We start from the raw sequence: 72,089 nt of genomic DNA, 5'->3' as shown, positions 1-72,089 counted from the left end.
AGATAGACAGGAGAAGAGGACGGCCGGCCAGGAGGTCGAGGCCACCGGAGAGACTGAGTCCGGACATCAACATCGCTAGGCCGAAGAGGCCGGCCTGGCATCGGAGGGAGTAGTCGGAGAGAGCGGACGGAGGCAAAGGGCGACATGCTGGGGCAGGGGCCAAGTCGCGGCCTAGTATGGCGCTGGTCAATGACGTCACGGAGGTGCATCATGGGGAGGAGCCATGCGCATCGCGGGGACGCAGGAGACTGGTGAGAGCCAGGAGGCACGCAGAAGAAGTCGGGGTTCCAGTGGAGGAAAGGAGGGGAGAGGAGGCTCTGGATGCCAGAAGGTCTGACACAGTGGAACAGGAGTTGATTACGGAGCCGCCACTGGAGCTGGAAGCCAGTGGCGAATTCAGAGAGGAGGAGGTGGAGGATCCATTGGCAGGGACATCAGTAGGACCAGGAATGACTGACCAGGTAGGAGATCTGTCCACCTTGGAGCAGATCTTGCAATTGTTGTCTCCTCAACGGAGAGAAGGGGGGGCGAGTCAAAGAGGGCAGGATAGGAGGGGGGAAGTGGTAGGTGAGAGGGGGAGGGATCTCGGGGGAGGGATTTTAATGCTTTGTCTTCCTTGCAGGCAACAGGTACAGGATCCAGGGGAGGAGGTGTGACACCCCCCACTCATAGGAGGGAGGCGTTGACAGACCGAGTGGAGGGACCGGTGAAGGTGTGGCAGTCAGCAGGTGAGGTAGCGGCTGGAGGGGCACCTGGGATGAGTGGATCGTTGAATGGTGAGAGGGAAGAGATTGTGAGCAGTTTAAAAGGGTAGCTAACGGCCAGGCAGACAGAGGATTCAGTGGTGACGGCTTAGGCGACGCCGGGGTCAGTGGCAGTGATAAGGAGTCCCCAGGGGAAAGTGGCGGCAGGCAGAGCAGGGGCCGCTGGGGGGGTCGGTCGTGAGCGAAGAGGGCGAAGTAGTTCAGGTGCCAGAGGGGGCCCTTAGAAGGCCATGCCTGTGTTCAGTTGGTCCAGTGAGCTGAGGGAGAAGATATGTAAGAGGGAATTTGTGGAGATTTTCTCCTTGTTGCCGTTAGATCAGGTATTGGAGGTGAAGAAGGATGAGAAGGAGAAGGGTAAGAAAGAGGAGGAGGAGAGGAAGAAGCGCTGGAGGAAGTTGCCAAAGACTTTTGGGAACTGGTCCAGGGCCTTCTGTATTATGGCCAGTGTAATTAGCGAGAAATTCCCAGACCAGGGAGCTTTCCTGTTCTGTTATTTCGATGAGATATCTAGTGCATATAGAACGTATGGGGGGATGGTGTGGTGTAGGTATGACAAGGTGTTTAGACAGCGGATGGAGGTGCGGCCGGAGATGCGGTAGGATGCCCGGGATATGGGAATATGGTTGGAGATTATGACCACCTTAAGGGGGGATTATTCCTTTCAAGGTTTCTGGCAAGTGAGTTGGAGCAGAGGAGCAGGTTCTGGAACAGGGTCGGCTATCCGAAAAGGTTTGTGCTTTCAGTTTAACAAGGGGCAGTGTAGGTTCAGGGCCTCCTGCAAGTACAAGCACGAGTGTTCTGGCTGTAGAGGGGTACACTCCATCGCAAAAATGCTTCAAAAAAGCTAAGCAAGGGGGTCAGACACTGGAGGTGGGTGCAGCGAGCACAGACTCCAGTGAGGATCGAAAAGATGGTGCCATGGCTAGAGGCGTATGTCAGTAAGCGGGGGCACGGAGGGGACTCAGAGATGCTTTTAACAGGCTTCAGTACAGGTTTTATTATTCCGTTCCGGGAACAGGAGGCGGGGGCTTTTGCAGGGAATTTCAAATCGGCTATGGAATATCCAGAAGTGGTGAGGAAAAAAAATGTTTAAAGAAGTGAACCTGGGGAGAATGGAGGGTTTCTCCATTGGGAGTGGTTCCCAAAAATGCGACGGGGCAATTCCAGATGATACATCATCTGTCCCACCCAAAAGAGTCATCAGTGAATGATGGTATCGATCCGGAATTGGTTTCAGTCAAGTATGCGTCTTTTGATAGAGCAGTGGCATTGGTAAGAGCGGCGGGTAGATGGAGCTATAATGGCAAAGGCCTTCCGCCTGTTGCCAGTTCACCCAAAATGTCATCACCTTTTGGGTTGTCTATTTGAGAATTCCTTTTTTGTGGACCTCTGCCTCCCAATGAGCTGTTCTATTTTGTGTTCTTACTTCAAAAAGTTCAGTTCATTTGTGGAGTGGGTGGTGAAACAAAAAGTGGGGAAGTCATCAGTAGTGCACTACTTGGATGACTTCCTTTTCGTCGGCCCGGTGGAGTCAGAGGTTTGCAAGCTTCTGTTCAGGGTTTTTGGGGAAGTAACCCAGGAGTTTGGCATTCCAGTAGGCCGTCAACATCCTTGAGTTTCCTGGGTATCCAGCTGGATTCGACTAGGATGGAATGCAGACTTCCAGAAGATAAACTCCGGGACCTGCAAATTGTGATTGGCAACACTCTGGGGAGTAAAAAGGTTACGCTCCGGGAGGTTCAGTCGTTATTGGGAAAGCTAAATTTTGCTGGTCGGATTATTCCCATTGGCCGGGTTTTTTGTCGAAGGCTGTCGCTAGCGACAGTAAGCGTATCAATCCCAAACACCATATTCCGTTGTCAAAGGAAGTAAAAGAGGATTTGAAAGTATGGGAGATTTTTCTGGAGGATTTCAATGGGAGGTTGATAATACAGGAAACTGGGTGGTCTGACGACAAGTTGTGTTTGTACACAGAAGCTTCCAGGGCCCATGGCTTCGGAGCTTATTTGAATGGAAAGTGGTGTGCAGCGGCTTGGCCCCAGTCTTGGGGCGGATTCGGGGTTGACCAAGAATTTGACTTTCTTGGAGCATTTTCCCCTGGTAGTGGCTCTTCGCATCTGGTCAAAGCAATTGTGCTTCCACTCAGACAATCTGGGTGTGGTATGGGCAATCAACCGCTTGACGGCTAATTCGCTGGTAGTGATAACGTTGCTGAGGGTGTTTGTGCTGGAGTGCTTGTGGTGAAATATCTCTTTCAGAGAGGTGCATGTTCCAGGATGTTTGAATGTGATTGCTGATTCTTTGTCCCGATTTCAGTGGGATCGGTTTTGAGAGGTGGCCCCGGAGGCAGACCTGGATGGAGTCAAATGCCCAAGGGAGCTGTGGCAGCTGGACTGCCAGAGGTGATGAATTTGTTAAAGGGGGCTCTGGCTTTAATATTGGTGTGGTCGAAAATTGAAAGTAGACTGGTATGGAGATCAGCGTGGGATTTGAAGAAACTGGAGGCTTCCAGAAGGAAGGTTAATAGAATGCTTAGCGGCTATGTAAGAAGGTTGGGGAGAATTGGGCTACGCCATGTGGAGTTTGAAGGTGAATCGGGTAGGTGTTTCTACCTAAAAGATGGGGTGCACCTGAACGAGGTAGGTTTGCAGCTGTTCAATTTTACAGTTAAAGAGGGGATTGAAAAGGCCTTCGCTGAGGGGTGAGTGGTGGCGGGGTGCATGCTATGGTCTGTTGAGGCTTACGCCTGATGGATAATGGCTGGTACTTACTGGTGGTATAACAGAAAGGAAGATTGATGGTGGATGCCCCACCCTGAAAAGGGGTGGGGGCTTGTAGTGATGTAAAGCAAGCACTGCGGTGTTAAGTGTTGAGAAGGTAAAATTTTAAGCTGTTAATGGTTTGGTTTAATAAATAAGCTGGAGCCTTTTCTCTCCCAATCAGTTGGTGTTGTCTTTATTGATGGTTTGGTTGAAAGAATGACTTAGAAATGTGGGGTCAAGAAAATCCCGGATGACAGGCATGGAAGGAGGTCACATTTGACCCCACTTCATAGGAGTTCAGGAGGTGAATGGGAGGACAAGTGATGGGTAATAGAGGGGGGTTTATAAACCCCTGGCAGGAAATTACGTCACAAGTGTCTCAGGAGTAGCACGGTAGGAATAGTTTCCCGCCCTCCCTCCCTAGGTATTAGCTAAAGTGGAAAATTTGTTGCAGCAGTTGCGGGGTGCTTGCTATGGTCTGTTGAGGCTTACGCCTGATGGATAATGGCTGGTACTTCCTGGTGGTGTAACAGAAAGGAAATTGATGGTGGACGCCCCACCCTGAAAAGGGGTGGGGGCTTGTAGAGATGTAAAGCAAGCACTGAAGTGTTAAGTGTTGAGAAATTAAAATGTTAAGCTGTTAATGGTTTGGTTTAATAAATAAGCTGCAGCCTTTTCTCTCCCAATCAGTTGGTGTTGTCTTTATTGATGGTTTGGTTGAAAGAATGTGGGGTCAAATAAACATATCCTATAATATAAAAGGCCAAGTGTGAAATGAAATCGGCTTGATTATCGGTCTCGGCTGAACTTTTGGACTTCAGACTGTCTTGCACTCCAAATTAACTTTTTCTAAGGCATCACAAACTCGGATATAGCAGACGCCTTTGCTCACTAACTCTTCAGATCCTACATATGTCCTTTATTCGCTGTTAAGTGCTATGGGCTGATTTGATTATTTCTTCATACGTTACAGTGTTTTTTCTTTTTTTTATGTGTGTTCCGTGCCGGCCTAGCTGGTTTGATGCAGATATGTATCCCTAAAAGATATTGTGGTAAGTCATGGCCTTAACTAATGTGAACAGTTGTCCCTGCAGCTCAAGATTCAGTTATACATATGCCACAGTACTCTGCTAACACTTTGATGGCCAAAGCTTGCTAAGAATGAAGATTGATTAGACCTTCTTTGGTGCTGGGACCTCATAGATTTTGCCGAGTGTGCAGCGTTAATATCTCTGTTTATCTCTTCATCTAGTGATAAAGGATGCATACACAGCTTACTCTTCTTATGAACCTGGATTACTGGACTTATTCTACAGACTCTGTTATTCACTGAATTGTGTGTTTGTTGTTTTATCAGTTTGTAAATTTTGGTTTGATGGTACTTATCCTCCTGAGCTGGGAATAACTTTTATTAAGCATCTCCTGTAAGTAGCGCTTTGATTTTCTATGTGTTTTAACACCTACTGTAGCAGAGGGGGAGTGTTTGCTTACAACACCTATAATACAACCCCAAAGGCAGCATCCACTCTGTCACCAAAGAACCTATAAGCTATACTCCCACTGCCTCACTGAACTCCACTAGTACCTCCATTCTTACAGGAGCTTTAAAGAGGCACACTGCTAGCCTTTACACTAACCCAACCCTACTCACTATAAGACTGATGTGATACCATTACCCCCCTTTATTTATCTTCCCCATAATTTTATTCCCAGCCCAAATGCAATGCCCCATGATACCTCACAAAACACCTGGTTAAGGAATAACCCCTACCATATTACTCCCCAAATCAACGCTATACACACCGTATTATAACTTGGAACACATGATACATGTTTGATACCCCTATGGATTTCATCGCACCCCCCCCCCCCCTTAAACCCTGGTTATTAGTACTAGCTCTAACTCAGAATTGATCATACTGTGCTAGACCCTACCCCAAAAAAGCTGGTCCCTAGCTAATATCTTTGCAAAATAACCATTTATTTCTGATAGGCCCAACTATTTGCCAGTTCTACCTTCCACTTTACATACCATATTATATCTCAATTTGATCTAACCTCGCACCGTAATGCCACTCATCAGGACCCTGAAATCCTGCACATGTGGGTATTTTACTCTTTCACGCATTTGGTTCACAAGATGACATACACTCTCTTAACAGGAGAAGGTACCAATTTTTGTTTTGTTTTGTTTTTTTGTTTTGGTATGCCTGTTTGTTTGTTTGTTTGTTTGTTTGTTTATTAGTGTTTAGTTTAGTTAGATTGTTAAAAGAAAACCCCAAACACTGTGTATAAACATTTTTTGAATGAAAGCTATTGAACTTTTAGTAGTATATAAGGAAAGCATGTCAACAGGATTTCTTTTATGCCTATACCTACTAAAGTGTGCCAGATTTTTTCCTTTTCATTCACTGTATAATACTAAGCCCTGCGTGGCGCAATTACATGTATTAATCTGTGACCTTGTATACAGTGTTGGATATAAAAAAAAAAAAAAAAAAAAAAAAGGCCAAGTGTGTTTGTCTGAAGCTGTCATGCGCAGTAGAGACAGCACGAGGACAAACACACCTGGCCTTACCTGACATGCTGTTTGCAGCAAAATTAGGCGTGGCCGGACGGGAGCCTGGGTGTGGCCGGGTGTGACCGGGCATGGTCGGGGGCACGGTCGGCGCAAGAGAGAGGGGAGAGAAATAGAAAGAGAGGGGGGGAGACAAAAAGAGATAGGAAAGAGCTAAAGAGAGGGGGAAGAGCAGAAGAGAGGGGAAATTTGCAGAAGAGAGGGGGGAGAGAGAGCAAAATAGAGGGGAAAGAGCAAAATAGAGGGAAGAGAGAGCAAAAGAGAGGGGGAGAGAGAGAGAAAGAGAGGGGGGAGAGAGAGCAATAGAGAGGGTGAGAGAGAGAGCAAAAGAGAGGGATGGAGAGAGAAAGCAAAAGAGAGGGGAGAGAGACAGAGCAAAAGAGAGGGGGGGAGAGAGCGAGCAAAAGAGAGGGTGGAGAGAGAGCAAAAGAGAGGGATGGAGACAGAGCAAAATAGAGGGATGGAGAGAGAGAGCAAAAAAAAGGAGACAGAGCAAAAGAGAGGGGGGAGAGAGAGAGCGCAAAAGAGAGGGAGAGAGACAGTGCAAAAGAGAGGGGGGGAAATGAGAGAGCGCAAAAGAGAGGGGGAGAGAGAGAGTGCAAAAGAGAGGGGGAGAGAGAGCGCAAAAGAGAGGGGGAGAGAGAGCGCAAAAGAGAGGGGGAGAGAGAGTGCAAAAGAGAGGGGGAGAGAGAGCGCAAAAGAGAGGGGGAGAGAGAGAGCACAAAAGAGAAGGGGAGAGAGAGAGCACAAAAGAGAGGGGGAGAGCGTGCAAAAGAGGGAGGAGAGAGAGAGCACAAAAGAGAGAGAGAACACAAAAGAGAGGGGGGAGAGAGAGATAGCGTAAAAGAGAGGGGGAGAGAGAGCTCAAAAGAGAGGGGGAGAGAGAGCAAAAGAGAGGGGGGAGAGAATGCAAAAGAGAGGGGGAGAGAGGGAGCAAAAGAGAGAGGGGGAGAGGGAGCAAAAGAGAGGGGGGAGAGAGAGAGCGCAAAAGAGAGGGAGAGAGACAGTGCAAAAGAGAGGGGGGAAATGAGAGAGCGCAAAAGAGAGGGGGAGAGAGAGAGTGCAAAAGAGAGGGGGAGAGAGAGCGCAAAAGAGAGGGGGAGAGAGAGTGCAAAAGAGAGGGGGAGAGAGAGCGCAAAAGAGAGGGGGAGAGAGAGAGCACAAAAGAGAAGGGGAGAGAGAGAGCACAAAAGAGAGGGGGAGAGCGTGCAAAAGAGGGAGGAGAGAGAGAGCACAAAAGAGAGAGAGAACGCAAAAGAGAGGGGGGAGAGAGAGATAGCGTAAAAGAGAGGGGGAGAGAGAGCTCAAAAGAGAGGGGGAGAGAGAGCAAAAGAGAGGGGGAGAGAATGCAAAAGAGAGGGGGAGAGAGGGAGCAAAAGAGAGAGGGGGAGAGGGAGCAAAAGAGAGGTGGAGCGAGAGAGAGTGCAAAAGAGAGGGGTGAGAGCGCAAAAGAGAGGGGGAGAAAGCATAAAAGAGAGAGGGAGAGAGAGCAAAAGAGAGGGGGGAGAGAGAGAGCAAAAGAGAGGGGAGAGAGCGCAAAAGAGAGGGGAGAGAGAGAGCAAAAGAGAGGTGGAGCGAGAGAGAGCGCAAAAGAGAGGGGGAGAGAGCGCAAAAATGAGGGGGAGAGAGCACAAAAGAGAAGGGGAGAGAGCACAAAAGAGAGGGGGAGAGAGAGCAAGGGGTGGGACCGCTTTACTGCAAAAAATGGCCCATGTGAACGGGCTTTAGGACTAGTAGTAAATAAAGGAAAGGATAAGGGTTTTGCACATAAACACCCAAAAAAATGTGCACAAAGAAAAATGTTCTCATTCCTGTGAAAATAACAGCATTAAAAACAATAACATGGGGGGGCGGAGCCGACCACGGACCAGCATAGTCGCACTAGCATAACGCTCCGAGAAGTCGGACTCTGCTGACAACTCAAAAGTCAGCCTAGAGGGAGATAAACACCGATATCTGTTCGGTGAACAACAGGGAAGACCCCGGAGTAGCACAAGAATGACAGCGGTCAAATAATATTAACACCGCAGAGACAGACTACTCTCACACCGGATTGACTGCGGCCTTGTTGTTGGAGCACGGCGTTTCGGGCCGCATCGCATTGTGAGTACAGAGCAGGGGATTGAACATATAAGACCGGCCCTATATTCACCTACACCTAGCCCCCATAACGGCAGAATGAGCAACCGGACACAGGGGTATAATTAAGCTAAGAGATACCGCTGGGAGAGGAGAGCGGACTCTTGAATAATACCTATACATATGAGGTAAAGGAGGAGCAGGCACACGCCATGACAGATTAGACAAACCGTACAGCATAAAGCCTACCACATAACATGAAAAGTCTTTAACCAGATGTAAATTTAACAGTACAAAAAGGCTGCAGCCTCTGAGATATGGCCACAGTCCCTTGAAAAAGGCATTATAACATAAAACTGACGACAAAGGAAAGAGGAACAGGCTGAATCCTGTACGTGCCAGGAACTCACAGTGACTAAGAAGGTGATTCTAGAATATACATTGAAACCTACCCTAAGGGATTGTACCCCACATTCTATTAACAACAAGCTCTTACAGATCCACACTACAAAGCAGCCATGACATCAAAAAGGCAACAGAAACCTGAAAAATCATTGAAACCAAATACTAGCACAAACTCCAAAATGAACACTTTTTTCAAAACTGTTGCAACCACAGATGACATAACTCCAGCTTCCCCAACAACTGATATGGCAGTTGAGAGTCCTGCTGCAGAAGAAAATCCTCAATGTGAGGAAATTCCGTTAACCAGAGCCGATTTGAAACAACTACCCTCTAAAGATGACTTTGCTTCTTTTATGCAACAAGTTAGCCAGTTGATCAAAGATGGTTTGGCAGAGGTCAAAAAGGATATTACTGACCTAGGTAATAGGGTAGAACAACTAGAGGACTATGCTGAAGAACTCTCTGAATCCACTAATGTGACATCCTCTCAACTTCAACATCAAACGTCTGAAATTGTTCAGTTACAGAACCAAATTGAAGACTTAGACAACAGGGGCCGCAGACAAAATTTACGGATTAGGGGTATCCCCGAAACAGTAGGGCCTACCACCCTGCAACAGTACCTACAAGAACTCTTTTGTTCACTTTTGGATGGCAGCCAAGAGACGAATATAATGCTAGATAGAGCGCATAGGGCGCTGAAGCCGAAACCACAACCCTCTGCTCCACCCAGGGACGTCATATTGAAATGTCACTATTTCCAGGACAAAGAAAGAATCCTCACAGCTGCCAGGAAAAAATCACCAATTAAACATCTGGACACTTCCCTTCAAATATTTGCAGACCTAAGTCCTCTCACACTAGCGAAACGCAGAGAGGTGGGTTTCCTCACATCACACCTTAGAAACCTGTCAATTCCATACAGATGGGGTTTCCCATTCTCTCTAAAAGCATCAAAGGACAACAAAGAGTGCGTCTACAGAGACTTGGAGGATCTAGACCCTTTTTGTCAACATCTACATATCCCCCTACCAAGGATTCCTGATAAAGCAGGTTGGGACTGCGAAGACGATTCTGCACAGCACCAGCCACCACGACAACAGAGACAGAGGTGGACTAGAGTTCAAAAGAAATCTAAAGTACAGACGACGAGACGCCCTGGAGGGCTCTCCAAAGACACACCTCCTACATGAACTGAGTTTGGGACACTATTGTTAGACTTATTTACTTTAGAATAAAAATAACGGTTCATTATGTATGGACACTGCTCTACAAGAAACAGATAAGCCAATCCTAAGGCTCACATGAAACACAGACGAGAGACTTCCAGAAATCATTAGTTTGTATTTTTCATATTTTCTATGTTTCTTTTCATATCTAGAAGTATAGCCATACTTACATTCCCTCTAATTATTATAGTTTAATATGCAGGTTCGATTGCAGCAAATAGATTGCTGTTTCCCCCCATGTGTAATTTGGCCGAGAAGAGGCCTACCTTAGTTAGCAGATTTACTAATAAGCTGAGAAGTCAGCTAATTGTTATAAATGTTATAAAGTTTATGTTTAGTTATGTGCTCTTTTTATATCATTCACAGATAATGCGTTATTTTAGGTTTGTTATGGAATGCTGCCGACATAGGTCCTTCCTGGCCGCCCAGACTGATGAAGAGAATGAATCCTTTCAGAAGGGACACCTACCAGACAAGGTAAACAGAGATTACAGCCCACTACACAAATACTCACAATGCATAAAACACTAAAGATAATATCTCAAAATGCAAAAGGGCTCAATTCCCCCTCAAAAAGATCCATAGCACTAAGATGGTTCACAAAGCAAAAAAGCTCTATAGTATTCATCCAGGAGACACACTTCCCTAAAGAGACAGAGCCCAGATTCTCATCTAGAGACTACCCAGTCGGCTACTTTAATTCCCACACTAAGAAAAGAAATGGAGTAGGGATCTTGATTCACCGCAATATCCCCTTCCAGCTTATTAACACCATGGGAGACAGAGAGGGCAGAGTGTTAATAGTAGTGGGTCTACTATACAACAGACCAGTGACATTAGTTAACGTGTATGGACCCAACTCAAACAGAGCCCCCTTTTTTAAGAGACTACTTTCACTAGTACTAGAACACAAGAAAGGAATATTGATATTAGGGGGCGACCTTAATGTGACCATGGACCCTGGGCTGGACACCACCTCCTCCAACATGGTTACCACACACAGACCCCCGGATGTAGTGTACAAATGTTTTAGACATCTAGGCTTGGTGGATGTCTGGAGGTTACAACATCCCCAGCAACGGAACTATACCTTTTACTCCTTCCCATGGGAATCCTATTCTAGGTTAGACTACCTATACGTAGATCAATCAAGTCTATCACACATTAAAGACTCGGACATACAACCGACGACATGGACCGACCATTCCACAGTCTCCATTTATTTAAATTGGCCAGAAGCCCCACTTAACCCATACATATGGAGGTTAGACGAATATCTGTTACGACACCCACCAACCCACCAGTCTCTCTCCACATCAATAGATGAATACTTCACTCTTAATAAGGGACCGGACACCTCACCACTAAACCTATGGGAGGCGCATAAGGCGGTAATAAGAGGCGAATGTATTAAACATGCTGCACATCTCAAAAAAGAACACAATAGGGCAGTGGACACTTTATTAGCCAAACTGGGCAAACTAGAACTAGAGCATAAGCAACAACCGAAGAATTCAGACCTCCTAGCCTCAATCACCAAAACTAGATCGGAACTCAACGACATACTCACTAGAGAGGCCCAACAGAAAGCCTTCAAGCTCCGGAAAACCTTCTTTTATGAGGGGAACAGGACAGGGTCATTACTAGCCAGGGCACTAAAGACACGAACTAGCCAAACACATGTCCACAAACTACAACTCCACAACGGAGAAGACACACAAGATAGCAAGGGCATAGCAGAAGGATTTAGAAGCTTTTATGCACACCTCTATAACCTAAAACAGACAGACTCTCAGACACACTATGAGGAACTACAACAATATCTATCATCAGCTGACCTAAACACCCTCTCTGATACACAAATGAATGACCTTGACAGGCCTATCTCCCTTGAGGAGGTACTCTCAGTTATATCTCACCTCCCTTCGGGGAAAAGCCCCGGTCCTGATGGTTTTACCAATTCATACTATAAATCCTTTAAGCAAATATTAGCTCCCCAGTTACTAACATTATTTAGATCCCAAGATGACGAAAGCTCTCGATTCTCCCCGGAAATGCTATCGGCACATATTTCAGTTATTTTAAAACCAGATAAATCCCAAGACCAACCAGGCAGTTACAGACCAATTTCCCTACTCAACTCAGACATCAAAATATTCAGCAAGATAATTGCCAATCGGGTTAATACAGTACTTAACGACATCATTCACACAGATCAAGTAGGGTTTACACCTCGCCGGGAGGCACGAGATAATACAATAAGAGCCCTTACACTTTCAATGTATGCACAGCATCATGGCATCCCAGCAGTCCTTATGACAACCGACGCAGAAAAAGCTTTCGATAGAACAAATTGGCATTTCTTAAAACAAACCCTAGAAAGATTTGGTTTTGGAGCTAAGATAACTGATAGAATAAGTTGCCTCTACACAAACCCAAGTGCTAGAGTAAGAGTAAATGGTATGCTTTCAGAACCCTTTGCAATCAAGAATGGCACTCGCCAGGGATGCCCCCTCTCACCTATACTTTTTATATTGACAATGGAGGTGCTGGCCGCCCATGTGCGCGCAAACAGCGAAATCCAAGGTATCTCAATAGGCCCCAATAACTTCAAAATAGCTATGTATGCGGACGATGTCCTCTTCTCGATATCTTCCCCCTCTACAACTATTCCTGCTATCCTAGAGGAAATTGAAAGATTCGGTAAATTCTCAAATTTTTTAGTGAACCAATCGAAGTCGGAAGTTCTAAATATCTCATTAAATGCATCAGAATTCCAAGGTCTCGCATCGATCTGTTCATTACGCCTACAAGCAGAATCGATCAAATACCTGGGTATACACCTCTCCCCTCAGCACTCAGTCCTTTTTAAGAAAAACTATGAGACATTACTTAACAATATATTTAAAGACCTTAATATTTGGGCGACTAAGCCATTATCCTGGTGGGGAAGGGTCCATTCTATAAAAATGACGGTTTTACCTAAAATACTGTACATACTCCAAGCATTGCCACTACATCTGCCAAAATGGTATTTAACGAAGCTACAGAGACAGATTAACTCATATGTATGGGGTAGGATCAAGCCCAGAGTGAACAGAACCACTTTATACAGATCGACAGATACAGGAGGTATAGGGCTACCGAATATAGAAGAGTACTATCGGGCAGTGACACTCCAGAGAATAATAGACTGGCATGGGGCGACATCACATAAAGCATGGGTAGCTATTGACTCTCACATTCTTCAAGTTCCGTATGTCCGGGCGCTGTGTTGGGTCCCGGCAGACTTGAGACCACCACAATGTAGCCACCTAGACATCCACAAACACCTTTTCAAAGAGTGGGAGGGAATAAAAACTACTTATACACATATCTCATCAAAAAGATCTCCACTTTTCCCGGTAGTTTTGAACACAGAGATGATTGGAGGGTGGGACAGAGGCTTTAGAAGACTTAGGGAATGGGGATACACCGTCCCATTAAGCAGATTTTTAGAGGGAGGCAAATTGATGGACAGAAACAACCTCAGCACAGTGGCCGACGGCAGATTTACACACTGGCTTAAATATGCACAACTCAAGCACTTCCTACAGACATCCCCTCACAGGGAGGACTTCCTCCGACCAATGACACAGTTTGAGAGACTATGTGAGAGGGAGATGGCCGTCCAAGGCTCCCTAGCGACTTCTTGCAAGCTGTTGACGGAACCCCAGACTAAAAATCTACCGAATTTTGCATCTAGATGGGCATTAGATATACACATAGACACTGACATCAATACATGGGACACCATCTTTCGAAGGACAAAAAAATCCTCCACCTCTCCACAGATATTAGAACAGAACTATAAACTCCTTTCCCGCTGGTACCTAACACCGACCAGGCTAAACACAATATATCAAGACTCATCCCGATTATGTTGGAGGGGGTGCAGTGAGCAAGGCAGTTTGATACATATCTGGTGGGACTGTCCCCGAATACAATGTTTTTGGAGAGAAGTGGAATCTTACTTACAGAAAATAGGGGGAGGGAACCTCAGACTCACTCCTAAAGTGGCTCTCTTGAATGATAAGACACATATTACCTGTAAACTCAGAGCCCTATTGGTACAGATAGGGCTTAATGGGGCACGTTCAGTAATAGCAAGAGCATGGAAAACACCTACAACCCCGACATTAGAATCTTGGGTGGCGAGAACAGCTGAGCTTATTAGTTTGGAGGAGTATGGCTTCCTCAAAAGGAACAAGTTACCCTTTTTTCTAGATGCCAAATTTTTGTGGGAAGAGATTTACAACACTCCCTGAGGTAGAATAATAGACACAAGGCAGCTAAGGTTCTATTAACCACACATAAAGGCAGCAGTTGAACAGCAGATCTGGCGGCCGGGGGGGACCTGAGGAGGCATGTCGTCAAGGAATTCGATTGAACTAGGTGAGACTACTTGGAAATGTTTAAGAGTAATGACAGCTTAATTTAACATGAATAACTTACAGAGCACTGTATTAGGTTAAAGTTTATTCGTTTGAATTGTTATATTCTTGATTAGTATGTAAAGTCAAAATTGACTATTTATTCCTTCTTTTTGTAAAACGGAAAAACAAAATAAATATAAAAAAAAAAAAAAACAATAACATATATTTGCACAGATACCGAACTAAGGGTTAGATTATGAGTGGAGCGTTAGTTAAAAACGCTAAAATTATTTTTTTTTGTACTTGCTAATTCGCACTCATGTTACGAGTTTACAGTAAAAAGTTTGTGCTCTCACATTCACAAAGTTGCGGTAACAAATAGACTTTGAGAAGTCATGAACTCAAAATTGCATTCCCCCATAGACTTCAAAGGAGTCAAACAAGTTGAAAAAAAAATAAAACCTACAAATCATGCAAACGTGTTATTATGAATGTAACTGTACTTTTACATGTATTTTTGATGTGTTTTGTGACACTTTTGACTAGAGTAACAGTTAACCAGAACTCTGAAATCACGGTAATCAGTCAAGCACAAATTGCGATTGATCTCCTGCGTTCACATTTACTTTCAACTTATAATACAGGCGGAATTTAACTTGTACACAAACAGCCTCAAAAACTATAGCTTGCCACTCGTAATCTAGCCCTAAATAGGAAGTGATAGTGCATGCTAGCGTACAACTGATATACGTTACTCACTGACCGATAAGGACAAGTTTCTTACCTTTGTTAGTGGGCAAGGACACATCTAAAAAAAAAATATGTTATACAGTTTATAATACCATTTTTAAGATGAGTAAAGAATTACAAACTAGAACTCACAACCACTTACCATAAATTCAGAATTAATACATTATTGTAAACTAGTCCTAAAGCCCGTGTACACAGGCCATTTTTTGCAGTACAGCGGTCCCACCTCTTGCTCTCTCTCTATCCCCCCTCTCTTTTGCTCTCTCTTTCTCCCCTCTCTTTTGCTCTCTCTTTCTCCCCTCTCTGTTGCTCTCTCTCTCCCCCTCTCTTTTGCTCTCTCTCTCCCCCCTCTCTTTTGCTCTCTCTCTCCCCCCTCTCTTTTGCTCTCTCTCTCCCGCCTCTCTTTTGCTCTCTCTCTCCCCACTCTCCTTTGCTCTCTCTCTCCCCCATCTCTTTTGCTCTCTCTACCCCCTCTCTTTTGCTCTCTCTCCCCCCCTCTCTTTTGCTCTCTCTCCCCCTCTTTTGCTGTCTCTCTCCCTCTCTTTTGATCTCTCTCTCTCCCTCTCTTTTGCTCTCTCTCTTCCCCCCTCTCGTTTGATCTCTCTCCTCTTGTTTGCTCTCTCGCTCCTCTTGTTTGCTCTCTCTCTCCTCTCTTTTGCTGTCTCTTTCCCTCTCTTTTGCTCTCTCTCCCCCTCACTTTTGTGCTCGCTCCCCCTCTCTTTTGTGCTCTCTCCCCCCTCTCTTTTGTGCTCTCTCCCTCTCTTTTGTGCTCTCTCCCCCTCTCTTTTGTGCTCTCTTCCCCCTCTATTTTGTGCTCTCTCCTCCCTCTCTTTTGTGCTCTCTCCCCCCTCTCTTTTGTGCTCTCTCCCCCCCCTCTCTTTTGTGCTCTCTCCCCCTCTCTTTTGTGCTCTCTCCCTCCTCTCTTTTGTGCTCTCTCCCCCCTCTCTTTTGTGCTCTCTCCCCCTCTCTTTTGTGCTCTCTCCCCCCTCTCTTTTGTGCTCTATCCCTCTCTCTTTTGTGCTCTCTCCTCCTCTCTTTTGTGCACTTCCCCCCTCTCTTTTTTGCACTCTCTTCCTCTCTTTATCCCCCCTCTTCTGCTCTCTATATCCCCCCTCTCTTTAGAGCTCTCTATCTCTCGGCAGTCGTCCCTGGCATCTGGCCCTGCCCGGTCCCGGCCACGTCACGCCCGACCCCGCCCACGTCATGCCCGGCCCTGCCCACGTCGCACCCGCCTGGCCACGCCCACTCCACCACACGCCACCAGGTGCCAGGTCAGATGGAAGGCCAGGTGTGTTTGTCCTCGCGTGCAGTCTCTACTGCGCATGACAGCTTCGGACAAACACACTTGGCCTTTTATTATATAGGATAATTAGTTAACTTCTCATAAATATTCATTGGTGTTTTCCTGATATTAAATTTACTTCTGTTATCTAATGTTCTTTGTTCTACTGGTATTCTTTGTTTAAGAGAATACCTAGGTAGATTCAGAAGCACCTAGGCAGTACTGGGAGCTAGCTGGTTATTGGCAGCTGCAGGTATATGCTCCTTGCCATTGGCTCATTTGATGTGTTCATCTAACTACCAGTAGTGCATTGCTGCTTTTTCAACAAAGGATACCAAGTGAATAAAGCAAATTTGATAACAGATGTGAATTGGAAACTTGTTTCAAATGTTATGATCTATCTGAATTATGAAAGAAAAATGTGGAGTTTCATGTCCCTTTAATATGTATAGCTTTAAAGAAAGAACAGGAAGAGGTGAAATGATAGAAATCTGGTATATTAAGATTTAATGAAGCTGAGGATAAAAGTATTTTTTTTTTTAAAGAGCAACAACAAAAAGAGGTGTGATGATCACAAATGGGAGGGTAGTAGGTTCAAGAGTAATTGGAGAGAGCTCTTCTATTCAGAAAGGGGGGGGGGGGTAATTAATGAATAAGATTTTCAAAAGACATGATAGGAACAAATACTGTAAAGACATTGATTGACAATTTTATCTGAAGCGTAGGAACATGCCAGAATATTGAGAAAAAGAATCTGGTTCTTAACTGCAATCAAATTCTGTGTTTTTATGTTGTGAACTTGTGACTGTCCGGTTGGTTTGATCCTATGAACATCATTCAGTCTGGTGCTTTTTTAGTTGATATTCTGATAATATGAAATGTATTGAACAATTAGTAAAGGACCCTTAACAGTTTAAATTGCATAATCAACATATGCATAATAAATGACAATGCAATAGCACTTTTGAATTTGAATTTCAAATGAGCTGTAGATTTTTTTCGGACAAATTTCAAAACTTTAATTTTTCATCCCCCTGTATAATGTGACAGCCATCAGCCAATGACAAAATGCATATACGTATATTCTGTGAATTCTTACACATGCTCAGGAGCTAATGCCTCAGAAAGTGTGTGTATAAAAATATTGTGCACATTTTTATAATGGAAGTTAATTTGAAAGTTGTTTATAATTGCTTGCTCTATCTGAATCATGAAAGTTTAAATTTGATTTTAATGGTCCTTTAAGAAACCAAAATAATTGACTGTGAAGTGTCATCCACATTGATTCACTCAGTCATATTCCAACATGTATGTATTGATAACTGATCGATAAATATAATATATAAAATATTTAAATATAAAATACCTACAGAATAATAACTTTATAATGCTCAATGCAGTAAGATATTTTTATCATAAAATAATTAACATCAATCCATATTACTAGAAATTTAATTTTTGCTGGTGCACCTCGTACCAAATACTGATAATTCCATATATTAGTGAAGGTTGGTATCAGAGAAGAAGGATTGGATGAAAGAGTGTTTGGAGCAGTGTTCATGTTTTCATGTCAAGTATTTCCAATCAGCAACGCTCTAGCTCTGTCTGTTGGGGCAGAAGGTTAAGCAATATAAATGCTGATGGAATGCAACAAAAATTGATTAAGTTTGTGGTTAAGCATTGTAATACTTTACACTTACATAACATGTACAGTTGCCCCACACTAACTGTAAAAGTTTTTATGGTTTGCATAACTAAAAAGTATGAGGAACAAATTGGGCACCAACCAGAAAGGGGCGGAAATGTTAACTTCAGTGTCTTTGCAGTGTGATCTGAAAAAGTCCTTATAATCTGAAGAGGTTTTTATACACAGAAGATGTATCTACAAAATGAATTGAGTGTGTTTATTTTGCTGACCATTCTTGGTGTTTCTGTGTGCTTACCGACTGGGGCCCCTATATCTGCCTGTCAATCAATGATGCCTGCTCACCCAGGAGTCCTTCCACAGTCAACCCCATCACCCTACATGTTTAAGATTGGCACCAGCTCTTTCCAGAATGGCAAACCAATAAAAGGTAATTTTCCAATTAAGCCTTTTTTCTTTTGCACCAAATTCAGTATTTTTAGTTGTATATTTTTCTTCTGTCTTTATGTAATAATGTATGTAAATTTGTAGACTTTAGATATGTATTCCACTGACCTTGCAGAAAACATGTTTTTCTACCAATCTTTGCTTGTTTTATTTTTATTTTATTTTTTTTGCAGTGGAGATATTGGGCCCAACATATAGTGGGTTACTTTTGACAGCTCGGACCTTTAATAGCACAGATCTGCTTGGAAGCTGGCTGCAGCCACCAAATAATACCAAGATTTTACCGGTAAATAAGGATCTTTTCTGTAAAAAGTCGGATTAATGAATAGGTAGAAATATACTCATAATGCTGTGGAAATGTATTTACAGAAACTAGAAGTGTTTGTGAAAATACAGATAAAGTTTTATTTTTTACATTTGATAATTAGTTGAACAAATATATTTGTTAATAACATACTAAAAATATGAACTACTCAAAGAAGTGAAAAATATATATGATACAGCATCATACTATAAAGCAACACAAAAAAATGTGTTATGTATTAAACTGAGGGATTTTTTTTTATTTTTTTTAACATTTAGTGTCCTGAGAACCCCACCGGTGCAATTACCCATTCCAATACTAATATAAAGACACAATCTACAATGTATACATGGATGCCACCAGATTCAAATTGTCCACCTGTTATATTTTTTAGGTGAGTTTGCTTAAGTATAAATGTATCCTCCATGTTTAATTATAGCAGATGCTGCAGAATTATGTTTGACATATATTATCTTGCCTTTCAGAGTAACTAATTATCAGTATTTACCATTTTGTTTAAGGGAATGATGAAAAAAATTAAATCGAATAGGGTAGATACAAGCGTCATGCCTATGTTTAACTCTGGTAACTATAAATTAAATTGAATAGGGTAGATACAACGTCATGCCTATGTTTAACTCTGGTAACTATAAATTAATTTGAATAGGGTAGATACAACTTCATGCCTATGTTTAACTCTGGTAACTATAAATTAAATTGAATAGGGTAGATACAACTTCATGCCTATGTTTAACTCTGGTAACTATAAATTAAATTGAATAGGATAGATACAACTTCATGCCTATGTTTAACTCTGGTAACTATAAATTAAATTGCTTTTAATGGAACAATTTTGCTATAATGGGATATTAAGGTTTAGTTCCTAGGTTCATAATGTTTACATTTGTAATGTGTTGCTTCAAATAAGAGATGTCCAATGTTTTCAAATAATGGCCCCACACACAGAGCGTGTAATTATTCATTTTTCTTTCAAAATTGAAATATTTTATTGAGAGCTTAAAGGGACAGGCTACACCAAAATTGTTATTGTTAAGATAGATTACGCCTTTACTACCCATTCCCCAGCTTTGCACAACCAACATTGTTATATTAATCATTTATAACATTTAAACCTCAACATTTCTGCCTGTTTCTAAGCCACTACAGACGGCCTCTTATCACATGCTTTTTTATTAGATTTTCACAACAAGAGATTGCAAATGCATGTGTGTCATTAAAGATAACATTGTGCTCTCTCCCTTGGAGTTGCGCACGACACAGCACTAATTGGCTAAAATGCAAGTCAATAGATAATAAATAGCCATGTGATAAGGGACTGTCAGAAGAGGCTTAAATACAAGGCAATCACAGAGGTAAAAAGTATATTAATATAACTGTGTTGGTTTTGCAAAATTGGGGTAATAAAGGGGTTATCTACCTTTTTAAATAATACAAATTTAGGTGTAGTCTGTCCCTTTAAGAAAGTCTATAATTAATGTTATAAATCTGTAAGGCCAATTAAATAAAATACACTTGAGGCTCAGTCTGTATTATGGAAATCAAAATAAAAAACATAAACTGTTTTACAGTAACATAAATAAATGTACCTAGGAAATCTTTGTGACAATGCATATCTTTAATATGCTTTAAAAATGTTTGCCTTTTCTTTTCAATATTTCTTTCACTATTTGTAACATAAAACCAAAACAGCAGCACAGATGGGAGTGAAAAAAAGGTAAATTTGGTAAATGTGAAGAGAGAAAAATATCATTGTTTCTGTCAACATAGGGCCGACTTTTCATTCCTACCAAAACAAAATTAAAGGGATAGGAAAGTCAAAATTAAACTTGCATGATTCAGATAGAATGTGCCATTTTAAGACACTTTTAAATTCAGTTCTATTTTCAAATGTGCTTTGTTCTCTTAGTATCCCTTGTTAAAAAAAGAATATGCACATATCATACACTAGTGGGAGCTGCTGCTAATTGGTGCCTGCACACATTTGTCTCTTGTGATTGGCTAAATAGATTTTTTCAGCTTCCTGTCAGTAGTACAATGCTGTCCCTTCAGCAATAGATAACAAGAGAATGAAGAAAATGTGATAATGGAATTAAATTAGAAAGTTGTTTAAAATTGTATATTATATCAGAATCATAAAACTTAAGATTGTTCTTTCATGAGTCAGACCATACAATTTTAAACAACTTTCCAATATACTTCTATTATCAATTTTTCTTCACTTTCTTGTTATACTTTGTTAAAAAGCAGAAAGGTAAGTTCAGAAATGTGCAAGTGTCAGGCAGCAGTTATGCAACAATGTTATACATTAGCAAGAGCACTAGATGGCAGCACTAGTTCCTGTCATGTAGTGCTGCAGACATGTGCACGCTACCTATCTAGATATCTCCTCAAAAAAGAATAACAAGAAAATGTCATGCTAAAAGTAAATTGGAAACTTTTTAAAATGATGTTCTCTATCTAAATCATAAAAGAAAAATTGTGAGTTTCATGCCCCTTTAATGGAAGGTGGGTACATTAAACTGCTGGGTACAACTACAACAACAGTGTTACTACTCACCATGCTGTTGTTTTCTTCTCCTGTGTCTGCAACTCTCTTCAAAGCTATTCTCTTATTTTAACCCTTCAAAAGTGCTTGTTAGCAAAGTTCGCCATCTTGGAATTTAAGTTTTCTTTTTTGTCTTCTGGACAAGCTGTACCATGCGGGAGCTGTATATTTCTGCAGTGGCTGCATTTCTCTATATTATTCCTGATGGATGTTTTTTATATGTTATGCAACTTTTAAACTGTGTACAAAAAACTGCATTAAAGGGACAGTAACGTCAAAATTAAAGCATCATTATTCAGATAGGGGATGCAATTTTAAACTTTTTAAACTTTTATCATCAATTTTGCTTTGTTCTTTTGGTATTCTTTGTTGAAGGCTAAACCTAAGTAAGCTCATCTGCTAATTCCTAAGCCCTTGAAGGCGGCCTCTTATCTCAGGGCATTTTGACAGGTTTAAACAGCTAGACAGCGCTAGTTCATGTGTGCCATATAGATAAAATCGGGCTCACTGATCGGCTAAAATGCCAGTCTTTCAAAAGAACTGAAATAAGGGGGCAGTCTGCAGAGGCTTAGATACAAGGTAATCACAGAGGTAAAAAGTATATTAAAGAGACAGTCTACTCCAGAATTTTTATTGTTTTGCATAACCAACACAGTTATATTAATATACTTTTTACCTCTGTGATTACCTTGTATCTACCTCTGCAGACTGCCCCCTTATTTCAGTTCTTTTGACAGACTTGCATTTTAGCCAATCAGTGCTGACTCCTAGGTAATTCCACGGACGTGAGCACAAAGTTATCTAATTGGCACACATGAACTAACACCATCTAGCTGAGAAAACTGTCAAAATGCATTCAGAAAAGAGGCGGCCTTCAAGGGCTTAGAAATTAGCATATAAGCCTACCTAGGTTTAGCTTTGAAATAACAATACCAAGAAAACAAAGTAAATTTGATGATAAAAGTAAATTGGAAAGTTGTTTAAAATTACATGCCCTATGTGAATCAAGAAAGTTTAATTCTGACTAGACTTTCCCTTTAATATAACCTTGTTAGTTATGCAAAACGGTGAATGGATACTAAAGGGAATATCTATCTTTTAACACAATAACAATTTTGGAGTAGACTGTCCCTTTAATGTACCTCTTCTGCTTCCTATTGTGTGAGCTAATCCAAAGTGCAGCTTACAGCAGTCAAAAAGTCAGCAACGTCACTGAGCTGGGAAAGTGCACATAATGTAGCAATACGTGTGTACCATTATGGTGGTACCAAGGTGAAGAGCTTATGTAAAGGGTGAAAATAGGAGAACGTCTTTAAAGACAGCTGGAGACGCAGAAGGAAAAAACAATAGTATGGTGAGTAGTGACCCTGCTACTGTTGTACTCAGCAGTTGAATGTCCCTTTAAAAAGTGATTTATACATTTAATCTGTACCAAGATATTGCCTGTGAAATATTTTTTTGTGAAAAACAATCTTGAAATGTATTTTTTTTTTTATATAGTCTGCCCCCCCCCCCCCCCCCCCACACACACACACACACACTTTTTTCTATTTGCTATTGAGTATAATGTTAGTGCACTCCCATGCCAGTTACTATATTGCAGAGGCATGGCCACTCACTACCATTATACTCAGTAGAGCAGATGGTACAGCCTGCAAACTGCTGCTGAAGGTGTCAGCCAGCTGTATAGAAGAAGGTATTCACTTATAAAATACATTTACATAAAGATCTTGTTTCATAACATTATAGTTTCACAGGCATTGTTTATTCTAGATTCATATGCAGTGCTTCTTCGAGTTTATCTTGTTGTGGGCAGTATTATTAGAGTTTAGAGAGCCTAATTTACTTAATTCTCTTGTTATCCTTTGGTGAAAAGCATAGATAGGTAGGCTCAAGAGCATTAATGCACTACTGGGAGCTAACGCTGATTAGATACACACGTATGCCTCTTGTCATTGACCCGCTAGATTTATTCAGTTAGCTCTGAATAATGCGTTGCTGCTCTGAAGCTGACAAACTATACATTTAAAGGGACAATCAATTTAAAATTAAACTTTCATGATTCAGATAGAGAATACAATTTTAAACAACTTTCCAATTTACGTCCATTAACGAAATGTGCACAGTCTTTTTATATTTTCACTTTTTGAGTCACCAGCTCCTGCTGAGCATGTGCAAGAATTCACAGAATATCCATATATGCATTGGTGATTGGCTTATGGCTGTCACATGATACAGGAGGAGTGGAAATAGACATAACTTTGAAATTTGTCAGAAAAAAAATCTACTTCTCATTTGAAGTTCAGACTTAGGGGCCGATTTACCATCTGTCGCACGGACATGATACACTGTAGCGATCATGTCCGCCCCACATCGCTGAATGCCAGTGAACTGGTGCTGGTGAACTGCTTGTGCAATGGCGCCCACTGCAGATTCGCTCTAGTAGGGGGTGTCAATCAACCCGATCGTACACGATCAGGTAGATTGATGTCCGACGCCTCAGAGGAGGTGTATGAGTTAAGGAGCAGCGGTCTTAAGACTATACCATTTTTTTACTGCATATTTTAATTTCGTTTTGCTGTTCTCAAGGTAAAAATTGCCTTTAGATAATAAAGAATCTTTTTAGAAGATCTCACAAGCAGAGAGACCATTAGAAGATCTCACAAGCAGAGAGACCATTAGAAGATCTCACAAGCAGAGAGACCATTAGAAGATCTCACAAGCAGAGAGACCATTACATCATTGGGCAGTAAGGCAGGTGTCAGCTGGGTTTTTCACGTCTGTCTAGTAAAGTTTGATCATTGGGCCTTATCAGTTCAGTTGGGGCCATCAGAAATATAATAACCAGAAATTATAATGTGAATCGAAGTAATGAAAAAGATGACTGAAAAGTTTCATGCACTCAAAATATTTTCTAACCTTTATGGATCTTGTTTTAAACAGAGCAACAGTAGCTCAGAGCTTTGCTATGTACTGGCTTGATGTTCAATCTACTGCTATTTGGAAAGGTATGTAAATCCAGGAATATTTTTTTTAATTTTTTTTATTTTTTTATTAAAGGGCCATTACAGTAATCAATCTGGTTTGTGTGACTAGTGTTGCTAATTGGGTCATCAGCAGTTTCCGCACAGGTCCAGCAATTCTCTGGGGCACCCAATAAGTACTTTTTGGGGTTAAACACATAGAATTGCAGGGTCAATAGTGATAAAAGTTGCTCTGATGGGCATGTAATTTTTTTCACTATAATGACCCATTAAAAAACTCTAATCAAGACAGCGGGGCATATTTATCAAGCTCCATATGAAGCTTGAGGTCCCTTGTTTCAGGCGAGTCTTCAGGCGAGCCGGAAACAAAAGTTATCAAGAAGTTATGAAGCAGCGGTCTAAAGACCGCTGCTCCATAACTTGTCTGCCTGCTTTAAAGCGGCGGACAGATATCAACCCGATCAAATTCGATGAGGTTGATTGACACCCCCTCCTAGCGGCCGAATGGCCGCAAATCTGCAGGGGGCGGCATTGTACCAGCAGTTCAGGACTGCTGCTGCAATGATAAATGCCGACAGCATACATTTATCGATGGGCAGCGATGTGCAGTGGACATAATATGCTACTTTGTATCATTTCCGCTCGCACATTGTTAAATATGCCCCAGCATGTCTACATAATAAAAAACATAAAAAATTGCATTATAAATTATCAAAAATATAAACAAAATGTATACTTACCTGATAAATGAATGTATTTCATATTGGTAAGGGTCCACAATGCATTACTCCTGGGATTCAACTTCTGGCTACTAGGAGGAGGCAAATATTCCCAAAATTGCATTCCTCCCACCTCACTGCTATGCCAGTCTGACGTATAATAATTAAGATAATAGGGCGGGGTTTATGGACTCTCAACACCATGAAAGAAAGAAATTTATCAGGTAAGCATACATTTTGTTTTCTTTCATAAGGTGGTGAGAGTCCACGATCCATTACTCCTGCAAAACTAATAACTTTTAATTTCGTTGAGACAAAAAAAATGAAAAAGGCAAGCACCTAATTCCCAGACACTGCTGCCTGGAGATCTTTTCTACTAAAAGCCGCTTCAGAGGAAGCAAAAACATCAAAATGCTAGAATTTAGTAAAAGTATGTAGGGATGACCATATTGCTGCCTTGCAAATTTGTTAAACAGAAGCATCATTTTTAAAAGCCTACAAAGTGGAAACTGATCTGGTAAAATGGGCTGTAATCCAATTTGGGGGAGACTTACCCGCCTCCAAGTAAACTTTGTGAATCAGGAGTCTTAGCCAAGAAGCTAAAGAAACTGCTGTGGCTTTCAAGCCATTAAGTGCACTGGAGAAATGAATAAATCGATTGGAAGATTGTCTTAAATCTTTTGTAAATTATGCAAAAGTCTTTCCTTAGAATTTTGAGTGTCAAGACAAAGAGAAGGAACAATAATTTTTGCAAAACATTTTCGTTACTATATTTAATGAAATTAAACAATACCATTTTTTCCTCCATATTTTAATTTCGTTTCACTGTTCTCAAGGTAAAAATTGCCTTTAGATAATAAAGAATTTTTTGAGTCAATCTCACAAGCAGAGAGATCATTACATCATTGGGCAGTAAGGCAGGTGTAAGCTTGGTTTTTCACGTCTGTCTAGTGAAGTTTGATCATTGGGCCTTATCAGTTAAGTTGGTGCCATCAGAAATATAATAACCAGAAATTATAATGTGAAACGAAGTAATGAGAAAGATGACTCCCCCCACCCCTACCCTGCATATGAAAAGACCCTTTACACAAACAGGAGCAAGCTGGAGTAGGTAGAAAACAGTCTACTTCTAAAACTTTGGGGCATGGTTAGGAGTCTGAAAATCGGCACAATATTATTTAAGAATTTGCAAAACTATACATTTTAAAAAAAACAAAAACCTGTATGGGCTATACAAATGGATCATCTACAAAACATTTATGCAAAGAAAAATTAAGTGCACAATGTCCCTTTAAGCCAGAATGCTCTTCTTGTTAAAACTGATAATGCCATATTTTTAGAATTTATTCTAATAATCTTAATAGCATTGCATATGAAGGCATTAGCTGATATAATAAGCCTCAAACGACTGTGAAATTCTTCATCAACAAAATCATCTGAAATGTGATCAGATAAAATATCACATCATAGATGACTTCAACAAATAACACGCTTGAAGAAAAGCCTTTCTGTGAAAAGATTCTAATTTCTTGTTTATTGGGTCTTTAAAGGAAGTACTATCCTCTAAAAAGATAGTAGTGCGTTTTGGAAGAATAGAGATGGTGCCATCCATATTTGGGATAGTTTTCCAAAGGTCAACAGTAGCAGCTGGTAAAGGAAACATAATTTTAAATGCAAAAGACAGTAAAGAGGCAGACCAGGCTTTCACCATTCTGGTAATCATTTCTGAAATCGCATTAGGGACTGGTAGAACTTCTAGAGTCTTGACAGAAGGTTTGAAAATTAAGTCCATGGCCTCTAGTTATCAACGTGTCTACTTACCTGCCATCGCCGGCCCCAATACGCCCGCCTAAGCTCGCCTACCATAGCCGCCGCGGACCTGAATACGCTCTCCAAAGTTATCAATAAAGCTGTCAAAAAGCCGCGCACCAAGTACGGGGCGATGAGCAGCGGACTGTGATAGTTATCACTCATCCGATCTCGCTGCTCTTCGGCTTTTTGACAGCTTTATTGACAAGCTGTCACTAAGCACCCACACTAAACTATACTGTTCTACCTCCTATACCGGTGCCCCCCGCAACTAAATAAAGTTATTAACCCCTAAACCGCCACTCCTGGATACCGCCGCAACTATAATAAATGTATTAACCCCTAAAACTTAATATTTAAGTTAGGGGGGTGTTAGGGTTAGGTTTAGGGGTTAATAATTTTATTATAGTGGCGGCAGAATAGGGGGGCAGGATAGGGGTTAATAAATTTATTATAGGTGGCGACGGTGTAGGGGGGGCAGATTAGGGGTTAATAAGTTTAATATAGGTGGCGGCGGGGTCCGGGAGCGGCGGTTTAGAGGTAAAAAATTTATTTAGTTGCGGCGGGGTCCGGGATAGGCAGGATAGGGGTTTATAAATTTATTATAGGTGGCGGCGGTATAGGGGGGGCAGGATAGGGGTTACTAGGTATAATGTAGGTGGCGGCGGGGTCCGGGAGCGGCGGTTTAGGGGTTAACATATTTATTATAGTGGCGGCGGGATCCGGGAGCGGTGGTTTAGGGGTTAATCAGTTTATCAGAGTGGCGGTGGGCTCCGGGAGCAGCGGTTTAGGGGGTAATAACTTTATTTAGTTGGAGCGGTGTAGGGGGGACAGATTAGGGGTGTTTAGACTCGGGGTACATGTTAGGGTATTAGTTGCAGATGTTTCCCATAGGAATCAATGGGATGTCGGGCAGCAGCGAACATGAACTTTCGCTATGGTCAGACTCCCATTGATTCCTATGGGATCCGGCGCCTCCAGGGCGGCGGATTGAAAACCAGGTACGCTGGGCCGGAAAAGTGCCGATCGTACCTGCTAGTTTTTTGATAACTAGCAAAAGTAGTCAGATTGTGCCGAACTTGTGTGCGGAACATCTGGAGTAACATAAGAATCGATCTGTGTCGGACTGAGTCCGGCGGATCGAAGCTTACGTCACTAAATTCTACTTTTGCCGGTGTGTAGGGCTTGATAACTAAGGCGAATCAGCCTCGCCACAAATACGCTGCGGAATTCCAGCGTATTTGAGGTTGACGGCTTGATAACTAGAGGCCCAAGTGTTTAATGGATTTATCTTCAGAAAGCTTAGAGACTTGAAGAGATGTTCCAGCATAAAAGAGGAAGATTTTGAATCCTGATCAGCCACTGACTCCTGATTATCAGAAAGTAGTTCACCTTCAGAGTTGAGGTATTAGAGTCTGAATATGAAAGCAATTGCTTAGCAGATCTGATCTTAAGAGATACAGCATGACTAGATAAATAAACTGTAGATTGCTTGTCAGAGACTCTTTTGTGCTTACTTGAAGGAGGCATGACTGCCAATATCTCAGACATAATAGAGTGTACAAATTCTGGAGCAAAATCAGAAGAACCCTCTTGAACTGTACATAGGGAGGACAAACTCATTTAGAGGCAAGGACAGCATTTGACTGGTTAGTATGCATAAGGTGAACTATACATAGCGTGCATAGCTGAGCTGGAGGAGTAACAAAACCCAGCTTGCAAAAACAAATCACATAAATGATCCGAAGATCTGTCCTCTAAAGAATCTAAATTAAAGGAAGTGGGGACAGTTCTAGGCTGCTCCATTACAAAAGAAGTGAAATACAGACAAATATAACACAAATTCGGATTTATATTCCGTAAATCATGTATATAGGTAGCATATAAGAGATGTAATAATGTCAGGGATTTAAACAGAAAAGCCCGAGAGCAATAGAATACAGCAGAGAAATAAGCCATCTATAAGGACCCCTTTAATATTAAATATACAAACAATAAAATCTCAATGATAAAATGTACTCTTGAAAATTTTAGTATCTTACCCCCACCTCGCAGAATAAGTAAAAAAGAAGAAGACACCCTTTAGAAATAGCTTTCCGTTTTCAGTAGCGCTGCTGTCGAGTAAGAGATGCAGGAAAAATGATGCGTGGGAAAAACTATTTACTACTGTGCTGCTGCGCCAGCCATAAAATGCCCATACAATTTTAGAGTACGCTAACCTAAACATGTGTTAGTAGCAAGGATCAAAATAAAAAACTGTGCATTAGCTGAGTCGCTGTGTGCATATCAAGTAATGGAGCGCGTGTTAACAGAAAATAGGGGGACGCATACATATTATACATAAATATCAATATAGCTACCAAAACTCTTAAAGTCAAAGAACCTCAAGTTATGAGGAAAGTGTGTATATTAATAATAAAAAAAAAAGGTCCTTAATGCCCATTAAAGTCTCTCTGTCCCACATCTAAACTAGACTTGTGCACGGCGGAAACATTCGTTTCGGACCGATTTAGAATTTTGTGTACGGATCGATTCGAATTCGGATACATTCGAATGTATTCGTTTCGGATTCAAATAAATTCGGATGGATTCAGTTCAGATTTGATTTGAAAATTTCGGAAGTTTGGTATGTGTTAGGTGGGATGTGCTGTGTATTACACTAGTATTATGTACTGTATATTAGGTGTAACCCATCTGAATCAACATAAGTACCAACCTCACAGGTACCAGCTACATAATATGCACAGAGCTAGCAGAGGTAAACTAACATACAGTACATATTACTAGTGTAATACACAGCACATCCCACCTAAGTACCAACCTCACAGGTACCAGCTACATAATGTGCCCTGCACAGAGCTGGCAGAGTAATATAACCTAATATACTGTACAATACTAGTGTAATTGTGATTAGTCCATGGCCATTCGAATGTAACGAATAAATCTGAACTAATTCGGATTTATTTGTTACAAATGCATTCGGATTAGTTTAATTGCTAGGAAAATTCGAATCGATCTGAAGCTCTGAATTTGACAAATTCGTCCGAATTTCGATTCAAAACAAAACGCACATGTCTAATCTAAACTAAGTTACATAATAAGCTCTAGAATAAATGTGTTGGCTATTTGAATGCAAAATGTGATACAATATACTTACCTGAACTGCACCCATTCTACTGTGTTTACCAGCTGCAGAAATGACTGATTCCAGTAGAAAGCCCATTCAGTGCTAAACCCATTACAGCAGAGGATCTGGTTGTGGAGTATACCAACGACTCAACAGGAGGAGGCTGAGGGACCTGTCCCCAGTGACACCTGTAGTAGGCTTGACCCGCAACACCTTTGGCAGGCTTGTGATCAATTCCTATACAGGGAGTAATTCTGTCACTACCCAACACTCCAATATCCCTTCTGTCTCTCAGTAACAGCTCTCTGAGGGGGGTAGGCCTCAAATCAGTCTGAGGATCCCTCTCATCAAAAAATCCAGAGCACCTTTAATTCTTGACCTTCCTCATTGGAGGCAAAAATAAAACTGGCATACCAGTGAGGTGGGAGGGATGAAATGCTCTTGGAAGTTTTGGGAATCTTTGCCTCCTCCTTGTGGCCATGTGTTGAAACCTAGGAATAATGGATCATAGACTCTCACCACCTTATGGTATAAATATATTTTGAAATTTTTTGATAAGGCGATATGATTTATAGACATTTGGGAGTTTGCCAATGGGCTTCATTGTAAAGGCAAGGCGTTAAAACTCATTGAGCATTGATTCACCTATCTTTTTCACTGTTACGTTAGCAATTGTTCCTGCCATTGACATGGTTGTATGAGGTGCCCAATACATGATATCTCACATGTAAAAAGAGACCTATTAGCACAAAAACAATAATTAGAAGTAGCCTTGCTGGATAGAGCAAAAGATGTTTCCAGGGACTGGCTGTGGGTGTTATGGAGCAATCAGAGGTGTCGCAGGGTGGTGGGGGCAGGAAGGTACTAGCTCCCTAGCATAATGGCTGGCCCCCCCATGTGCCCTTTCAACTGTGATTGGCCCTCATTTTCCCACCCCACTCTACCCAGGCTCAGCCAGCTGTGTGCCGGCCCTGCCTAGAACACGCCCTGATCCCGTCTATCGCACCCCTTGACACCTGTGGATTACCTGGCCCCATCCAAAACAATGGTAGGCCACTGAGAAATGCCCCCCTTGTAACTATTTTCTGGATATGCCACAGGGGGCATTCTAGAGCCGTGGTCTGTCTTTTTTACCTCAACACAGCATGCTAATTCATAAAAGCTGTATTTCCCCAGTGTATATTTTAGAGTGGACTTTTTTATACAGAGATATTGTGTTTTTCATTTTTTTAATTTTTTTGTAATGTTCTGAAGGGTTTTTTGCGAATATCCTTCACAACAGAACTCTTTCTATACAATGAATTGTTTTAAAGTTGCAACTTTCGGCTTGTGACGGGTACAAATCTTTATTCCGCAATTTTCAGGTTGCAAATTTGTATTCCGCAATTTTCAATTTGTAATGTTGTGGCGGAGGTTTGTTTTTTTTAACAAGATTTTAGATTCACAAACAAGTTTTAGAAACTTTGCCTTTTTTAATCCCTTAACACCGTTAGGATGTTCAATGCCGTCCTAACAACGCTGGGCTTTAACGCCGTTAGGATGGCATGGAACATAAAAACTTGACCCTGGCATAGAGGGGTTAAGAATAGCTTGGTATAGTTTTGTTAGATAACACTGATTTAACTATAACATTTTACTTTACATTTAAAATAAATGAAAATCTTTGAGATAAATAAAAATTTAAGAAATGTGATGTCATTGTGTACCCCAAGTTTTGTCCCTAGCCCTACAAGATTTAGCAGCACTTGACAAATAAATTATAACAGTAATATACTACATTGGGTGCTTCAGTTCTCTTCTTTTCCTTAAAACAGGTATATTCCCAAGCATATAGTTATAGCTCCGTATCAAAAACAAAATTCTTTAAATAGGTAAATAATTCTAAATTGTATAATGTAGTTTTGGATTCAGCGTATTATTATTAACAAATATCACTAGTATTAATTACAATTTATAGCAAAAGGAACAGGGAATTAAACTGCGCTAGCAAATATAATTGGTGAAACTAACAGATTAATTGGGATTCCTCCAAAACCCAAATATACAATAGTCTATACAAGTATAGACAGCTCTTTTCCTAAAGAGTAGCAGAAACTGTCAGTTATCTGTGGCGCTACCAAAAACTTAAAACCAACTCTAAAATATACACTGGGGAAATACAGCTTTTATTGTATGGCTCATAAAGGGTGTGATTATGTGATATACTCTCTAGTACCAAGCAAATACAGGGTTAAATGGTTTAATCTTTAAATGTACATAAACAATATCAACACAGTTAAAAAACACAAATCGACACGGTTAAAAATTGACTAAAATACAATGCATAAACAAATTCATAGATAAATTCATAAGTAAATTCATACGATACATAAAAAGCTTAGGTTAAAAAACATAAGGTAAACTTCTTATAGGACTCAGGTGCTTGTGGGTTTTGCGAACTTGGGAAATGTGTAGCAAACACTTGTGCTCCGTAGAACAATTTGCCAATACAACCCAGATCAAATAAACACAGTCTCCAAGATATAATGAACGGTAAAAGGATTCCTACAGATAAAGACAAGAAAAGACTTGTCACCAGCAAAGAATAGTTCAACAACCAAGGTGTCCAAATTTACTTACACCGGAGGGTGTTTGGAGTCGTTCCTCTATCAGGGTAGGAGTGAAAGTGAGCATGCCTCGCTCAGGTGCTTGTTTCCTTAGGATCACCGCAATCAGCGGTTTCAGCTGTTCCGTTGAACGTCTGTGATCCAAACTATGGATCACTGGAGTGGTCAAACTTAGGAGCAATGCGTTTTGGCTTTCAGCAGCCTTTCTCAAGCTCTATCTTGCCAATGTCCTTTAGTGCTTAATATAGGGGTAAAACAGATGGTACTTAAAGGGCCAGATATATATATATGAATGCTACCAATCGTTTTTAATAATAAGTAGTAAATACTGGCTGTGTATAGCTTACTTCGGACAAATGATACTTAATTGCATAATTTAGGAAGATAAACTTTAAAAATACTTATAACAAATATGATAATAGCTACCCGTATATATTTTACTTCGGACAAAAGCTCACAATCTACTTGTAACCAAATGATTAAAACAAATACAAGTACTAGCCACATCTTATACTTAAAAAAATATTTTAAAAATTATTTTCCTAGACATGAACAATTAAAAAATTGTATAAGAAAATTGTATAAAAAATTGTATAAAAAAATTGTATAAAAAATTATATTAAAAAAATTATAAAAGAGTATAAAACCATCTTAGTAATATTATTAGAGATCATTTCTTCATTTAGTGCCTTAGTATAATAAATTCTATCTCTCTAAAGTGATTTATATTATAGGAGAATTAATATTTAACTCAAAAAACATTTTAATTTTAATTTATTATATTACTGATTAGAATACATTTATGTTGGGCCAATTAAATTACCATGGGGAATTAGCTATTCTGTAAGGAAGCAGCCTAATTCTTATTCCTGATTTAGTCCCTTTGGTGTTAGGGTCTTCATTTCGAAGATCCACTTACTCTCTAATTTTAGAAGACTATTATGTATGTCAGTGCCTCTCCAGTTTTTGTGAACTTTTGCTATACCTGTATACCTTAAATATTTCTCATTAGCATTATTACAACTGAGAAAATGTTTAGGTATAGGGAGATCCTTATTCCTCTCCTGAATATAGTGTTCGAGAGACAAGATGTGCTCCCTAATTCTGTCTCTTAGGGGTCTTTCTGATTCACCTATGTATTGTAGGCCACACCTACATTCTAAAAGGTATACCACATTTTAATCACAGCATCTTATTTGTTGTTTTATGTTATACTTTTTCCCTGTCACATTAGATTTGATTTATTTCCTTTTTTCTGCATCTCGAGCCCTTACATCCTCTTTAATAGCTGCAATTTTTGTTTCTTCATATCCTCTTGCTACCAATTTTTCTTTCAAAATATCTGCTTGGATATCGTAATCCATATTATTGTTACAGTTTTTTCTAATCCGTAGTAGTTGCCCAATTGGTATATTTTCCTTCCACTTTTTGTGGTGACAACTCGTTTGATGGATATAATTATTTGCATCAACAGTTTTGAAATGCCTTTTGGTGTTGATGACATTATTTGTTATATAAATTTCCAAATCCAAGAAATTATTTTTTTCTTTATTTAGTTCACTAGTGAATTTCAAATTTATTTCATTGGTGTTCATTTCAGACAGAAAACTCTCAAACTCATTTTTTGTTCCTTTCCAAACTAGTATAATGTCATTGATATAGCGCTTGTAGAGGACCAGATTTGCCGCAAGTATATTATTTTCGAGGAAATCTCTCTCCCATAACCCGATAAAGAGATTCGCATAACTTGGGGCAAATCTAGTCCCCATTACAGTACCACATTTTTGAAGAAAAAATTGGTTGTTATAAGAAAAATAGTTGTGGGATAGTATAAAATGTATACATTCCAAAATGAAAGATTTCTGTAAGGGTTTTAGAGTGTCATCTTTATCTAAAAAGAATTGAGATGCTTTTAATCCATCCTTATGGGAGATACAGGTATACAATGAAGCAACATTGCATGTAGCAAACTAGAAATTTTCTTCCTAAACAATATTTTCTAATAATTTTAGAACTTCAGTGGAATCTTTTAAAAAAGAGGGCAATTCCCTCACATATTTCTTCAAAAAGATGTCAATATACTCAGAGACATTAGAAGTTATTGAATTAATCCCTGATATTATTGGTCTCCCTGGTGGGGAGACCAGGGATTTATGAATCTTCGGTAAGCAGTATAGTAAAGGAATTTGGGGATTTTTTAGAAATAGATACTCTCTTTTTTTAAAATGTAATATTCCTTCATCACTGGCCTTATCTAGAAGGTTTCCCAATTGTGTATTAAAGTGTACTGTAGGATTATTTGGGATCTTACAATAAGGGGCCTATTTATCATATGTCTGTCAGACCTGATCCGACAGTGTGGATCAGGTCCGACAGACATCGCTGAATGCGGAGAGCAATACGCACTCCGTATTCAGCATTGCACCAGCAGCTCTTGTGAACTGCTGGTGCAACGCCGCCCCCTGCATACTCACGGCCAATCGGCCGCCAGCAGGGGGGTGTCAATCAACCCGATCGTACTCTTTAGACCGCTGCTCCATAACTTGTGTTTCTGGCGAGTCTGAAGACTCACCAGAAACACGGGCCCACAAGCTCCTTACGGAGCTTGATAAATGGGCCCCTATGTGTTTAAGTCCCCTAGGATATTCTCACACATTTTATTGTAATCTTCAGAGTTTAGAACAACTATTCCCCCACCCTTATCCGCTGGCTTCAACACTATATTCCCATTTTCTTCTAGCTCTCTAATGACTTTTAATTGTTTTTTGCTAAGATTATTGTGTACTTTTTCAATTTTGTCATCTTTTATATTTTCTATATCTCGAGTAATCAATGTTTTAAATGTCTCTATAGCATATCCTTTGTCATGTTTTGGATAAAAACTAGATTTCTTTTTTAAATTTGAATGGATAAAACCATGTGTATCTGTTAGACTCGATTGTGCTTTCTTTTCAATCTCAGTTCAAGCAAACCATCTTTTTACCGTAAGTCTTTTAATAAATGTATGGGCATCTATATATGTACCAAATTTATTTAGTTTACTAGTGGGAGCAAATCTCAAGCCTTTACTTAAAATATCTTCATGAGTTTTATCTAATTGAAATTTACTTAGATTAAAAATCTCATTATGTTTATTTAATCCCAATATCTTATTTTTTGCGTCCGTTTTGCTCCTCCTCTCTTTCCTCTTTGTCTGATGCCCGTCTTTTTCTTAAGTTTCTTTGTGGTAAATTGGTAATGGGCTTTCTTGTGTTTGCTTTTGGCCTATCCCTAAAAAATGTTGTTTTTTGTTAATTTTATCATTTCTATTTGAATTATCATTTACCATTTGCCTAGAGGTGCTTGGCCTAGGAGAATCGCATCTAAGCTCTATGTCTTAATGGTTCATATCTGTTTTCTAGTACTATTCCTATATTTCTATTTCTATTTTGATACTGGTTTGTATGATAATTATTATGATTTCTCCAATTATTGCTAGATGTTGAATTATTTTTCAATCCTTCCGATCTGTTATACTGATATCTATTGTGATAATTAAAGGAAGTACCCTTGTTATTATGAAAATATCTCCGTTGGTTAAAAGGGACAACTCCTCTATTTGGCCAGTAATGGGTGGAGTCTGATCTCGTGTCTCTATATTCTCTTTGATCATGGGTATAGTTTCTATAATTGTCAGCGAATCTTACATTATTATGCTGCATATTATAATCAGTTCTCTGTTGGTGAGTAACTGGAACCTCTTTATTATTCTCTTTTCTTGCACTCCTCCATCTATTTGTGAGATATACTTGTTGTCTTCTGGATTTTCATTTTTTTAAGTGTGTTAGATAATCCTCTATATACCTATTGAATTTTCCTATTTTTACTTTTAATAATTCCTCCTTAGTAGATTCCATTAGTTTTTTTATTTATTTAAATTATTTTTTATTGAGGTAATTGTATAATAACAAAGACAATAGGGATACAAGATATTGTCAGGTTGAGATATTACAGTGAATAAACAGTAGGACAAAGTTTTATCTCAAGGATAATTAAATAATAGTCATAACTTGTATACTAAATGACAACTGTGCCATGTTTAGTAATGACACTTAACCGAATGTCAAAGATATGATAAGATAGACATAGATGAAACCTCATTTCCCTATAGAGTAATATAATGGTATGCAAAATGTGTTAGTATATGAAGGGTTCGGGTAGCTCAGCAGACAAGAGCTGCTCTGAATTGGGGGAGGGTGGCGGGCATGCTAAGTGGTAATATGTGTAAATACTTAAAGAAGAGGCCAGTGTTGAGCACACTTTGAAATCTATAACCTGGATCCCTAAAGAGATGGGTAATGTGCCTATCTATTCAGAGTAAGTGCCATGGGCATAATCAGTGCTTAAGTTTCATGAATAGTGCTGGTTATTATATATTACAATACAAAGTCCCCATCATTATTTGCAATAAAACATCTTTAACCTAGCTGAACAATATGCATGGTACATGTGAGTTTACTCCACTTGAGGTCCCGGCTATAAGTTTATGAGAGGTGTATATCCAGACATTGGTAATAAGAATACGTCTCACTTTTACCTCAGTTCTGAGACCAAAGGTGCCAGGGTAATAATAAGTAAAGTACACAGTAATACCATTAATTCAGGTAGGTTGTGGTTGAGTGTAAAGCAATTATGCTAGTGAGTCTTAGCTTAAGGATTATATGAGTGTCTCAAATATGCAGATAAATCTTAGTTTAAGGATTATATAAGTAACATTATAACAAATATAACATCAGGGACATGCAAAGCTTAGAAACCTTTATCTCTGAGATTAAATGAGCAGGTACTGTAAACCCAAGGGGCTTAGCATAAGAAAAATATAACCTGTCTGAAGATAATACATGGTACATGTGAGGGCAGATATATTTTTACAGATCTTAGCTTGAGGGTTACATGAGTAGTGTCAAATACATCAATAGAGATATGTAATGTCTTCAGTAAGCTCAATGCTAGTTTGAGTCATATAGTATTGTGTAGGCTATGACACCAGTATATCCTATTGTAATATAGGCTATTAAATAGTATAAAACAGATCAGATCTCCCAGCCTCTTAAGGATTAAACCATATTTAACCTGCCTGGAAATTGTGCATGAAACATATGATGAGATCCCAACTGTAAGCTTTTTACAGGCGTATATCAGGACACTAAGGAAAAGGCTATGTCTCACACTATCTCAGGTCGAAAATAATAGGTGTCAGGGTTGGATTAGGTAGAGTATAGTACAATACTGTTACATCAGTTAGGTTGTGATAAAACAGAGAAGCAAATATGCTGATAAATCTTAGCTTAAGGGTCACATAAATAGTACTAAAAGCTTACGGGTCACATAAATAGTACTAAATATATCATCAGAAATATGCATAGAGCTCAGTATTAGTTTAAGTCTTGAAGGATTAGTAACCCTTATCTCTAAATTTAAATGAGCAGGTACAGGGGACACAAGGACATCAACTTTGAAACCCAGTTAACCTACCTGAAAATTATACATAATACATGTGAGGATATAACAAGTGGGGTCTCATTTATTTTGCTTTCAGGAGATGCATATCAGGACCCTGATAAGAAAAGATATGTCTCTCTGCACCTCAGTCCTGGGATAATAGGCGTTTTGGTAACATTAGGTGAAATATAGCGCAACACTGTGACATCAAGTGAGTTATTGTAAAAGAGAGGAACATATATGCAGATAAATCTTAATTTCTTCTGTTATGTGTGATCAGTCCACGGGTCATCATTACTTCTGGGATATAACTCCTCCCCAACAGGAAATGCAAGAGGATTCACCCAGCAGAGCTGCATATAGCTCCTCCCCTCTACGTCAGTCCCAGTCATTCTCTTGCACCCAACGACTAGATAGGATGTGTGAGAGGACTATGGTGATTATACTTAGTTTTTATGACTTCAATCAAAAGTTTGTTATTTTACAATAGCACCGGAGCGTGTTATTACTTCTCTGGCAGAGTTTGAGGAAGAATCTGCCAGAGTTTTTTACTATGATTTTAACCGGAGTAGTTAAGATCATATTGCTGTTCTCGGCCATCTGAGGGAGGTAAAGGCTTCAGATCAGGGGACAGCGGGCAGATGAATCTGCATTGAGGTATGTAGCAGTTTTTATTTTCTGAATGGAATTGATGAGAAAATCCTGCCATACCGTTAAAATGACATGTATGTATACACTTCAGTATTCTGGGGATGGTATTTCACCGGAACTACTCTGCTAAAGGTCACTAATACTTTTAATAACTATTTATCATGTTAAACGTTTTTGCTGGAATGTAGAATCGTTTACATTGCTGAGGTACTGTGTGAATAGATATTTGGGCATTATTTCCACTTGGCAGTTTTTGCTTGTAATTGTGACAGTTTCGTTTCTCTTCACTGCTGTGTGGGAGAGGGAGGGGCCGTTTTTGGCGCTCTTTACTACGCATCAAAAAATTCCAGTCAGTCACTTTTATTTTTCCTGCATGATCCGGTTCATCTCTGACAGATCTCAGGGGTCTTCAAACTTCTTTGAAGGGAGGTAACTTCTCTCAGCAGAGCTGTGAGAATTCTTATAGTGACTGTGCATAAAAACGTTGCTTTGTACTTTTTATGTCAAATTTAATTATTGTAATTTTACTAATGGGAACAAACCTTTGCTAAGAGTTGTGTTGTTTTAAAGTTTGATGCTATAACTGTTTTTCAGTTCATTATTTCAACTGTTATTTAATCGTTTAGTACCTCTTTGAGGCACAATATTTTTTTGCTAAAAAAGATTATAACCAAGTTGTAAGTTTTTTTGCTAGTGTGTTAAACATGTCTGACTCAGAGGAAGATATCTGTGTCATTTGTTCCAATGCCAAGGTGGAGCCCAATAGAAATTTATGTACTAACTGTATTGATGCTACTTTAAATAAAAGTCAATCTGTACAATGTGAACAAATTTCACCAAACAGCGAGGGGAGAGTTATGCCGACTAACTCGCCTCACGCGGCAGTACCTGCATCTCCCGCCCGGGAGGTGCGTGATATTATGGCGCCTAGTACATCTGGGCGGCCATTACAGATAACATTACAAGATATGGCTACTGTTATGACTGAAGTTTTGTCTAAATTACCAGAACTAAGAGGCAAGCGTGATCACTCTGGGGTGAGAACAGAGTGCGCTGACAATGCTAGGGCCATGTCTGATACTGCGTCACAGCTCGCAGAGCATGAGGACGGAGAGCTTCATTCTGTGGGTGACGGTTCTGATCCAAACAAATTGGACTCAGATATTTCAAATTTTAAATTTAAATTGGAGAACCTCCGTGTATTCAACAGACGCCAGCCTACTAGGTTGGGGCGCTGTCTGGAATTCTCTGAAGGCTCAGGGACTATGGAATCAGGAGGAGAGTCTCCTTCCAATAAACATTCTGGAATTGAGAGCAGTTCTCAATGCCCTTCTGGCTTGGCCCCAGTTAACAACTCGGGGGTTCATCAGGTTTCAGTCGGACAACATCACGACTGTAGCTTACATCAACCATCAGGGAGGGACAAGAAGCTCCCTAGCAATGATGGAAGTATCAAAGATAATTCGCTGGGCAGAGTCTCACTCTTGCCACCTGTCAGCAATCCACATCCCGGGAGTGGAGAACTGGGAGGCGGATTTCTTGAGTCGCCAGACTTTTCATCCGGGGGAGTGGGAACTTCATCCGGAGATCTTTGCCCAAATACTTCGACGTTGGGGCAAACCAGAGATAGATCTCATGGCGTCTCGCCAGAACGCCAAACTTCCTCGCTACGGGTCCAGATCCAGGGATCCGGGAGCAGTTCTGATAGATGCTTTGACAGCACCTTGGAACTTCAGGATGGCTTATGTGTTTCCACCCTTCCCGCTGCTTCCTCGATTGATTGCCAAAATCAAACAGGAGAGAGCATCAGTAATTCTAATAGCTCCTGCATGGCCACGCAGGACTTGGTATGCAGATCTGGTGGACATGTCATCCTGTCCGCCTTGGTCTCTACCTCTAAGACAGGACCTTCTGATACAGGGTCCATTCAAACATCAAAATCTAACTTCTCTGAAGCTGACTGCTTGGAAATTGAACGCTTGATTTTATCAAAACGTGGTTTTTCTGAGTCGGTTATTGATACCCTGATTCAGGCTAGGAAGCCTGTTACCAGAAGGATTTACCATAAAATATGGCGGAAATACCTATACTGGTGCGAATCCAAAGGTTACTCCTGGAGTAAGGTTAGGATCGCTAGGATATTGTCTTTTCTACAAGAAGGTTTAGAAAAGGGTTTATCAGCTAGTTCATTAAAGGGACAGATTTCAGCTCTGTCCATCTTGTTACACAGACGTCTGTCAGAAAATCCAGACGTCCAGTCCTTTTGTCAGGCTTTAGCTAGGATCAAGCCTGTATTTAAAGCTGTTGCTCCACCATGGAGTTTAAACTTAGTTCTTAACGTTTTACAGGGTGTTCCGTTTGAACCCCTTCATTCCATTGATATAAAAATGTTATCTTGGAAAGTTCTGTTTTTAATGGCTATTTCCTCGGCTCGAAGAGTCTCTGAGTTATCAGCCTTACATTGTGATTCCCCTTATCTGATTTTTCTCTCAGACAAGGTAGTTCTGCGTACTAAACCTGGGTTCTTACCTAAGGTAGTCACTAACAGGAACATCAATCAAGAGATTGTTGTACCATCCTTGTGTCCAAATCCTTCTTCAAAGAAGGAACGTCTTCTACACAATCTGGATGTAGTTCGTGCCCTCAAGTTCTACTTGCAGGCAACTAAAGATTTTCGCCAAACTTCTTCCTTGTTTGTCGTTTACTCTGGACAGAGGAGAGGTCAAAAAGCTTCTGCTACCTCTCTCTCTTTTTGGCTTCGTAGCATAATACGTTTAGCCTATGAGACTGCTGGACAGCAGCCTCCTGAAAGAATTACAGCTCACTCCACTAGAGCTGTGGCTTCCACTTGGGCCTTTAAGAATGAGGCCTCTGTTGAACAGATTTGCAAGGCTGCAACTTGGTCTTCGCTTCATACTTTTTCCAAATTTTACAAATTTGACACTTTTGCTTCTTCGGAGGCTATTTTTGGGAGAAAGGTTCTTCAGGCAGTGGTTCCTTCTATATAATGAGCCTGCCTATCCCTCCCGTCATCCGTGTACTTTTGCTTTGGTATTGGTATCCCAGAAGTAATGATGACCCGTGGACTGATCACACATAACAGAAGAAAACATAATTTATGCTTACCTGATAAATTCCTTTCTTCTGTTGTGTGATCAGTCCACGGCCCGCCCTGTTTTAAGGCAGGTAGATATCTTTTTAAATTATACTCCAGTCACCACTTCACCCTTGGTTACTCCTTTCTCGTTGATTCTTGGTCGAATGACTGGGACTGACGTAGAGGGGAGGAGCTATATGCAGCTCTGCTGGGTGAATCCTCTTGCATTTCCTGTTGGGGAGGAGTTATATCCCAGAAGTAATGATGACCCGTGGACTGATCACACAACAGAAGAAAGGAATTTATCAGGTAAGCATAAATTATGTTTTTAGATAAATGTGAGTGGCACTGCGTATAACACCACAAATATATAATAACTACTTTAGGGTCCGTACTAGGTTGAGTCATGTGGAATGGTGTACTTTGAAATCCAAGTCTCTCAGTTTAAGTGAGTAGATACCGTAGACAAGAGGGAATGTTGTATTGGTAGGTAATACAGTCACTGTCATTCCCATCCTCAATTTAGAAGATTAGCCGATACCAGTTCTCATGATGTGCTTGCAGAGGATATCAAAGAGGAACCCACCCGGAGACCAGCAAGTTGCAGAATGTGGAGATCCGGACCCATTCTTCACAAGGAAGAAAGTGGTACTTACAGGACTATGACCTATCCCTCTCATGAAGCCTTCCATCCCGACAGGATCAGTAGGGCGGCTTGATGGAGCTATGTTCAATGAATTGAAATTGGCAGTTCCATGGAGCACAAGGACGGATGTGTCGCTGGGTGAAGATATGGTAACGGGTATGTCAGCTTCAAGCCCCGCCCCAACTGGCCGCCTTGGAGTAGTGCCCGAGGTAGTAGTAATGATGTCGGGGATAGGATCAAGAGAGCTCTTTGGTCTAGGAATGGTGCCACTGTGAAAGTCCGAGCTGGTAGGCCGCACCGCCATTTTAAGTGGGCCGTTATGTAAGTAGGGACTCGGGAGGGTCTCATGTGGGTAAGTAATGGAGAAAGGCGGACTCCCAATACTGCACTCTGAGGAGAGTGCGCTATCCTCCTGGTCTAGGGATATGCAGTGGCGAAGTGTGTCGAAATAGGTATCCATTCGAGTCTCCAAAGTAGCAAGTGCATCCAAGATCTCCATGTCCATCTGCTTTAGTTACTGGCTCAGGGGCTTGATTCTATTGTGAGCAATGGAGTTATTAATCACCTCAGCGAAGTGGTATCCACGTAGCTCGGGCAACCTGAGGAGGCCTCCGTCCGAGTTCAATGTTTGGCGGATCAGATTACAGTGGTTCCAATGAGATTAGTTTGACATCTTTTGGATCTGCTGCTAGTATTATAAGTAGTTGGATCTGATATTTTTAAGGTTGGATGTCAGGGTATCATATAGATATTCGATAGATTAGTATAAAAACTTGTCATGGCCGATACTTAGCCACACCCCTAGATTCCATTAGTTTTTTCATTTCCTTTTCTTTCTTTTTATACTTCTTTAACTCATTGAATTCTTGTATTTTTTCTTCTTAATCTCTGATTTCTGCTTTTAATGTTTTCAGGATTTGGTTTCTATATTCTTTAATTAACTTCATTAAATTAAATGATGCTTCTTCTAGGATGTTACTCCCTTTTACTTTAAACTCAGGATCCTCAATATTAAATGAACACTCTTTTATGATTCTTAGCCCTCTTGGCACTCTCTTAACCTCCAAATATTTATCTAAAAAACATAATTTATGTAAGAATTTACCTGATAAATTAATTTCTTTCATATTGGTAGGAGTCCATGAGCTATTGAAGTATGGGATATACAATCCTACCAGGAGGGGCAAAGTTTCCCTAACCTTAAAATGCCTAAAAATACACCCCTCACCACACCCACAATTCAGTTTAACGAATAGCCAAGAAGTGGGGTGATAAAGAAAGGAGCAAAAAGCATAAACAAAGGAATTGGAATAATTGTGCTTTATACAAAAAAATCATAACCACCATAAAAAGGGTGGGCCTCATGGACTCTTGCCAATATGAAAAAATTAATTTATCAGGTAAATTCTTACATAAATTATGTTTTCTTTCATGTAATTAGCAAGAGTCCATGAGGTAGTGACGTATGGGATAGCAATACCCAAGATGTGGAACTAAACGCAAGAGTCACTAGAGGGAGGGATAAAAAATAAAGACAGCCAATTCCGCTGAAAAATTAATCCACAATCCAAATCATAAATTTTAATCTTATAATGGAAAAGAAAAAAACTGAAATTATAAGCAGAAGAATCAAACTGAAACAGTTGCCTGAAGAACTTTTCTACCAAAAACTGCTTCTGAAGAAGAAAAAACATCAAAATGGTAGAATTTAGTAAATGTATGCAAAGAAGACCAAGTTGCTGCTTTGAAAGCTTCATTCTTAAAAGCCCAGGAAGTGGAAACTGACCTAGTAGAATGAGCTGTAATCCTCTGAGGCGGGGATTTACCCGACTCCAAATAAGCGTGATGAATCAAAAACTTTAACCAAGATGCCAAAGAAATGGCAGAAGCCTTCTGACCTTTCCTAGAACCAGAAAAGATAACAAATAGACTAGAAGTCTTCCTGAAAACTTTAGTAGCTTCAACATAATATTTCAAAGCTCTCACCACATCCAAAGATCTTTCCAAGGAATTCTTAGGATGGGGACACAAAGAAGGGACAACAATTTCCCTACTAATGTTGTTGGAATTCACAACCTTAGGTAAGAATTTAAATGGAGTCCGCAAAACTGCCTTATCCTGATGAACAATCAGAAAAGGAGACTCACAAGAAAGATAATTCAGAAACTCTTCTAGCAGAAGAGATGGCCAAAAGAAACCACACTTTCCAAGAAAGCAATTTAATGTCCAAAGAATGCATAGGCTCAAACGGAGGAGCCTGTAAAGCCTTCAAAACCAAATTAAGACTCCAAGGAGGAGAGATTGATTTAATGACAGGCTTGATATGAACCAAAGCCTGTACAAAACAATGAATATCAGGGAGTTTAGCAATTTTTCTGTGGAATAAAACAGAAAGAGCAGAGATTTGTCCTTTCAAGGAACTTGCAGATAAACCCTTATCCAAACCATCCTGAAGAAACTGTAAAATTCCAGGAATTCTAAAAGAATACCAAGAGAATTTATGAGAACACCATGAAATGTAAGTCTTCCAAACTCAATAATAAATCTTCCTTGAAACAGATTTAAGAGCCTGCAACATAGTATTAATCACTAAGTCAGAGAAACCTCTATGACTAAGCACTAAGCATTCAATTTCCATACCTTCAAATTTAATGATTTGAGATCCTGATGGAAAAACGGACCTTGAGATAGAAGGTCTGGCCTTAGTGGAAGTGGCCATGGTTGGCAACTGGACATCTGAACAAGATCCGCATACCAAAACCTGTGAGCCCATGCTGGAGCCCCCAGCAGCACAAACGATTGCTCCATGATGATCTTGGAAATCACTCTTGGAAGAAGAACTAGAGGCGGAAAAATATAGGTAGGTTGATAACTCCAGGGAAGTGTCAATGCATCCACTGCTTCCTCCTGAGGATCCCTGGACCTGGACAGGTACCTGGGAAGTTTCTTGTTTAGATGAGATGCCATCAGATCTATTTCTGGAAGCCCCCACATCTGAACAATTTGAAAAAACACATCTGGGTGAAGAGACCACTCTCCCGGATGTAAAATTTGACGACTGAGATAATCTGCTTCCCAATTGTTTATACCTGGGATATGGACTGCAGAAATTAGACAGGAGCTGGATTCTGCCCAAACAAGTATCCGGGATACTTCTTTCATAGCCTGAGGACTGTGAGTCCCACCCTGATGATTGAAATATGCCACAGTTGTGACATTGTCTGTCTGAAAACAAATAAATGACTCTCTCTTCAATAGAGGCCAAAACTGAAGAGCTCTGAGAATCGCACGGAGTTCCAAAATATTGATTGGTAATCTCGCCTTTTGAGATTTCAAAACCCCTTGTGCTGTCAGAGATCCCCAGACAGCTCCCCAACCTGAAAGACTTGCATCTGTTGTGATCACAGTCCAGGTTGGACGAACAAAAGAGGCCCCTTGAACTATACGATGGTGATCTAGCCACCAAGTCAGAGATAGTCGAACATTGGGATTTAAGGATATTAATTGTGATATCCTTGTATAATCCCTGCACCATTGGTTCAGCATACAAAGCTAAAGAGGTCTCATGTGAAAACGAGCAAAGGGGATCGCGTCCGATGCTGCAGTCATGAGACCTAAAACATCCATGCACATAGCTACTGAAGGGAATGACTGAGACTGAAGGTTCCGACAGGCTGAAACCAATTTCAGACGTGGTAAATTGATCCTCCAACCATGTCTTTGAAGAAACAACACTAGTTGATTTGTCTGAGATTCTGCAGAACGTAAAGACTGAGCAAGTACCAAGATATCGTCCAAATAAGGAAACACCGCAATACCCCGCTCTCTGATTACAGAGAGTAGGGCACCGAGAACCTTTGAAAAGATCCTTGGAGCTGTCGCTAGGCCAAAAGGAAGAGCAACAAATTGGTAATACTTGTCTAGAAAAGAGAATCTCAGGAACTGATAGTGATCTGGATGAATCGGAATATGAAGATATGCATCCTGTAAGTCTATTGTAGACATATAATGCCCTTGCTGAACAAAAGGCAGAATAGTCCTTATAGTCACCATTTTGAATGTTGGTACTCTTACATATCGATTCAAGACTTTTAGATCCAGAACTGGTCTGAATGAATTTTCTTTCTTTGGGACAATGAACAGATTTGAATAAAACCCCAGGCCCTGTTCCTGAAAAGGAACTGGCACGATTACCCCAGATAGCTCCAGGTCTGAAACACACTTCAGGAAAACCTGCACTTTCTCTGGGTTCACTGGAATGCGTGAGAGAAAGAAACTTCTCACAGGCGGTCTTACTCTGAAACCTATTCTGTACCCCTGAGAGACAATGTTCTGAATCCAATGATTTTGGACTGAATTTATCCAAACATCCTTGAAAAATTTTAATCTGCCCCCTACCAGCTGAGCTGGAATGAGGGCCGCACCTTCATGCGGACTTGGGGGCTGGTTTAGATCTCTTAAATGGCTTGGATTTATTCCAGATTGAGGAAGGCTTCCAATTGGAGACAGATTCCTTAGGGGAAGGACTAGGTTTCTGTTCCTTATTTTGTCTAAAGGAACGAAAACGGTTAGAAGCTTTAAATTTACCCTTAGATTTTTTATCCTGAGGTAAAAAAGCTCCCTTCCCCCCAGTGACAGATGAAATTATAGAATCCAACTGAGAACCAAATAATTTATTGCCTTGGAAAGAAAGAGATAGCAATGTCGATTTAGAAGTCATATCAGCATTCCAAAATTTAAGCCATAAAGCTCTTCTAGCTAAAATAGCTAAAGACTTATATCTAACATCAATTCTGATGATATCAAAAATGGCATCACAAATGAAATTATTAGCATGTTGAATTAATTTAGCAATGCTATACACATTATGAGCTGATACTTTTTGCGCTAAAGTTTCCAACCAAAAGGTTGAGGCAGCTGCAACATCAGCCAAAGAAATAGCAGGCCTAAGAAGATTGCCTGAACATAAATAAGCTTTCCTTAGATAAGATCCAAGCTTCATATCTAAAGGATCTTTAAAAGAAGTACTATCTTCCGTAGAAATAGTAGTACGTTTAGCAAGAGTAGAGATGGCCCCATCAAGTTTGGGGATCTTTTCCCAAAACTCCAATCTATCAGTAGGCAAAGGATACAATCTTTTAAACCTTGAAGAAGGAGTAAAAGAAGTACCCAGTCTATTCCATTCCTTAGAAATCATATCTGAAATAGCATCAGAAACTGGAAAAACCTCTGGAATAACTACATGAGGTTTATAAACCGAATTTAAATGTTTACTAGTTTTAGTATCAAGAGGACTAGTCTCCTCCATATCTAATGCAAACAACACTTCTTTTAATAAAGAACGAATATACTCCATTTTAAATAAATAAGAGGATTTGTCAGTGTCAATATCTGACGCAGGATCCTCTGAATCAGACAGATCCTCATCAGAGATAGATAAATCAGTATGTTGTTGGTCATTAGAAAATTCATCAACTCTATGAGAAGTTTTAAAAGACCTTTTACGTTTATTAGAAGGCGGAATGGCAGACAAAGCCTTCTGAATGGAATCAGAAATAAATTCTCTTAAATTTACAGGAATATCCTGAGCATTAGATGTTGAAGGACCAGCAACATGTAATGAACTACTACTGATGGAAACATTCTCTGCATGTAAAAGTTTATCGTGACAACTATTACAAACCACAGCTGGAGGAACAGTTACCACAAGTTTACAACAAATGCACTTAGCTTTGGTAGAACCGATATCAGGCAGCAGGATTCCAGTAGTAGATTCTGAGACAGGATCAGATTGAGACATCTTGCAGTATGTAAAAGAAAAAACAACATATAAAGCAAAATGATCAATTTCCTTATATGACACTTTCAGGAATGGGAAAAAATGCAAACAGAATAGGCCTCTGACATAGAAAAAAAGACCAGAGGCAAAAGGAATGAGGTCTTAAATAATGAAAAAAAATTTGGCGCCAAGTATGACGCACCACAAACTGAAAAACATTTTTTGGCGCCAAAAACGTCCAGAACGAAACTGAAGCGTCATAGATGACGCAACCTCGTGAAAAGACTCGGCACCAACTAAGACGCCGGAAATGACGAATTTGCGTCAACAAACGTAATTTTCGCTCCAAAAAAAGTCTTGCGCCAAGAATGACGCAATAAATTATAGCATTGTGCGCTCTCGCATGACTAATACAGACCGCAATTTAGAAAGAGTCAATTTGAAAACCTCAGGTAAGAATTTATTTTTTTTTATATAAAGTATTTCCCAGATATGAAACTGACAGTCTGCAAAAAGGAAATATACTGATAAACCTGAATCATGGCAAATATAAGTACAAACATATATTTAGAACTTTATATATAAAGTGCCAAACCATAGCTGAGAGTGTCTTAAGTAAATGAAACATACTTAACAAAAGACACCCATCCACATATAGCAGATAGCCAAACCAGTACTGAAACGAAAATCAGTAGAGGTAATGGTATATGAGAGTATATCGTCGATCTGAAAAGGGAGGTAGGAGATGAATCTCTACGACCGATAACAGAGAACCTATGAGATAGATCCCCATTAGGAAGACCATTGTATTCAATAGGTGATACTCCCTTCACACCCCCCTGACATTCACTGTACTCTGAGAGGAACCGGGCTTCAACATGCTGAGAAGCGCATATCAACGTAGAAATCTAGCACAAACTTACTTCACCACCTCCATAGGAGGCAAAGTTTGTTAAAAAACTGAATTGTGGGTGTGGTGAGGGGTGTATTTATAGGCATTTTGAGGTTTGGGAAACTTTGCCCCTCCTAGTAGGATTGTATATCCCATATGTCACTAGCTCATGGACTCTTGCCAATTACATGAAATAAATAAGTATTCTATGTTTCATTTCTAACAAAAGTTTACTTTCTAATTATTGAATTAAATCAAAAAAAATTCTACATTCTCTTTTGTCACAATTACTTCTCTTGAAAAAAGGGTGTTCATATCTTTATATAGATCTTTGCGGTAATCAAATACATTTTTCTCAGCCATAATGCAGCAGCAATTCAAAAAGGAGAAAAAGACAATATAGCAAAAGGAACAGAGAATTAAACTGTGCTAGCAAATTGGTGAAACCAACAGATTAATTGGAATTTCTCCAAAACCCAAATATACAATAGTCTATACAAGTATAGACAGCTCTTTTCCTAAAGAGGAGCAGAAACTGTCAGTTATATGTGGCGCTAATAAAAGCTTAAAACCAACTATTGTATGGCTCATAAAGGGTGTGATTATGTGATATACTCTCTAGTACCAAGCAAATACAGGGTTAAATGTTTTAATCTTTAAATGTACATAAACAATATCAACAAAGTTAAAAAACACAAATCAACACGGTTAAAAATTGACTAAAATACAATGCATAAACAAATTCATAGATAAATTCATAAGTAAATTCATACGATACATAAAAAGCTTAGGTTAAAAAAAAGAGGTAAACTTCTTATAGGTCTTGTGGGTTTTGCGAACTTAATTACAATTCATTTTTTTATTTTTATATGCTGAATCCTACACAGCATCATAAATGTTAACTTTGTAAGTTGCTTAATTATTATACATTTCATGATACTTTTAAGCATTGTTTTGTTTTTTCATTTCTTTACAGACAGCGACGCTACTTGTGGAAATGCAGCAAATACCTGGAGAAACACATTTTTTGCAGTAGTTTGTTTTGAACTGGCAATTTTGCTTTTATTGTAAAATTGTTTAAAGTATCCAAATGGCAGCACATGTCTGAGACCTATATACCTAACATTACGATATTATTTATAATATGCAGGAAAGCGTTTGCTCACACTTAATATATATGGAACCTAAAACCATGCTCCCCTTGAGTTTGCATTAATATTACTGAACTAGTACATATACCCAAGCGTGGAGTGATAGAATGTATTATTCAAAAGATATAACCCTTTGCTAGATCATTTTTAATTTCCCTTGGTTCACTATGACTTAGCTGGATATCCTATTAGTTATTGTCAACCTCAAATAGCACTATAATATTGTTTTTATGTGTATTTAGGTCTGGCTGATGCATCCTACTATACAAATGATAATATTACTTAAGCTTAATTGTACACTGTCATGCATTTGCTTGTTCATGTGCCTTTATATAATGTTAATGTAGTAGTCTCGCAATAATAAGGGCCAAGAATCACCTATATAAAAGATGAGGAAAGAAAGTAATGAGTAAATCTTGTTGTTGTTTTTTGCATATATTGTGAATGTTTAAAGCCTTATATGTTTTTCACACACTTTCTTTTGTAGCCCATAATTATAAGTGGTTATGGTGTGTCCAATGCAGTAACCTACATACTCATATAGGAACTAGCACTCTCATAGAATAGCAAATATATGGAGCAGTTCTAAATACTGTGATTGCCACCATAATACCCCTTATCCTCCCTCTCTCACTGAAGAGCTAGCTAGCTATAGATCCACTACCATAATAATAATAATACGCAGATCTAGCGGTCTAGTAGGTCCAATAGCTGTAAGTTTTATTTTATGATATTTTCCGAAAATTCAAAAGAGGTTCTGTTTCTTTTTTTTTCTTTTCTAAAATAGAAAATGAGGTTCGACATAGGAGATCCAAAAGTGGTCTCCTTTGTTCAAGATATCCCCCTATAAGTTTGCTTTATGGTTGTGAGGATCAAAAGTGTCCTCTTGTGTCATTTAGGGGGGTGGTGCATTATTTGGCATAATGGCTGCACAATATTTCCTTTGAATTTTACTCTGTATTATGTGTTGCATATTTTGTACCCTATTGTCTTTTGATATTTGTATGCCTTGATTTGAACTTCAATAAAAAAAATTTAAAAAAAAAGGGCAAAAAAAGAACAAATGGCAGCACAGACAGATGTGTATTTGGGATGTTGCTTGTAAAAAATGAATGCCAATATAAGAGAAAACCAGTTTAAAAAAAGAAAAAGAAATATGATTGTTTTAATTGAAAATCACTATGCTAACCTTATGAGTTTACTGTTGTACCTGTTTAGAAAAATGTATTCAAACAAATCCTGAAAAGATTTAAAGGTAAATTTAATAGGATTTCCAGCCAAAATATATCTCAGTGACAGGAATAACAGATAATGGACTATGGAGCAAGAAACTTTTTGCATCCACATAATCCTCTGAGATAAATAATAATAATAAATAAATAAACTGCATTTATACGACAGAGACAAAAGGTCACCATCCATATGCCCAAGTAAGGTCTTAGATCAAGCATGTCCCCTGCAGACCCATTATGCTAGTTAGGGCCCAATTATCAAAAACTTTTTTTAGCATTATATTGAAACATATGTGTCTAAATTAAATCTATCTAAATACATTTTTACGTTAAAAAACACTAAACCATCACAGCTAAGTGAAATAAACATGAAAGGTAATATTAAAATATATATGTTATATATGTTGAAATAAGAGGAATATATATATATATATATATATATATATATATATATATATATATATATATATATATATTGTTATTTGTGGGGAAAACTATACATATCTATACATGAAATAATGTTTTTATAAGGGAAAGAAACATTTGGATAAAGTGATTGATTGATGCAGGGAGTTTAGGTATGCACACACATCACTTTGTTCATCAAGTCTTTAAACCAACCATAATATCTTTTTATACAAATAAATAATTTATAAATATAGCTGCAAGCAGCAATAGAGGTGTCCAAGCACATCACCTTTGCAATGGCATACAAGCAGCTAAGTCACAATATAAAACTATATTGTTTACAGTTTAAATTATATACTTTACAGTTCTAACAAGCAGTTGGAAAATAGAAACACATTTTCTGAATTTTTGCGTTTTTCAAGATGGCTGCCACACCATATGACCAATACTTTCAACATGAACAGATGTAACTCTAGATCACAATATATGGTTATACAGCAAATTTCACAGCTTTATCATAAGCGGTTGCAAAAAAAACAAATTTTCAAACTTTTTGCGTAAACCAATATGGCTGCCACAGTTTGTGACCAATTCCTTCAACATGAACAACTGTGACTCTAGGTCACAATATAAGGTTGTACAGCAAGTTTCACAGTTCTAACATAAGAGGTTGCAGAGAAAATATATTTTCAAAATGTTCGCGTAAAACAAGATGGCTGCCAGATCATATGATCTACAGCCCTCATATTATGCACAATAGTCCTCACCAGAGATGTCAATAAACATAGCAAAAATAAAGCATTTTTGTAAAACGGTTTTTGTTTTATTATTAATTAAAAAATATCGTTAAGCATTTTTGAACAATTCAAAATGGCTGCCAAACCACATGACGTATTAACTTCTCTTGAACAAATCTGAATGTAAGTCATAAGATAACTCTATAAACAAAATTTCAAGTCTGTCCCATTTCGGTTTTGGAAAAGATTTTTGTAGTTTTTAAAAACAGCGCATACGAAACAAAATGGCCGCCCCACCATGTAATGTATGGCTTTCATATTGCACACACTAATGCTCACCATAGGCCTCTAAAAGTTGCTGAAGTTTCATTAAAATTTGTAAATGTTTTATTTTACGAAGGCAACTGCGCAATGCGAACTTTGATCGCAATATTGTCTTTGGAGGTCATGGCTATGTGCAATCATGTGTCTACTACACTGTAATATAGTTAAATAATGTAAAACTAATGCATAAAGTGCAAATTTACACAATTAAAAATCAATAAAAATGTTAATGTCTCGCGGCAGCCATGTTGATTATGGAAAAATAGCAGTTTGAACACATTTGGTAGAGGACCTTGCAAGGAGCATATGTGCTAAATTGCGCTTCATTGCACTAAGCGGTTTAAGAGAAGATGTTTGAAGATTTTTGCAAGATGGCTGCCACATCATGTGACCGAGGCACTTCTCTTGAGCAATAGCAAATCTAGGTCATAGTAGCACTGAGCACAGCAAGTTTCAAAGTTGTAGCATAAGCAGTTTAAAAGAGCTGAAGATGTTTAAGTGTCGAAATTAGTTGCAAAAAGCAATATGGCTGCCAAAGCATGTGACCTATGAGTGCAATGTTGCAAAAGGATGTAGCAGAGCAATAGGCTGTACCAGCATACTTGATTTCTTGAACTCTTCAGTTCAAGAGTTATGGGCAATAGAAAAAGCGGCGTAATTATAATAATAATAATAAAAATAAGAATAATCCTGACAATAACAATAGGTTGTCCAGCAACTACATTGCTTAGCCACCTAAATATCATATCTAAAGTAGAGAGAATTTATTTACAAGAAAAATCACCTTGGGATATAATATTCACTGATGTACAATACCATTTATTATAGACAAATTGTACACATCTAAGCTCAAATGCATCTTTTAGTTAGTAGCCTTGCTGGATAGAGCAAAAGATGTTTCTAAGGACTGGCTGTGGGTGTTCCAGAGCATTCAGTGGTGTCACAGAGTGGGGGGGGGGGCAGGAAGGCACTAGCTCCCTAGCATAATGGCTGCCCCTCGATGTGCCAACCAACTGTGATTGGCCCTCATTTTCCCACCCCACTCTCCCATGCTCTGCCAGCTGTGTGCCGGCCCTGCCCATAACACGCCCTGATGCCTGTGGATTACCTGGCCCCATCCAAAACAATTGTAGGCCACTGGGAAGTGACCCCCCATGTAACTATTTTCTGGATACGCCATGGGGAACTGTAGTCTGTATTTTTCACTTATACTTCAGCCCAGCATGCAGAATTCATAAAAACTGTATTTCCCCAGTGCATATGTTAAAGGGACACTAAAACCACTTTAATGATTCAGTTAGAGCACTCAATTTTAAGCAACTTTTTATTTTTTTCTATTATAAATTTTTCTTTGTTCTCTTGCTATCTTTATTTTAAAAGCAGGAATTTAAAGCATAGGAGCCGGCCCGTTTTTGGTTGAGAACCTTAGTTATGCTTGCTTATTGGTGGCTAAATGTCAGCCACCAATAAGCAAGCGCTATCCATGGTGTTGAACCTAAAATGGGCCGGCTCCTAAGCTTTACATTCCTGCTTTTTAAATAAAGATAGCAGATAGCAAGAGAAACAAAGAAAAATTAAACAGTTGCTTAAAATTACCTGCTCTATCTTAATCATGAAAGAAAAAATGTGGGGTTAGATTTTATGATTTTATGTTTTTCATTTAAAAATGTTTCTGTATGGTTCTTAAGGTTTTTTTGCAAATATCCTTCATAGCAGAACTCGTTCTATACAATGAACGGCTTAAGTTGCAATTTGCGGCTTGTGACAAATATAAAATCTTTATTCCACAATTTTCAAGTTGCAAATCTGTATTACGCAATTTTCAATTTGTAATGTTGTGGCAGAGGTAAGATTTTAGATTCACAAACACGTTTTATTAAAACTATGGGGTAGACTCGCCTGAAACGTAAGTTAAGAAGCAGCGGTCGTAACACCGCTGCTCCTTGACTTCTCCGCCACCTTTTAGGTGGCAGACTGAAATCATCCCGATCCGATCGGGATGATTGACATCCCCTGCTAGCGGCCGATTAACTGCGAATGTGCAGGGGGTAGCATTGCACAAGAAATGCTTGTGCAATGTTAAATGCAATGTTAAATGCCAACAGCATATGCCGTCTGCATTTAGCGATGTCGGCCGGACATGATTCGCTACACCACTTGTTAAATTGACCCCTATGTCTTTGTTTAACCCCTTAAAGGGACATTAAACACTTTTAAATGGTAATATAAAATGATAAATGTTAGTTCCTGTTATAAAATGATAGCATTTCAGTTCCTGATAGAAACTGAAGTGCAGAACACTGTTATATTCTACACAGCCATTGGTTGCACTCTCTAGTGACCTATTTATAACTGTCCCTAATTGGCCACAGCAGGAAAGGTAACCTATTGTTTTATTGACACTAAAACTTCACACTTATTTTGTCAATATTTAGGCAGCTAATGAAACTTTAAAAAAATACATCTGCATGTTAATGTCAGACTTATCTTTTCTTTGAATGCATCATACTGTCTAGCATTTATTTAGTATTTAATGTCCCTTTAATGCAGTTAGGACATTCAATGCTGTTCTAACAACGCTGGGCTTTAACGCCGTCAGGACGGCATGGAACGTCCTAACCGATTTGGCATCCTGCAGCCTCCTGTGCTTTCAGAGTGGGAACTCAGACTGGCGCGCCTAGCATCATAGGCAGTCCCCTATGATCCGATCCCACCCTTGAAATTACGTAATTACATTGACGATTTTGTGATTTTGTTCCAATATTTTAAACTTGACCCCGGCATGAAGGGGTTAAGAATAGTTTGGTATAGTTTTATTAGAAAACAGTGACTTAACCATAGCATTTTACTTGACATTTAAAATAGATTAAATTTTTTGAGATGAATAAAAATTAAAGAAATGTGATGTCATTGTGTACCCCATCAAACAGACAAATTGTCACCATTTATATGCTCAAGTAACGCCTTAGATCAAGCATGTCCCCTGCAGACCCATTATGCTAGTTAGGGCCCAATTATCAAAAACTTTTGTTTTAGCATTATATTGAAACGTGTCTTTTTTTCATAAGATGATAAGAGAACACTGTGGTTTTAAATGTGATGTATTTTTAAATTAAATCTAACTAAATATATTTGTTTATGGTAAAAACCACTGAACCATCACAGCTAAGTGAAAGAGTTTATTAGGATCCAAAATATATATGTTGCAATAAGATGAATATATATATACATATATATATATATATATATATATATATATATATATATAAATATATATATATATATATATATATATATATATATATAGTTACGTTATTTGTGGGGAAAACTATACATATCTATACATTAAATAATTTACTTATAAGGGAAAGACACATTTGGATAAAGTGATTGATTGATGCAGGGAGTTTAGGTATGCACAAACATCACTTTATTCACATACGGCTAGATTTGGAGTTTGGCGGTAGATGGGGTGCTAACGCTACGCGTGGTTTATGTCTAACGCACGGCATTGTTTGACTCCGGTATTTAGAGTTCAAACAAAACCTTCTAACCATACTCCTAACATGTGTATTTCACACACGGAATCCTGCCCGCGTTAGACAGTCTCCCATAGAGATCAATGGAAATGAAAACAAAAACGCTTTTTTCATCTAACACTCGATCTCGCAAGAAATACGCACAGCTCGGTCATATGACGCATACCACATCATGCACAACAATAACACGCCGCAAATGTCACAACAACAATCACTAAACAAAGCACATAAGCATTACACATTCACAAGCGGGGGGAATTTTAATTAAATAAAATACAGGGAATACGCATATACTTTAAGATGCGGAAATACGCAAAATAACAACAAGGAAAAAAAAACAAAACATACACTAGCAAAATAATCGCATTCAATATTACTATATATTAGGACAAACATACATATACAACACTTCACTAATACCACACCATCGCAAATTAACATTTAACCATAATACTATTGGTTAATGTTATAGAAAACGAGCACTATGACATCATCGCATTCTACACATTCCACAAATACTAACTCCAAATGAGCATGCGCAAATTCACACACCTAATACACATTGCACAAATAATAAGTAAGAATAAAGCACACCTGAACACAATTTACAAAGCAAACCGGTACATCATTAAACATTTACACAGGGTATATAAGCACCACACAAGCATGGCTTCTTTCACTGTGTTGCTGGTGGGTTTTTGGAGATTGGAGCTTAGAGATTTTGTGCATTAGTGTGAGTCAGTTAGTGTTATTGTGAGTGAGTTAGTGGTAGTGTGAGTTATTGAGAGTTAGTGGTAGTGTGAGTTAGAGAGTTAGTGGTAGTGTGAGTTAGAGAGGTAGTGGTAGTGTGAGTTAGAGAGTTAGTGCTAGTGTGAGTTAGAGAGTTAGTGCTAGTGTGAGTTAGAGAGTTAGTGCTAGTGTGAGTTAGAGAGGTAGTGGTAGTGTGAGTTAGAGAGTTAGTGCTAGTGTGAGTTAGAGAGTTAGTGCTAGTGTGAGTTAGAGAGTTAGTGCTAGTGTGAGTTAGAGAGTTAGTGCTAGTGTGAGTTAGTGAACGACAGTTGGTTTGGGTGAGTGTGCGAGTGCTTTTTCTGTACACTTAACACATTTACACGCAAACACATTCAATACATACATACACTTATCAATAACACTACATACACTCCATACCCCATACCCTCTCATACTACACTCCATACCCCATTCCCTGTAGTCCCATTCCCTTTCATCCCATTTACACTTATCCCATACCCCATCCCATACCCATCCCCTAGTTACATTTAGTTTACATATCCTCCTTTTAGTCTTCTTCTTCATTTTGTTCATTTAAATACTCCTTACCCTCTTTTATTTATATCCCTTTCACACTTTCTGCACTTTTTTTGGTCTTTTTAGTTCTTTATTTTGACCCCCTTTCATTTGATCACGCTCACTTTTTGTTTGCTTAGTTGGGGTTTAGTTTAGGGAAGAGATGGAGGGCAGGCAGGGGAGAGGTAGAGGGGGGAGGAGAGGGAGGGGGAGAGGAACAGGGCAGGAAGGGGGGCAGGAAGGGGGGCAGGAAGCAGGGGTGGAAGCGGTGGGTGGACCCAGCCACTTGGTTCAAGATGAACAAGTGGCTGGGCCCAGTGGCGGACAGAGTAGGGCTTCACAGTCCGGGAAACAGAGGGCATCGTCACAGGGGAAGGCCAAGGCGACTAGGGAGGCGAGGTTTTCGATGGAGGAGAAGGAGGCCCTCGTAGAAGCCTATATGGCCAGGTATAGGAGGCTGCAGCATCAGAAGACCACCCCGACTGAGAAGAGGAAGCTCTGGCATGAGATAAGGAATGCAGTCAATGCAGTGGGTGGCCGGAACAGAGATATGGACTCTATTAAACATCGATACAGGGACTGCAAGATGGATCTTAAGAAAAAGTTAAGCCGGGAGGCCCGACATGCCGCAGGAACCGGTGGCGGCCCTGCACTGGAAATCGATTACTGCCGATGGGAGGAAATGTTGCGTCCCAGCATCTCCGAGGTGGATATAGTCGTATCGGAGGAATTCATACCGGGAACCTGCCATTCTCATCTGACGGTAAGCTCATTTAAGAATGAATTAACATATGAATGTATTTCAAGGGACACTATACGCAAAACTTTACTTTCATGATTGAGGTAGAGAATACAATTTTACAAAACATTCCAATTTACTTATATTACCTAATTTGATTCATTCTTTAGATATACTTTAATGAAGAAATAGCCATGCACACGGTGAACCAATCACAGGAGGCAGCTATATTCAGCTACCAATCAGCATCTTCTAAGCATATTTAGATATGCTTTTCAGCAAAGTATATCCAGAGAATGAAGCTAATTAGATAAGAAAAGTACATTAGAAAGTTGATTATAATTGTATGCTTCTAAATCATGAAAGATAAAACATTGGGTTTCATGTCCCTTTAAGGATCAGATTAATGCTATAACGTTGTTTACACGCATTCACAATTACTTTGCGGTTACATCAGTATCTAGGCTATAGGTTAGGTGTGCATTTAAACAGACTGAAAACAAACGCTAAAACATTCAGATTGACCAGAGATATCACAAACACGGTTTAGAAAATGCGGAAATCGTATTGATTGTTAGATTTCAAAGTGGATTAATGAGGCTGCATTTGTAATTGTATCGTAAGCTAAGTAATTTAAAGCTTTATTTGGAAATATGCTAAAATATACATTTATTTCTTTTTCAAATATACAGAGTCTGGGGAGGAGGCAGCACAGCAAATACAGGCTCCTCCTTTTCCCCGGGATGAGAGTGGTGGAAATGAATCTCCATCTTGGAGGGAAGAGGCCACCCTTGACGAAGAGGCCACCCTTGACGAAGAGGCCACCCTTGATGAAGAGGCCCCGGAAGCAGAGGAAGAGGCCGCGGAACCAGAGGCCCCTCAAGGACCAGCAGGCCGCCGTGCATGGGCACCCCGCCGTGCACGGGCACCCCGCCGTGCACAACAAGAGGAAATAGCGGAGGTGCGGGTTCTACTAGACTACATTGACCAGATGCGTAACTCCCGGATACAAAATATAGAAGGCAGAACTAGAATTCTTGAAGGACAAAACAAAATCATTGAAGGCCAAAACCAAATAATAAACATCCTTACTCGAATAGAAGAAGGCCAAAACAGAACCTTTAATCTCCAACAAGAGATGTTTAATTTCTTCCGGGAGGCGCATGCTGGTCTGCCTCCTGCTGGTCTGCCTCCTGGTCCGCCATCTTCTGGTCTGCCTCCTGCTGCTGGGCCTCCTGCTGCTGGGCCTCCTGCTGCTGGGCCTCCTGCTGCCGGGCCTCCTGCTGCCGGGCCATCTTCTCCTACCGGGCCATCTTCTCCTGCCGGGCCATCTTCTCCTGCCGGGCCATCTTCTCCTGCCGGGCCATCTCCTCCTGCCGGGCCATCTCCTCGGCCATCTCCTCCTCCTCACCTTGGTCGTCCCAGTACTCTTCCTTCCACTCTTCCCACAACATCTCCAATGAGAACTCGTCGGAGTCGGCAGTTGACCCTCCCAGAGCCTCAGCCCCGTGGGAAGAGGGGAAGGAAGAGGAAGTAAGTATTTGTTTTCATGTTTAATGTTTTTTTTATTTAATGTGTAATGGATAGGTATGTGATGTGGTTTTCATACACTTGTGGGACCGGGTCCATGGAGGCATATTGTTTGCAGAGTGTGGGTTATAAGTGTGTGAAAACCACATCACATACCTATCCTTGTTCATGATATTGATTGTTTTCTGTGATGTGATGTCCAAACTGTTTCCCAAATCGCAAAAAAAATTAACATTACAATTATCCATGATGGCATATTACTGTTTGAATGACAATAACACAGCTTAAAGGGACAGTCAGAATTATTGATTACAAAGAAAACACTGTATTACGCATTATAAAGTTGGAAACAACAAAACATGGAGAAATACGTGTGACTTATGTGCTTACCCTTGTATCTATGCCTATGAAAAATGACCACTTATTTGTTGTTCTGACATAACAACATTTTAGACATCAATGATCAATACATGGTAAATATGCTGTATGAGCTCAAGGATTTACATATACAAATGCTATCCAAATGCCCTCTAGTGGTCAAATTGCATAATGATTACATGCACTCTTCAAGCTCTAAGAAATGAGCACACGAACCTCATAGGTTTAGCTAGCAATTTTAAATAAACACAAATTATTAATTGCTGAGAAACCTTTGATATCATTGATATTACAAAATTGACTTTTTTAATAATGCAAAACATTATTTGTTTTCTAAACTGTCCCTTTAACAAAATTACATATGCCAACATAATATTTGCAGATTGTTCGTATATCTACATGTACTTGTTCAAACAATACATTTTGAAAAAAAAATTATATTGACGTGTTAAATAAAGTCTATTTTCTTAAAGAGACATTATTGGGTTTTTTTTGTTTTTTTTTAAGAAAGACATTTGTTTTAACAATGAATATGGTTTAAAGTCCTTTTAGGAGTGGGGGGGGGGGAAATATGCTAACAATAATATATTTGGAGAGTAACCAATGTGGAACTCATACATGATACAAAAATCAACATTTGCATTAAAGGGACAGTATACTATAGTTTTAACAGAACTGCATGTAATAGACACTACTAGAAACAACAAGATTAACATATACTGATATCAATATTAGAAAGCTTTAAACACTTTCTAATAAATTCGGGTTATCTCTATTGAAAATATAGATGAACCCCCATTACAACCGTAAAACAAGACAATACCCCATCATTAACATATGAAAAGTCCCTTTACACAAACTGGAGAAAGCTGGAGATGGTACTCACATGAAACTTTGAGGCTTGGCGAGGAGTCTGAAAAGTACTTAAATTTTATTTGAACAGAAGCAAAATGAGACGTGTATTTGGTAAACAATGGACTATATAACTAGAGACCAAATAAAATATTTTGGATTTTAATGTGAGTGTCTAATGAACCTTTAATAAAATATACGACGAAATTACATTTAGAAGAAGTCGGCATCATATATTTAGCATATGATAAAGATAAATGCATATTGATTACTTTATTCTAACACAATAGCGCATATTTATGAATTAGATATCTTTAACATTAAACACAACAGTCATTTTTCATAAAAAGGAACATATTGTTGACAAACATATTAAACAACATGGACTATAGAGATTTGCACTTGCCTCGAAATATCTTATGCATGAAAACATTTTGCTTTCGTTCGTTTATTCAACCAGACATCCAGCAAAAGAGAATGTGGTGGTCTTTATCAGCTATGGGTCAACAATGTAACATGATGCAAACAATCCATATTCGCCATGTTTTTAAACTTGTCTTCTCATTCACAAACGTGTTTAACGTGCACAAACAAATATTGCGGGACTACGTAATACAATCAGACGATTTTTTACCTTTGCATGTGACGTCTTAATTAACATGGCGCTTCCTTGATCACGTAAGAACGCAATCCAATAAAAGGCGCATTATTGATTACGTAAGAACGCAAAGCAAAAAAGGGTGCATCCTTGATCGCGTAAAAACGCCATCCAATAAAAGGTGCATCCTTGATCGCGTAAAAACGTCAGTCAATACAAGGAATCATTGGACAGCCTGGCAGGTGATGTCTTAAGCAACATGGCGCATCCGAGATCAAGGAAAAACCGCAGCCAATACAAAGACTCAGTTGACAGCTTGGCATATCAATAAGAAACGTATTTATATTTTAGTAACTAGTATGTGTCTAGATTGCTATCTAGGAATGTCACGAAATCATGAATCATCTTTTCGGACTTGACTGTCCCTTTAACTATAGCTATGGTGTATATCTTTAACATTTAAAAGATACACATGAGAAATACATATGCCATTGATGTTTTAAGATATGTTTAGATTGTTTTGGAATAACAATAATGACACATGTATTGATCAAACGTGTCATTTATTCAAGTTGAAATATGGTCAGCCTACAATATTTGTCAAAGCATATTCTTCATCTAAAATATGCGCATTACACACAGAGATTGATTTGGTTACCCTTTTACAATAAGAATTGAAAATGAAATACATGTGCTGTCAACATTACAATAAGATTGTTTATTAATAACATTATATGTCCTTGTTCATGTAAAAAGGACAAAAACGCTTTAGAAATGGAAATCCATTCATTAACAATTGTGCTCACCATCACTTAAAGGGACATGATTTTTATTTTTAAAAAGAGGATACACAGAGAAAATACTAATTCAATAAAATGAACACTTTACAGGGATTATATCATTGTATCAATCCTCAGATCATTTGTTAAAGGTGCATCAATTCATGCAGAGTTTATAAATACACACATGGATGTGAAATTTGAAATAAACATATATATACACAAATAACAATCTATATATACATATATAAAATAATTACTATGCTAATCATAATCATGCAATGATAAAGCTTTTTGAAAAATATATAAAGACAAAGAATAAAATTACATTGGAGATGTTAATCTTAAAGTCATTTACAATTGTATTACATATATGATTCAGGAAACACCGTTATTTTTGGTAGGTCCCTTTAAGGATCAACCAAATAAACTAGAGATTTCAATCAATGACATGAATAAGGAGGACAAAGATTCGTGCAATGACATGTCTTTTATTAGTATGTCAGAAAACATCAACAACGTTTATAAATAATCTGGTAAAGATCTGGAAAATTGGAGCCATATGACAAGGTAACAGAGTGCATCACAGTCCATGAAGATAGTTGCCAAGGGCCAGCATAGCCCCATTTGAGCCATATGACAAGGTAACAGAGTGCATCACAGTCCATGAAGAGAGTTGCCAAGGGCCAGCATAGCCCCATTGGAGCCATATGACAAGGTAACAGAGTGCATCACAGTCCATGAAGAGAGTTGCCAAGGGCCAGCATAGCCCCATTTGAGCCATATGACAAGGTAACAGAGTGCATCACAGTCCATGAAGAGAGTTGCCAAGGGCCAGCATAGCCCCATTTGAGCCATATGACAAGGTAACAGAGTGCATCACAGTCCATGAAGAGAGTTGCCAAGGGCCAGCATAGCCCCATTTGAGCCATATGACAAGGTAACAGAGTGCATCACAGTCCATGAAGAGAGTTGCCAAGGGCCATCATAGCCCCATTTGAGCCATATGACAAGGTAACAGAGTGCATCACAGTCCATGAAGAGAGTTGCCAAGGGCCAGCATAGCCCCATTTGAGCCATATGACAAGGTAACAGAGTGCATCACAGTCCATGAAGAGAGTTGCCAAGGGCCAGCATAGCCCCATTTGAGCCATATGACAAGGTAACAGAGTGCATCACAGTCCATGAAGAGAGTTGCCAAGGGCCAGCATAGCCCCATTGGAGCCATATGACAAGGTAACAGAGTGCATCACAGTCCATGAAGAGAGTTGCCAAGGGCCAGCATAGCCCCATTGGAGCCATATGACAAGGTAACAGAGTGCATCACAGTCCATGAAGAGAGTTGCCAAGGGCCAGCATAGCCCCATTTGAGCCATATGACAAGGTAACAGAGTGCATCACAGTCCATGAAGAGAGTTGCCAAGGGCCAGCATAGCCCCATTGGAGCCATATGACAAGGTAACAGAGTGCATCACAGTCCATGAAGAGAGTTGCCAAGGGCCAGCATAGCCCCATTTGAGCCATATGACAAGGTAACAGAGTGCATCACAGTCCATGAAGAGAGTTGCCAAGGGCCAGCATAGCCCCATTTGAGCCATATGACAAGGTAACAGAGTGCATCACAGTCCATGAAGAGAGTTGCCAAGGGCCATCATAGCCCCATTTGAGCCATATGACAAGGTAACAGAGTGCATCACAGTCCATGAAGAGAGTTGCCAAGGGCCAGCATAGCCCCATTGGAGCCATATGACAAGGTAACAGAGTGCATCACAGTCCATGAAGAGAGTTGCCAAGGGCCAGCATAGCCCCATTTGAGCCATATGACAAGGTAACAGAGTGCATCACAGTCCATGAAGAGAGTTGCCAAGGGCCAGCATAGCCCCATTTGAGCCATATGACAAGGTAACAGAGTGCATCACAGTCCATGAAGAGAGTTGCCAAGGGCCAGCATAGCCCCATTTGAGCCATATGACAAGGTAACAGAGTGCATCACAGTCCATGAAGAGAGTTGCCAAGGGCCAGCATAGCCCCATTTGAGCCATATGACAAGGTAACAGAGTGCATCACAGTCCATGAAGAGAGTTGCCAAGGGCCAGCATAGCCCCATTTGAGCCATATGACAAGGTAACAGAGTGCATCACAGTCCATGAAGAGAGTTGCCAAGGGCCAGCATAGCCCCATTTGAGCCATATGACAAGGTAACAGAGTGCATCACAGTCCATGAAGAGAGTTGGCAAGGGCCAGCATAGCCCCATTGGAGCCATATGACAAGGTAACAGAGTGCATCACAGTCCATGAAGATAGTTGCCAAGGGCCAGCATAGCCCCATTGGAGCCATATGACAAGGTAACAGAGTGCATCACAGTCCATGAAGAGAGTTGCCAAGGGCCAGTATAGCCCCATTTGAGCCATATGACAAGGTAAAAGAGTGCAACAGGCACAACAATAATCAGAAAAAAAGGCCAAATGGCAACCATAACAAAAACATCAACATGTGGATGGAGGATTCTTATCTGCGCCCTTGGAGCATCTCCAGATCCTCCACTTACTGGTCATCCCCTTCATCGTCCTGTGCATGTCCAGCTACAGATTCAAGCATTGAGTTCCACCGCCTCATCTGACGTAGAGTCATATGCTGAACCTGTAGCTGGGCCTGCATGGTGGCGGCCATCCCTCTCAGGACAGCTGCGTTCCTCAACATGGCCTGCTCTATGCGTGCTAGAACTTCGAGCGTGAGCCATGTTGAGTCACAGCCTAAAATAAAGAATAAATAAAATATTAATGATAATTACACAACAGACAAAATAAAAAGCAAAGATACATTGTCATCATAAAGACAAATAATTCTTTAAATTAATTTGTTGACATTGATTATTTACACATGAAATATGTTATTCAGACAGACCTAAACCATTAAATGGACATTTTAATCCAACATGTTGTCCCCTTTAATTGGTTTTTGATGATCCACTTTTACAGCTTGAGTGTCTAAAATCTTGTTAAAGGATTGACATTGTACTTACATTAGCAATTTTAAGATTTTAGTTATACTGTGGTAGGCACACCTATCCTTAAACATTTTGGCGTTGAGGACAAGCTGTGTAAACATAGCAACCAGAATAAATTACATTCCCACTGGGTTATACAAGAGATAATGTATGAACATTTGGACATAAATATTTGGATCCAAATAGTGGTGATTGGTATATGTAGTGATATCAAATTAAAGGGACAGTAAACCTAAATATTTTAGTTACTGATTCAGATAGAGCATGACATTAAAAAGAATTATCAATTTACTCGTATTCTTTAAATGTTTGAATTCTCGAGCTATATTTTAAATGCAAGAATGTAAGTTTATAGGGCATGCCATTTTTGGTTATCAACTTCGGTTGTCCCTGCTGATTGATGGATACATTCATCCAACAATAAAGAAATTATGTCCATATTTTTTTAAAAATTAAAAAAAATATAGGCATTTCTTTGTTTCAATAAAGATAGCAAGAGAATGAAGAATAATTGATAAGAGTAGTAAATTATAAATTTGATTAACATTGCATGCTCTATTTGAATCACAATTGAAATATTTTCATTCAGTGTACCTTTAAGTATCTTATAATGTTGATTTTGAATGATACTTACAGCTGTGCCTGGGAAGGACAATCCGACACCCAGGACAATGAAGGTTGAGACAGGGGGGAGGGATGGGATTGGGTTGTGGAGGGATGGGATAGGGTTGTGGAGGGATGGGATTGGGTTGGGGAGGGATGGGCTGCTGCTCTGGGGTAGCCCGTACAGCTGGGGAGTGGTGAGTTGGGGGCTGGGCAGCTGGGGTAGCTGTACGGGCCAAAATACGGGGAGAGCGGCGAAGGGGGACGAAGGGGCGTTTTTTGGGAGGGATAGAACAGGACAAATGGGAAGGGCCGGGAGGGGCAGGGGGCTGGGCAGGGGGCTGGGCAGGGGACTGGGCAGGGGGCTGGGCAGGGGGCGGGCAGGGGACTGGGCAGGGGACTGGGCAGGGGGCTGGGCAGGGGGCTGGGCAGGGGACTGGGCAGGGGAGGAACAATGATGACCAGAAGCGGAGGATCCATCTGAAATAAATATAATAAATATATTAACATCTCATACATAATGAAATCAAATCAACGCATTTCAACTTGATTATGTTTGCAATATACTTAGAAGTGTGTTTGAATTTCTAAACAATGATGACATGAGGATATGGTATGCATATAGGCACTCAGATGAATAGCAATGACTGTCTGTACAATTATAAAATTATTATTGTGGTTTGGCCTAGAATATGCATGTGACATCATGATGGCATGAATTTCAAATCCAAATATTTAAACAAATCCAAGCATATCTTCATGATGCCTGATATATAAAGGGGGCAGTAGTGTATTTGAACAGACAAATAATATTCCTTTTTAAAGTGCAAAAGCTGTAGACTTTGAATGTCTTCAATAAAATGATTTCCAATAAAGCAACATGTTGGAAACATGTTAGATATATTTCACATACCATCAGACTTCAAGGGAGTCTCTTCCTCCTCCGTCCCACATGTTAAATCAATCTCTGTAAAACATAACATATTGTGTACACGTTAAGATCAGATATTATAACATATGTTACTGTTGCTCAAAGACACACATCAATGTTGCATTAAAGATATACACACCCAAAGTTATGATTTACATCATTTTGATGGAGCATACAAATGACATTAGATTTGTTATTCTCAATGATTCAGATTTTCAATTTATTGTTTGTATTAATTTTTAAATCATAAAAGCATAGTACATTGAACATTTAAGATTTCTCATGTGTGTATCACTTGATGATTGTTGTCAAAAATGAACATGGAAACAAACATATGCTATACATCTTCTGAATAACAAAGGTGTAGACTAAGAAAGTTTTAATTATTAATCTTTCAATATTCAAATAAAATTAATATATAATCAGAGGAGTAAATTATATGTTTGTTTCAAATATTATGCTTCATCAGAATCATGTTCATAATATTGATTACCAATACACCTTCAATGACATATAAATGAGTCAATGGACTTACCAGAAGACTGCAAGGGCAGCTCTGCGTCGGTGCTGGATTCCTCTGGGCTCCCCACACCAACTCTCTCTATGAATGATATAGATATATATTAGTGAACACATTTGGGATATCACTAAATCACATCTGTATCGATTTATAAGAATAATCAACTTGAAAATGTGAAGAATAGAGCAGTCATTATAAAAAAAAATGCTTGATTGAATCAAGGGGATTCTGTAAAAAATTATGTATTGAACATGTTTAATTTCTGACTATATTAGACATCAAACTCATCTCATACGATGCTATTGCATATCTAAATATACCCATTGATCAATGTTCTTAAAAGAATACACACAAACCACATTTTGAATAACAGCTGTTGACAAATATAAACAAAGACATGTGGCACATTGAGCCATTTGTGCAATGTACAGTAATCTTGTTTAGGACACAACACATATTGATCACAATACCAAACCAAATTGATTAGTACAAATATGTAATCATGGTGCTGTTAGAGTATGCTTATATCTATAAAGTAACTCCAACAGTGAATATGTGAATTATATATCAATATTGTCGAATCCAAAGAATGTAAGGATTACTGAATCTATTGTTTATTAAAGGGATACTGACATGATTTATTTCAATCATTGATTTCACTGTTCAAACTGTTCCAAATGATTTAACATTGACTCCTATTATAATTTTAATGTTGCTACATTTTAATCTTAAAGGCAGATAAGCAATATTGGATTCAATAAATATTGTTTGTTGAAGGTATCCACCAATCATCAATAAAAACCCAGGTTGGTCAACCAAAATTGAGCTGCAGATAAACGTACATTCTTGATTTTAAAATACATTTAGCAATAGAATATTTCACATATGATTATAGTATTATATTTAAATGTTGCTTAATATTGCATGCTCTATCTGAATGACAACATTAATAATTTTAGATCAGTGTCCCTTTAATATAAAAATATATTGATTTGACAATGTTGGTGTTAATGAATTCTCTACTCCATATGTTGATGTAATGAATGGGATTGAGCATGCAATTCCAATCTAATATGTTATTTAAGGATATCCTAGGAATTATTTAATTTTCATCTATTAAAGGGACATGAAGCTCTAAATGTGTAATTGTATACTTTTTGAAACTATGTACTACTGTTATCTGAACACATGATTTTAACTTTTGACCCAATGCCAATTTATGCATAAAAAAAAAGCCGGATAATACCAGTAATGCATTGTTTAACCTAAAACAAAATCAATATGTTTTTAGAAGAACTAAAACAATAGACTGAACCAATGTAGCTCATAAAATGTTTAAACAAAACAATAAAATCACGTTTAAAAATCATTCAATGTAAAATTTAGTTGGCATGTCCCTTAAATGATGTGATCAATTTCAATAATGGAATCTATATTTTTAAAATCAAATCATATGCAAAAGTGTGTGAATTTTTTCAAAATGTATACAAATAAGATTAAGCAATACACAAGGGAAGAATATAAATTGGACATTCAACGAATCTTACATTAAAATTAAGATATCCAGAATAGATGGGATATCTTAAATTCGAAAAAAATTCAGAGTAGTCTTACAATGTAATCCTATGGGTTTTTTTTGTTTATTCTTATTTGTAAAGATTTTAATAATCCATTTTGCAGATACATATAAATATTGAACAATGTGGATTTAGTATGTAATGTTCTGTCCATGTTTCTGTTGACAAATGTCAATGAAAATGAGACATACCATACTGTGACAAGCCCTGGCTTGAGGATCCAGCGCCAACATCCAGATCTGTAATATATTAAATGAGGATTGGATATCATTAATACAAATCATGCCATGTTTAAAATCTTTACATTATTAGCAAATCAATTAAAAACTATTAATCTTTTGGTAGTCCCATGAGTTAATTGTTTCCTCAATTAAATTCATGATAAATATATCCTGTACTCTTATTTTCAATCAGTTGTGTTGTTTACTGTAGCTTTAATTATTTTTTTGTGTTATTTCATTCTCATCAATTGATGGGCATATGTTATTATTTTTTTGGATTCTGCTATTTTTTTTTTATTATGTATAATATTGAAAATAAGAATACTGTATTCTTCACATATATAATAATTCACATTTCATTTTGACCAACATGTATAAAGCAATGCCACTTACAGCAAACCCATGTTAACGTGTATGCACAATTCCATTTTCGCGATCATTGCGCAATGATTCCAAGCGGAATTACGCATCCGTCATTTGACCAACATGTATAAAGCAATGCCACTTACAGCAAACCCATGTTAACGTGTATGCGCAATTCCATTTTCGCGATCATTGCGCAATAATTCCAAGCGGAATTACGCATCCGTCATTTGACCAACATGTATAAAGCAATGCCACTTACAGCAAACCCATGTTAACGTGTATGCACAATTCCATTTTCGCCATCATTGCGCAATGATTCCAAGCGGAATTACGCATCCGTCATTTGACCAACATGTATAAAGCAATGCCACTTACAGCAAACCCATGTTAACGTGTATGCACAATTCCATTTTCGCCATCATTGCGCAATGATTCCAAGCGGAATTACGCATCCGTCATTTGACCAACATGTATAAAGCAATGCCACTTACAGCAAACCCATGTTAAAGTGTATGCGCAATTTCATTTTCGCGATCATTGCGCAATGATTCCAAGCGGAATTACGCATCCGTCATTTGACCAACATGTATAAAGCAATGCCACTTATAGCAAACCCATGTTAACGTGTATGCACAATTCCATTTTCGCTCTGTGACGCATATTCCGTAGAGCGCAAGAAACATCATTCCTATTTCATGTGTCACTAATCTAAAATCAGATATCTAAACATCATATGTAGTGTATGTTGTGAGATCTGTATAGGTTTAGTATCTGACTATATACACATTTTCTAAAATTCTAATCAAATATTAAGATATTATATGAAGTTGGATAGTTACCTGGTTCAGATTCTCTTTCATCTCCTCCCAGGCCACCGGACGGAGAAGCAGCTGCCCTGGCCCCCGCGTCAGGACTTTCAGATCACGCAGCTGGGAGGGAAGAAGAGGAGGCCGAGGATGGAGAGGATCTAAATCTTTTGGGGACCCGGAGAGTGAGGAGCTTGCATAAAGTCACCTCATAAGGGAGTAGGTATAGTTTCCGCGGGGCCTTTCTTTGGCCCCCTCTTTTACGGGCTTGTACCCAGTCCCTTATGAGGTTGACTTTTTTTGTCAAGCGCAACCTCATATCTCCGAATCTCCTCATGATTTGATCCTGGCTCCTCTGGACGCCACACACCAATTTAACCGCATTGGTGATAGACTCCCAGAGGGCCTTCTTAACAGGCGCATCTGTCGACCTCCTCTTGTTCCCAAACAGCTGGGGATAAAAGTCCTTGACGGCATGGACCAGTGCAGCGCTCTCCTGCTTGGTGAACCTGGGAGATGACATGCCTGCTGGGTTGTCCAATAAATATATTATAATAATATAAACTGCCTGCAGGCATTAGAGAACTGACAAAGATGGCAACGTGTAATGGACTTTTATATGGTGAAGTAAACATGAGATGCACCATGGGACAAGTTATCTGTACATCTGTTTGGATAAAAGTTTGAAATATTGTTAGAATGTCTGTGAGACCATCCTGACTCAAGTTGTGTTTGTGTGATGAACTCTGATTGGCCGTTCCTTAATGTTTCATATCTTAGTAGCTTCCTTACACATACCTCCTGGTGGTGCTGTTACTTCATTTTTCATGTAGACTTATTTGTAACTCATGGGCCTGTCATGCGGATATGTGTGACGCAGATTTAATATCCGTGATCCATTAAATCTTAATGTTTAAATTAACTTTAAAATCTAATACTGTCACATTATTAAATGTTGTATACATTTTTCGGTTTAATAACGGTCTGTTTCTTTAATACAAATACACATTTAATATTGTATGTCTTTATTGTTCATAAAATCCATTTCTTGACTTATTGTGAAGTATTGACATTGCTCTATTAAATGTATTTTAGAATGCACATTGATTGTGTGCTATTGCGTGACATTAGACTCTAATGTTTAAAGATGCAAATCTGGTGTTTCAAGATCCGTTTCCCACGCAACATTTCTGAATGTTCAAATTCAGGTTATAATGTCAGTAACTTGGATAATCTGTTTATAGATGTTAAACTGTTTGTTTGTTTGTTATTAGTAAATAAACCTCGAGCTTGTATTTGTCTGAACTGCTCATATATGTTATTGTGCAATGGCGTCTTTATTTTTAAATAGACATTACAAACAAACAATTGTATCAAATGATCTGTAGAGATAGAAAATTTTTAGACTTTAAAATGTAACTCAATTTATCTTTGTATTTAGATATCCTCAACAGAAGAAATTTAAATG

At 39.3% G+C, this 72,089-nt stretch overlaps 1 protein-coding gene across 1 annotated transcript; it reads left to right on the top strand.

Moving 5' to 3' along the window:
• Positions 1-18,053: 18,053 nt before the first annotated feature.
• On the top strand, positions 18,054-50,570 carry LOC128645886 (putative defense protein Hdd11-like). The gene is made up of 5 exons (XM_053699198.1): positions 18,054-18,339; positions 18,530-18,642; positions 18,939-19,054; positions 24,170-24,234; positions 49,994-50,570. The coding sequence occupies exons 1-5, from the start codon at positions 18,141-18,143 to the stop codon at positions 50,086-50,088; spliced, it is 588 nt and encodes a 195-aa protein (XP_053555173.1). The 5' UTR covers positions 18,054-18,140; the 3' UTR covers positions 50,089-50,570.
• The last annotated feature ends 21,519 nt before the right edge of the window (positions 50,571-72,089 follow it).

Source organism: Bombina bombina, chromosome 1, assembly GCF_027579735.1.
Source record: "Bombina bombina isolate aBomBom1 chromosome 1, aBomBom1.pri, whole genome shotgun sequence".
NCBI classification, from domain to species: Eukaryota; Metazoa; Chordata; class Amphibia; order Anura; family Bombinatoridae; genus Bombina; species Bombina bombina.
This window is presented reverse-complemented; position numbering and strand designations above follow the sequence as displayed.

What these genes read in the sequence shown, in the direction of transcription:
- LOC128645886 (XM_053699198.1), top strand. Translation starts at nt 18,141, where the DNA reads ATGTATCTACAAAATGAATTGAGTGTGTTTATTTTGCTGACCATTCTT. An exon ending in ATAATACCAAGATTTTACCG is followed by an intron (nt 18,643 to 18,938) that starts GTAAATAAGGAT and finishes TTTAACATTTAG; the next exon opens with TGTCCTGAGAACCCCACCGG. An exon ending in ATCTACTGCTATTTGGAAAG is followed by an intron (nt 24,235 to 49,993) that starts GTATGTAAATCC and finishes ATTTCTTTACAG; the next exon opens with ACAGCGACGCTACTTGTGGA.